This window comes from Mustelus asterias, chromosome 8, assembly GCF_964213995.1.
Source record: "Mustelus asterias chromosome 8, sMusAst1.hap1.1, whole genome shotgun sequence".
NCBI classification, from domain to species: Eukaryota; Metazoa; Chordata; class Chondrichthyes; order Carcharhiniformes; family Triakidae; genus Mustelus; species Mustelus asterias.
Window position 1 is genome coordinate 124,306,090 of NC_135808.1, and position 72,089 is coordinate 124,378,178.

At 46.4% G+C, this 72,089-nt stretch overlaps 1 protein-coding gene across 1 annotated transcript; it reads right to left on the reverse strand.

Annotated features, from left to right (window-relative positions):
- Positions 1-40,340: 40,340 nt before the first annotated feature.
- On the reverse strand, positions 40,341-58,854 carry LOC144497521 (volume-regulated anion channel subunit LRRC8B-like). The gene is made up of 3 exons (XM_078218913.1): positions 58,780-58,854; positions 53,131-55,245; positions 40,341-40,613 (listed from the first exon to the last, which is right to left on the reverse strand). Exons 2-3 carry the CDS (start codon positions 55,234-55,236, stop codon positions 40,341-40,343), a joined length of 2,379 nt encoding a protein of 792 aa, XP_078075039.1. The 5' UTR covers positions 55,237-55,245; positions 58,780-58,854.
- Between the last annotated feature and the right edge of the window lie 13,235 nt (positions 58,855-72,089).

Consider the following 72,089-nt stretch of genomic DNA (forward strand, 5'->3'; position numbering starts at 1 on the left):
TCTCCAACAGAGCATTTTACCCAGGCCTTATCCCCATGTATTTACCCCGCTAATCACCCTACCCTACTCATCTTGGGACACTAAAGGGCAGTTTAGCATGGCCAATCCACCTAACCTGCACATCTCTGGACTATGGGAGAAAACCAGAGCATCTGGAGGAAACCCACGCAGACACGGGGAGAATGTGCATGTCCTTTAGGGAAGGAAATCTGCCGTCCTTAGCTGGCTTGGCCTACATGTGAGTGCCGACCCACAGCAATGTGCTTGACTCTTAACTGCCCTCTGAAACTTCCCGGCAAGCCAATCAGTTCAAGGGCAATTAGGGATGGGCAACAGATTCTGGCCTTGCCAGCGATGCCCACATCCATGGAAAAATGAAGGAAAAAAATGCTAACTGACCGTTTGCAATTTCCATAGGCAGCAACCACACCGCTTAAAGTTTATTCCTGCAGCAGTTTGTGCCTCACTATTTATTACCTGCCGCTAATTTATTCACTGCTTGCAAACAGCAGTTTCAGTTTGAGCATTTCGCAATTAATTTTCCTTCACAGAGAAGAAAGTCTTTTCTTGAAGGTTAATGACAGGAAATGGCTATAAAAAGCTTCCAGGGCTGGTGGGCTGCTGCGAGCCGCCCTGACCAGCATGCTGAGCTCGACAACTTCCGGCTCCATTTTAAACTGGGATATCAAAATGCTGAGGAAGTGCTTGAAAAATGAGGCAGAAACATGACTGCTGACTGTGCTCACCGAGGAGGGGTGCTGTTCAATTTACTTCTGACACCAGTGAAGGAGTGCTTGCCTCACCCACATCATTGGGCACAGCTTAATTGGCACAATCGCCCACTGTTAGAACATGGACTGTAAAATACCCGCAAAATTACATTGTTTCCAGGCGAGTCAGAAAATGTGCTCCTAAACTCACTAAATGTACTCCTAAAAGGGCGGCACGGTGGCACAGTGGTCAGCACTGCTGCCTCACAGCACCAGGGACCCGAGTTCAATTCCAGCCTCGGGTGACTGTCTGTGTGGAGTTTGCACGTCCTTCCCGTGTCTGCATGCGTTTCCTCCAGGTGCTCCGGTTTCCTCCCACACTCAGAGGATGTGCGGGCTTGGGTGGATTGCCCCTTAGTGTCGGGGGGATTAAATGTGCGGGGTTACGGGGATAGATTCTGGGTGGGATTGCGCAGCCTCGATGGGCCGAATGTCCTCCTTCTGCACTGTAGGGACTCCATGATTTCTATGATAGTTTGAACAGAAACTCTGAGGAAACGCAATTGTGGGGAAATGCATACACGGCATTGGCCGGGGCATGGGGTGAGGCTGTTATTGTGGCTGGAGCAATCGATAGGTTGTAAAAGATGAAGAAGTTCTGGGCCTATTGTCATTATGTGTGTTACTCACTTGTGCCCAGAAATTAGGAGTCTTTTAGACTGTGTATTTGGTTTGTGTCCCAGTTACTTTTGTCTCGGGCCACACTTACAAAGGAAATCCGGACAATAAGCACAAATCCTCAACAATCGTTCTGCATTTTGCAGAACAACTGATCCAAGCACGCATAATATTGACCTGTGACATACAGACAAAACTAATTAGGAGCAGGTGTAGGCCACTCGGCCCCTCCAGCCTATTCCACCATCCAATGAGATCATGGCTGACCCGATTTGTAACCTCAAACCCACATTCTCACCTACCTCTGATAACCTTCGACCCCTCCCCCCTCACCCATTTGCTCATCAACAATCTATCTCGCTCTGCCTTAAATAGGGTGTGATTTTCCGCCCATCCCCATGGTGTGTTTTGCGGCATGGAAGGTGGCCCACCATTGGTGGGCGGTGGGATCTTCCAGTCCCGGCGCTATCAATAGGCTTGCTGTCAGTGGGACTGGATGATCCTGCTGGCGGGAAAGGCTGGAAAATCCCGCCCAGAGACTCTGCTTCCACTGCCTTTTGGGGAAGAGAGTTCCAAAGACCCATGACCCTCAGAGGAAAAGAATTCTCCTCGACTCCGTTTTAAATATGCGACCCCTTATTTGCAAGCAATGACCCATAGTACTCCCCCAATCCACACAGTACAACAGAGTAAGGACAACAGGAACAACTTCGAAATTTTAACAACCGTACACATCCTAATATATTGATAGCAAATTCAATTCATTTTACTACTAGGAAGTGATGTCAATTATTTTCTATGTTCTGGACAGGTGTTTCCTGTGTTTGTGCATTCAGACTGAGGTCCTGGCTGCATGAATAAATTTTAGGTTAATTTGAGCAGCGTTGCCCAGGTGACATACTGTGCATTGTGTCTATTGCGCTGAAGTTAAACGGTCTGACTGCCTCCTCTGTACTCACTACACAGGCACCTGAGCTGCCAGCCATAGATCAGTTAGTCGTGCAGATACCTCTGATTCAGGAGAATGTGGGTTCAATTCCCACTTAAGCACAAAAATTAAGAATGGCATTCAGTCGGAGTGTTGCCGTGGCAATGGTGCCAGTTTTCTTTTATTCATGGGACATGAGTGTTGCTGGTTGGCCAACATTTATTACCCGTCCCTAGTTGCCCTTGAAACTGAATGACGGCTAGGCCATTTCAGAGGGCATTTGAGAGTCAACCACATTGCTGTGACTCTGGAGTCACATGTAGGCCAGACCAGGTAAGGATGGCAGATTTATTTCCTTAAAGGACACTAGTGAACCAGATGGATTTTTCTGACAATAGTTTCATGGTCATCGGTAGATTCTTAATTCCAGATTATTTTTAATGAATTCAAATTTCACCAGCTGCCGTGGCGGGATTCGAACCGGAGTCCCCAGAATATTAGCTGACTTTCAGGATTAATAGTCTCGCGATAGTACCACTGGGCCATCACCTCCCCTCATCCAGTTTCTGGATAAGACATTAAGGAGCACCCGGAGATCTGCCTACATTGGTGGTGGTGAAAGATCCCAGGACACCATTTTGAAGAAGAGCAGGGAGCTCTCCCCGGCGTCTCGGTGCTGATCTATCCCTCAATCAATCCCAAAAACCGATTACCCGCTCATTATCACATTGCTATAATAAGAGCAAATCACTGCGGATGCCGGAATCTGAAACAAAAACAGAAAATGCTGGAAAATCTCAGCGGGTCTGACAGCATCTGTGGAAAGAGAATAGAGCCAACGTTTCGAGTCTGGGGATGACTCTTAGTCGGCTGAAAAGTACTTCACTGGCAGGGCTGCATATTGGCACAGTGGTTAGCACTGCTGCCTCACAGCACAGGGACCCGGGTTCAATTCCGGCCTCGGGTCACTGTGGAGTTTGCACGTTCTCCCCGTGTCTGCGTGGGTTTGTTGCGGTTTCCTCCCACAGTCTGAAAGACGTGCTGGTTAGGGTGCATTGACCCAAACAGGCGCCGGAATGTGGCAACTAGGGGAATTTCACAGTAACTTCATTGCAGTGTTAATGTAAGCCTTACTTGTGACTAATAAATAAAATAAAGAGGCCCTTTGGCCCATCGAGTCTGCACCGACACACCTGACCTCCCATTTACCAGCACTAGAATGTTATGACGTGCCAAATACTCATCCAGGTACATTTTAAACGATGTGAGGCAACTCACCTCTATCACCCTCCCAGGCAGTGCATTCCAGACCATCACCACCCTCTGGGTAAAAAGGTTTTTCCTCACATCCCCCCTAAACCTTCTGCCTATCACCTTGAACCTATCTCCTCCCATGACTGACCCTTCAACTAAGGGGAACAGCTGCTCCTTTTCCACTCTGTCCATGCCCCTCATAATCTTGTACACCTCGATCAGGTCGCCCCTCAGTCTTCTCTGCTCCAATGAAAACAACCCAAGCCTATCCAACCTCTCTTTATAACTTAAATGTTCCATCCCAGGCAGCGTCCTGGTGAATCTCCTCTGCACCCCCTCCAGTGCAATCACATCCTTAAGACGTGCAGGTTAGGTGAATTGGCCAAAGACGTGTAGGGTAGGTGGATTAGGGGCGGCACTGTGACACAGTGGTTATCACTGTTGGCTCACAGCTCCGGGGACCTGGGTTCGATTCCAGTGTCGGGTGACTGTCTGTGTGAAGTCTGCATGTCCTCCCCATGTCTGCATGGGTTTCCTCCAGGTGTTCCAGTTTCCTCCCACACTCCAAAGATGTGCAGGTTAGGTTGACTGGCCATGCTAAATTGCCTCTTAATGTCCAAAGATGTGCGGGTTAGGTGGATTAGCTATTGCACCTTAGTGTCAGGGGGACTAGCAGGAAAAATATGGGGGGGGGGTTACAGGGATAGGGCCTGGGTGGGATTGTTGTTGGTGCAGGCACGATGGGCTGAATGGCCTCCTTCTGCACTGTAGGGATTCTATGGTTACACAAGTCGCATGGTGGCGAAAGCGGTGCTAGGTAGATGCAAATCCTTCTGAACTTACTCGCAGCAAATACAATGAAGATACAGCAGGAGTTTCAGTGGTAATTCTTCACCAGACACCTAATATCAGCCTGGCAATGTGATAGGTCTTGGTAAACTAAAGGGTTTGCCAGGATGAGGAAAAATAAAGTCCCTTTAACCTCGCCAAGAGAATCAAACGACATCGTTCCCCAGCCACTGGCCACAAGGGTATCAGACGTGTCTGTCTCAGAATCTCCTTGTTCCTATTTAAATCTGTTTTCACTCGGCTTTACCTGTGCCCACATTCCCGAGCTGTGTATCTATTTTGGAGATTCGAATATATCTGACACTGGCCACGTATGAAGGGGACACACACACATGCAACACCCATGCAGATACAAAGAAAGGAGGTTTAGCTGGATACAGATTTGATAACCCCACCCTCCCGGCTATCTGCAGCAGAAAAACCAGCGTGATAGCAAAAAAAATTACAGGCAACAGGCTTGAGACTGGGAACTGAATTAAACCCAGTGATAGACACACAGTACAATTTCAATTTCCCATCCAGATCCCAACGCATTCCTCCCCCAAACAAGGGGGCAACCGATGGAATTATAAAAACCATACATTGTTGTGGATTTTTCCAGTCCGCCCGGTAATTCCTGATATTAGGAAGTTTGCTAATGATACATTTCCACAGGGAATGTCTGCCTCTGCCGCTTCTCTTTAAGGGGATATCTAAGAAGGGTGAAGAGATGGGGGGGGGTTACTTACGTGGAGAAAGACATCCTCTGGCTGGCCACCTGGGGGAAAATCCACAGCCTCTTGTGGGCTAAGGTTTGTGTGAGCCAGGAGTCTCCCCCCTCCCCCCAAACCATCCACCCCTCCCAGAAATAAACAAAAAAAAATCAGCTTCAATCATCCAGATCCGACTGCAAAATGGGAAAGCAATTCATCGCGAAGCTCCGGAGCTGTTCACACCGCCACAGAAGTCAGCTTGCATATTTTAGGATCTTCTCTTGATCTGGGGGGAGTTTTATTTTTTTGGAATGGTCGATATCAGCTAATCCAGCTCCACCTCCCCTTCTCAGCCCCAACTCAGTTCACACACTCCAGCATCCTTGGTCCCAGCTGTAGCACTGGTCTACACAGTGAGACAGAGGAGGGGGAGGTTTAACCTGGTACTGTGTGTGTGTGTGCACTGTGCTGCTGCACTCTATCCTCACCCGCTGCCTAACACATGGAGCTAAGGAACAGTGCTGCTGTCAGATCCCCAGCCTGTGCTCCCTCTGCCTTAGTGTGTGTGTGTGTGTATGTGCACTGTGCTGAGGGATTGGGGAGGCTTCATCCAGAGCCTGCATCATCAGAACCACTCACCCACCCCCTCCTGTCAACCATGCGAACCTGGGGGGGACACAGGATGACGTATAGGGGTTGGAAGAAGGGGCGTGGCTTCATCCTGCAACAATTTTGAAATATCCTCTACAGATCAAATATACCTAAGTACATTCCAAAACATGTCAATTTGAAAATCACAGAAGGTGCAATGAAATTCATCTCCACAGAATAGATGTCAGCATACAATCCCCACAGTCAATCCCGATAGTGTAGAAGGAGGCCATTCGGCCCATCGACTGTCTGACTGAGTATCAGACCCAGGCACTCTCTCCCACCCCATCCGCATAACCCCACATTTAGCATGGCCAATCCATCTAACCCACACATCTTTGGACATGAAGGGGCAATTTAGCATGGCCAATCCATCTAACCTAGACAGTAAGAGATCATTTAGCACAGCCAACCAACCTAACCAGCACATCTTTGGGCGGCATGTTGGCACAGTGGTTAGCACTGCTGCCTCACAGCGCCAGGGACCAGGGTTCGATTCCCTGAGATGAAATCGCTGGGCCTCTGACGCAAATCTTTGTCTCGTCACTGGACACGGGTGAGGTCCCAGAGGATTGGAGGATAGCTAATGTGGTCCCGTTATTTAAGAAGGATAGGAAGGATAACCCAGGAAATTATAGGCCGGTGAGCTTGACGTCCGTGGTAGGGAAGTTGTTGAAGAGGATTCTTAGAGATAGGATGTATACGCATTTCGAAAGGAATAAACTCATTAACGATAGTCGGCATGGTTTTGTGAGAGGGAGGTCATGCCTCACTAACCTGGTGGAGTTTTTTGAAGAAGTGACTAGAATGGTTGACGAGGGAAGGGCTGTGGATGTCGTCTATATGGACTTTAGTAAAGCGTTTGACAAAGTCCCTCATGGTAGGTTGGTGCAAAAGGTTGGATCTCATGGGATAAAGGGGGAGGTGGCTAGATGGGAGGAGAACTGGCTTGGTCACAGAAGACAGAGGGTGGTAGTGGAAGGGTCTTTTTCCGGCTGGATGCCTGTGACTAGTGGTGTTCCGCAGGGCTCTGTATTGGGACCTCTGCTGTTTGTGATTTATATAAATGATCTGGAAGAAGGTGTAACTGGGGTGATCAGTAAGTTTGCGGACGACACGAAAATGGCTGGATTTGCAGATAGTGAGGAACATTGTCAGAGGCTACAGAAGGATATAGATAGGCTGGAAATTTGGGCAAAGAAATGGCAGATGGAGTTCAATCCAGATAAATGCGAAGTGATGCATTTTGGTAGAACTAACGTAGGGGGGAGCTATACAATAAATGGCAGAACCATAAAGGGTGTAGATACGCAGAAGGACCTGGGTGTGCAAGTCCACAGATCCTTGAAGGTGACGTCACAGGTGGAGAAGGTAGTGAATAAGGCATATGGCATGCTTGCCTTTATAGGATGGGGCATAGAGTATAAAAGTTGGGGTCTGATGTTGCAGTTGTATAGAACGTTGGTTCGGCCGCATTTGGAATACTGCGCCCAGTTCTGGCCGCCACACTACCAGAAGGACGTGGAGGCTTTAGAGAGAGTGCAGAGGAGGTTTGCCAGGATGTTGCCTGGTATGGAAGAGCTTAGTTATGAGGAGAGATTGCGTAAACTGGGGTTGTTCTCACTGGAAAGACGGAGGATGAGGGGTGGCCTAATAGAGGTGTATAAAATTATGAAAGGCACAGATAGGGTGAACGGTGGGAAGCTTTTTCCTAGGTCGGTGGTGACATTCACGAGGGGTCATAGGTTCAAGGTGAAGGGGGGGAGGTTTAACACGGATATCAGAAGGACGTATTTTACACAGAGGGTGGTGGGGGCCTGGAATGCGCTGCCAGGCAAGGTGGCGGAGGCGGACACACTGGGAAGGTTTAAGACTTATCTAGATAGCCACATGAACGGAGTGGGAATGGAGGCATACAAAAGAATGGTCTAGTTTGGACCAGGGAGCGGCGCGGGCTTGGATGCCGAAGGGCCTGTTCCTGTGCTGTATTGTTCTTTGTTCTTTGTATTCTGGCCTTGAGTCACTCTGTGCAGAGTCCGCACGTTCTCTCTGTGTCTGCGTGGGTTTCCTCCGGGTGCTCCAGTTTCCTCCCACAGTCCGAAAGACGTGCTGGTTAGGCACATTGGCCACATTGGATTCTCCCTCAGTGTACCCGAACAGGCGCCGGACTATGGCGACTGGGGGGTTTTCACAGTAACTTCATTGCAGTGTTAATGTAAGTCTACTTGTGGCACTAATAAATAAACTTTATCTTTGTATTGTGGGATGAAACCGGAGCACCTGGAGGAAACCCACACAGACACGGGGAGAACGTGCAGACTCTACACAGTCATCCAACGTTGGAATTGAATCCAGATCACTGGCACTGTGAGGCAGCAGTGCTAACCACTGTACCACTGTGCTGCCCATCTTGTCTTCCATGCAGCAAGTACCAATTTGAGATTCCTTGATACAATTTTGATATTCTTGCTATTTGCAGTGTCTTCCTTGTGGACAGATGCGGGGGTTCTACAAAGTTTCTAGCTTCTCGGCGCACGATGGCTAAAAGGCATTAGAGGGTGGCCTTCCCCCCCTTGCAGTGGTTGGCTGCCCAGAGCTTGAGCGCGTCCCTCAGCACAAAACCCTGGACCTTGCAATGTGCCAGTCTGTAACACTCGGTCGAGGATAACTCCTTGCACTGGATGAGCAACAGGTTTCGGGCCAAAGGGAATCTTTCATCACCACCACTCAATGGAGCAGAGAGGAATGATGCATGCTTCCCCTCCCTCTCCTCCATGCCCTTAGGCAGCTCTGGCTGGACAAGAACAAGAACCAGTCACAATAAACCATCAACCTGATTGATAGCAGGCGACCTTCATATTTTTCCCTCTGTGTTCTGGAACTGGAATGATGTGGCACAGTAAGAAGTTTAACAACACCAGGTTAAAGTCCAACAGGTTTATTTGGTAGCAAAAGCCACACAAGCTTTCGAAGCTTGTGTGGCTTTTGCTACCAAATAAACCTGTTGGACTTTAACCTGGTGTTGTTAAACTTCTTACTGTGTTTACCCCAGTCCAACGCCGGCATCTCCACATCATGATGTGGCAGGCAGGGAATATCACGAGAAGAATCTAGTTTTTTTCCCGATGACCCACTTAAGCGATGCAAGCTTCATCTATCTGGGCCAGTTCACCAGCAAAGTTGATTTTCTCTCCTGCCGTTTCCAGTGGGACCAACTAATTTGTAGTTAATTTTTAATAATATTCATTTCTGCTCAAGGGGTTTAACCCATCCTGAAGAGCTTTAGACCTCACTGCCACACCGCTGTTAATTCTAGTTGATGAAGTTAATACAATGTCCTTTTTATCCCCACACATTTTTCAGCATTTGGGACATAATCTATCAAGAAGTTGGAGAGAGCGATGTACCGAAAACCTCTGACCTTGCTGGGATTCTCCGGTGCCGCTGCAGTGAGTGAAGTTTCGGCTGAGTGCCAAATTCTCCATCCTCGCTGCCATCGGAGCGGCCAGGGACGAGATCAGGGAATCCCACCTGAACCCACCTCAGTTGAGTAAAATTTCAGTCTGGTTTTCTGTTCTTGTCTCCTGACCAGAGCCCTACAGCATAGCAGGAGACCATTTGGCCCATCATGGCTGTGCCAGCTACTTGCGAGAGGTATCCAATTTATTCCACTGAACTCTGTTCTTACCCTGTAGCCCTGCAATTGGTTCCTTTTCAAATACATCTCCAATTCCTCTTTGAAAGTCACTATTGAATTTGTGTCCAGCACCATTCCAGTGCATTTCCAATCATAACTCACTGTTAAACAATGCAGTTATATGTGTATTTGACCTCTTGTCCAATTTATAGCAACTCTCTGAGACAGCCTTCCCTTTATTCCAAATGTGCTGTCAAACTGAGTCAGTTTAGTGTGTAGAATGGGACAGAGCAAGAACAGATGTAATTTGTTGAATGACCTCCATCCATGCCATAACATTCACTGGTTTTATGATTATTACAGACTTGTTAAATGTTCTAACACAGAAACAGACCATTTGGCCCATCAAGCTTGTGTTGGTTCAGTTAAGTTTATTTATTAGTGTCGCGAGTAGGCTTACATTAACACTGCAATGAAGTTACTGTGAAAATCCCCTAGTCGCCACACTCCGGCACCTGTTTGGGTACACTGAGGGAGAATTTAGCAGGGCCAATGCACCGAACAAGTCTTCCGGACTGTGGGAGGAAACCGGAGCACCCGGAGGAAACTCACGCAGACACAGGGAGAATGTGCAAACTCCACACAGACAGTTATCCAAGCTGGGAATCGAACCCGGGTCCCTGGTGCTGTGAGGCAGCAGTGTTAATCACTGTGCCATTGTGCCACCCCAGTTGCATGTCAATGTGCCATTGAAGAATTTCCTCATTAATGATTCTTTCTTTTAAATATCCGCCCATTGCCCGCAGCCATGGTGCATTTTTGTGAAACTTTCTTTCCAGTTTTCTTATCTTTTTCCGCATGTCTTTTAGTTAAAATGCTGAAGACAGCCCCAGATGTGCGTGAGTGTGATTTTGGAGGAGTTATGAATCGTGTTTTGTATGAGAACTCAAAAAACATGGTCTGATTCATCAGCTCTGTCTGTGTTTATGCTTTTCTGTTTCTGCTTTGATTGTATCGGGATCACAGACTAATCGCCATATCCCACCCACATTTACATGGGCAGCGAGTTAAACCAGAGATGACCTGATGAGATGGCCATCCTGATAATGTGAAACTTTAAATAGAAATAGTCTAAAGATTGGTCTTAAAGATTTCCAGTGATGGGGCTGTGACTTTTTCCTCTGGCAACTTGTTCCAAGGGCAGTATGATGGCACAGTGGTTAGCATTGCTGCCTCACAGTGCCAGGGACCTGGGTTTGATTCCCAGCTTGGGTTACAGTCTGTGCGGAGTCTGCACGTTCTCCCCATATCTGCGTGGGTTTCCTCCAGGTGCTTCGGTTTCCTCCCACAGTCCAAAAGACGTGCTGGTTAGGTGCATTGGCCGTGCTAAATTTTCCCTCAGTGTACCCGAACAGACGCTGGAGTGTGGCAACCAGGGGATTTTCACAGTAACTTCATTGCAGTGTTAATGTAAGCCTACTTGTGCCACTAATAAATAAACTTGAATAAACATTGCGGAATTGTCCTGGGAAGAAAGATTATTGATACACAGTCTTGGAAACAAATACTTTGTGTGGATGGCTAATTTGTGTTTTTGCATTGCTGGAGGGCACCAGCTATTTGTTTCAACCAATTCCCACCCGTCTATCCCATATTTTCCGGAACATGGCCAGTCTATTTTTCTCCCTCCTTTGCTGGAGTAATTCCCATTCCATGAGCGGGATTTAATGGCCTCGCTCGAGCGAGACCAGAAATTCCCGCCCAAGTTCAAAGAACATTTCCATTGTCCACCCGTCGCCCACTCTGATTCCGTGTTGGACAGGGCAGTAGAATTCCAGCATATATCTTTAATGAAGGATGCAGCCCTGATATATTCCCCAACCTGATTCATGCTGAATTTCTACAGCACGTCTTTGGAACACTTCAACCTTATTTATATATCAAAGAACAAAGAACAATACAGCACAGGAACAGGCCCTTTGGCCCTCCAAGCCTGCGCCGCTCATGTGCCCAACTAGACCATTCTTTTGTATCCCTCTATTCCCAGTCTGTTCATGTGGTTATCTAGATAAGTCTTAAATGATCCCAGCGTGTCCGCCTCAATCACCTTGCTTGGGAGTGCATTCCAGGCCCCCACCACCCTCTGTGTAAAATACGTCCCCCTGACATCTGTGTTGAACCTTGCCCCCCTCACCTTGAACCCGTGACCCCTTGTGTTCGTCACCTCCGACCTGGGAAAAAGCTTCCCACTGTTCACTCTATCTATGCCCTTCATAATTTTATACACCTCTATTTGGTCGCCCCTCATCCTCCGTCTTTCCAGGGAGAACAACCCCAGTTTACCTAATCTCTCCTCATAGCTAAGACCCTCCATACCAGGCAACATCCTGGTAAACCTTCCCTGTACTCTCTCCAAAGCCTCCACGTCCTTCTGATAGAGTGGCGACCAGAACTGGACGCAGTATTCCAAATGTGACCTAACCAATGTTCTATACAGCTGCAACATCATATGCCAACTTTTATATTCTATGTCCTGTCCAATAAAGGCAAGCATGCCTTTTTACTCTTATGTGAGGAATAAAAGAATGACCAGCGTGAGGTTAGGGCCGGTCAAGGACAGTAGTGGGAACTTGTGTATGGAGTCAGTAAAGATAGGCGAGGTGATGAATGAATACTTTTCTTCAGTGTTCACCAAGGAGGAAGAGAAGGTGTTACAGGCTAATAGGCTGGAGGAAATAGATGTTCGGAGGGAGGATGTCCTGGCAGTTTTGAATAAACTGAAGGTCGATAAATCCCCTGGGCCTGATGAAATGTATCCTAGGATTCTTTGGGAGGCAAGGGATGAGATTGCAGAGCCGTTGGCTTTGATCTTTGGGTCCTCGCTGTCCACGGGGATGGTGCCAGAGGACTGGAGAATGGCGAATGTTGTTCCTCTGTTTAAGAAAGGGAATAGAAATGACCCTGGTAATTATAGACCGGTTAGTCTTACTTCAGTGGTTGGTAAATTGATGGAAAAGGTCCTTAGAGATGGGATTTACGACCATTTAGAAAGATGCGGATTAATCCGGGATAGTCAGCACGGATTCGTGAAGGGCAAGTCGTGCCTCACAAATTTGATAGAATTTTTTGAGGAGGTAACTAAGTGTGTTGATGAAGGTAGGGCAGTTGATGTCATATACATGGATTTTAGTAAGGCGTTTGATAAAGTCCCCCATGGTCGGCTTATGATGAAAGTGAGGAGGTGTGGGATAGAGGGAAAGTTGGCCGATTTGATAGGTAACTGGCTGTCTGATCGAAGACAGAGGGTGGTGGTGGATGGAAAATTTTCGGATTGGAGGCAGGTTGCTAGCGGAGTGCCGCAGGGATCAGTGCTTGGTCCTCTGCTATTTGTGATTTTTATTAATGACTTAGAGGATGGGGCTGAAGGGTGGATCAGTAAATTAGCTGATGACACCAAGATTGGTGGAGTAGTGGATGAGGTGGAGGGCTGTTGTAGGCTGCAAAGAGACATAGATAGGATACAAAGCTGGGCTGAAAAATAGCAAATGGAGTTTAACCCTGATAAATGTGAGGTGATTCATTTTGGTAGGACTAATTTAAATGTGGATTACAGGGTCAAAGGTAGGGTTCTGAAGACTGTGGAGGAACAGAGAGATCTTGGGGTCCATATCCACAGATCTCTAAAGGTTGCCACTCAAGTGGATAGAGCTGTGAAGAAGGCCTATAGTGTATTAGCTTTTATTAACAAGGGGTTGGAGTTTAAGAGCCGTGGGGTTATGCTGCAACTGTACAGGACCTTGGTGAGACCACATTTGGAATATTGTGTGCAGTTCTGGTCACCTCACTATAGGAAGGATGTGGAAGCGCTGGGAAGAGTGCAGAGGAGATTTACCAGGATGCTGCCTGGTTTGGAGGGTAGGTCTTATGAGGAAAGGTTGAGGGAGTTAGGGCTGTTCTCTCTGGAGCGGAGGAGGCTGAGGGGAGACTTAATAGAGGTTTATAAAATGATGAAGGGGATAGATAGGGTGAACGTTCAAAGACTATTTCCTCGGGTGGATGGAGCTATTACAAGGGGGCATAACTATAGGGTTCATGGTGGGAGATATAGGAAGGATATCAGAGGTAGGTTCTTTACGCAGAGAGTGGTTGGGGTGTGGAATGGACTGCCTGCAGTGATAGTGGAGTCAGACACTTTAGGAACATTTAAGCGGTTATTGGATAGGCACATGGAGCACACCAGGATGATAGGGAGTGGGATAGCTTGATCTTGGTTTCAGATAAAGCTCGGCACAACATCATGGGCCGAAGGGCCTGTTCTGTGCTGTACTGTTCTATGTTCTATATGTTCTACCTCTCCCTTACCCCGCTCTGTGTTCATTTCTCACCTCCCACAAGACAGCCAGTGAAACTCTGTGGGGGTTACAGATAGTGTGACATGAACCCAATATCCCGGTTGAGGCCGTCCTCGTGTGTGCGGAACTTGGCTATCAGTTTCTGCTCAGCGACTCTGCGCCGTCGTGTGTCGTGAAGGCCGCCTTGGAGAACGCTTACCCGAAGATCAGAGGCTGAATGCCCGTGACCGCTGAAGACAATCACCAGGCAAGACTGTTCTCTTCCTGTTGGGGAGCACTTCAGCGGTCACGGGCATTCAGCCTCTGATATTCGGGTAAGCGTTCTCCAAGGCGGCCTTCGCGACACACGACAGCGCAGAGTCGCTGAGCAGAAACTGATAGCCAAGTTCCGCACACACGAGGACGGCCTCAACCGGGATATTGGGTTCATGTCACACTATTTGTAACCCCCACAGCCTGCCTGGACCTGCAGAGTTTTACTGGCTGTCTTGTCTGGAGACAATACACATCTTTTTAGCCTGTCTTGATGCTCTCTCCACTCACGTTGTTTGTATCTTAAAGACTTGATTAGCTGTAAGTATTCGCATTCCAACCATTATCCATGTAAATTGAGTCTGTGTCTTTATATGCCCTGTTTGTGAACAGAATTCCCACTCACCTGAAGAAGGGGCTTGGAGCTCCGAAAGCTTGTGTGGCTTTTGCTACCAAATAAATCTGTTGGACTTTAACCTGGTGTTGTTAAACTTCTTACTGTATTTACCCCAGTCCAACGCCGGCATCTCCACATCATGACTTCTATGGCTAAGTCAGTTCTCCACCCATCTAGCTAGCTCACCTTTTATCCCGTGAGATTTAACCTTTTGCACCAGCCTGCCATGAGGGACCTTGTCAAACGCTTTACTAAAATCCATATAGGCAACATCCACGGCCCTTCCCTCGTCAATCGTTTTTGTCACCTCCTCAAAAAACTCAACCAAATTTGTGAGGCATGACCTCCCTCGTACAAAACCATGCTGTCTATCGCTAATGAGATTATTCAGTTCTAAATGCGCATATATCCTATCTCTAAGAATCTTCTCCAACAATTTCCCTACCACGGACGTCAAGCTCACCGGTCTATAATTACCCAGGTTATCCTTGCTACCCTTCTTAAATAACAGGACCACATTTGCTGTCCTCCAATCCTCTGGGACCTCACCTGTGTCCAGTGAAGAGACAAAGATTTCTGTTAGAGGCCCAGCAATTGCATCTCTCGCCTCCCTGAGGAGTCCAGGATAGATGCCATCCGGCCCTGGGGATTTGTCTGTCTTAATGTTTCCTATAAAAACCTAACACTTCCTCCCTTGTAATTGAGATTTTTTTCTCACGGGTCAACACATCTCTCTGAGACACTACCAATCAACATGTCCCTCTCCTTTGTGAATACTGATGCAAAGTATTCGTTTAGGATCTCACCTACTTCCTTTGGTTCTCAGCATAATTCCCCTCCTTTGTCCCTGAGAGGTCCGATTCCTTCCCTAACAACCCTCTTGTTCCTAACGTATGTATAAAATGCCTTAGGATTCTCCTTAATCCTGTCTGCCAAGGACATTTCGTGACCCCTTTTTGCCCTTCTAAGTCCCTGTTTGAGTTCTTTTCTACTTTCTCTGTACTCCTCCAGTGCTCCATCTGTTTTTAGCTGCCTGGACCTCATGTATGCCTCTTTTTTATTTTTGATTAGACCCACAATTTCACTGGTTATCCACGGCTCCCGAATCCTACCTTTCCTGTCCTTCCTCTTTACAGGCACATGCCTGTCCTGCAGTCCTATCAACTGCTCCTTAAAAGACTCCCACATGCCAGATGTGGATTTACCCTCGAACAGCCTCTCCCAATCAACAGCCATCAAATCCTGCCTAATCCGGCTGTAGTTAGCCTTCCCCCAATTCAGCACCTTACCCATAGGACAACACTCATCTTTCTCCATTACTATCCTAAAGTTTACAGAATTGTGGTCACTATTTGCCACATGTTCCCCTACTGCAACTTTGATGACCTGACCGGGCTCATTCCCCAGTACTAGGTCCAGTATAGCCCCCTCACTAGTTGGACTGTCAACATATTGTTCCAAAGAACCTTCCTGTACGCATTTTATAAATTCTTCCCCGTCCAGGCCCCCAGCCCTAAGCGATTTCCAGTCTATGTGAGGGAAATTAAAGTCTCCCACTACAACAACCCTATTTTTTCTGCACCTGTCCAGAATCTCCTTACATATCCGTTCCTCAACTTCCCATGGGCTGTTGGGAGGCCTGTAGTATACCCCCAGCATAGTGACTGCACCCTTCCTGTTTCTGAGCTTCACCCACAGTGACTCATTACCTGACCCTTCCATATTGTCCACCCTCTGAACCGCTGTAATATGCTCCCTAACCAGCATTGCTACTCCCCCACCTCTCCTCGCCCCTCCTCTGTCTCGCCTAAAACACTTGTACCCCGGAATATTCAACTGCCAGTCCTGTCCTTCTTTTAACCAAGTCTCCGTCACTGCAAACACATCCAAGTTCCACGCAAGCATTAAGGCTCTAAGCTCGTCTGTCTTGCCCGTGACGTCCTTGCATTGAAGCAGATGCACTCCAGACCTCCAGGCCCACTGAGGTCATCCTCCCCCAGAATGCCCTTCCTCTTAGATAGCCTTGTCTTGGCCCCAACCTCGTTCCCAGCCTCTATGCTTATTGACCTATTGTTCTGATCCCCACCCCCCTGCCACATTAGTTTAAACCCACCTGAACCACACTAGCAAAACTCCCAGCTAGGATATCCCATCATTTGAAGATCTCACACACAACTCAGACACAGGAGTGGCGCAGTGGTTGGCGCTGCTGTCTCACAGCGCCCGCGACCCGAGTTTGATTCCCGGCTTGGATCACTGTCTGTGCACGTTCTGCACGTTCTCCCCGTGTCTGCGTGGGTTTCCTCCACGTGCTCCAGTTTCCTCCCACAGTCCAAAAGACGTGCAGGTTAGCTGCATTGGCCATGCTAAATTCTCCCTCAGTGTACCTGAACAGGCGCCGGAGTGTGGCGACTAGGGGATTTTCACAGTAACTTCATTGCAGTGTTAATGTAAGCCTACTTGTGATAATAATAATAATAGATAATCATAATAGATAATAATAATGCTCCAGGATTGGACAGCAAATGTTCGGTAAGCTCTGACCCTGACATTTTTGTTACAATACCAAAGTTTCCTGCTCAGATATCCAAGAGCACTGCCCGTAATTCTACGATCTTGCACACCTCTCTACCACTGCCAGTGGGAATGGAGAATTTGGCGCTCAGCCAAATCTCCATTCACAGCAGCTGGACTGCAGAATCGCAGCCACAGGCGACGTCAGAAAATTCCGGCCAAAGCGTTTGCAATGATCAGGCTATACACGTCACTCTCTTCAGAAAAAAACCTAGCTAACGCCACTCTCCAAATTTCAATGAATGATATAAGTTTATCACTTAGCCGGGCGAGAAACAAATCAGGTTCAACAGTTAATGGGGGGAAGAAAAATCAAACCCTTTTCAGGGGATCTGGAGAATTTCATTCACTTAATCTGTTACTTTGAAGTGAGGGCAGTTAAAGGATTAGTGAAATTCACCACTGTGCAACATGCATAATACCCGAACCAAATATGGAAAAGTAACAAGACTGGTCATCATAGCGCCAAGCAACGTTATCTGCATATTTATTGAAGTGGGTCCAAAGTAATACATTTTCAAAATTTAAGGAACACATGTAAATACACAGTGGCACCTGGTAAGTCACCCTCAAAGACAGCACTTTGCACTTAGAATGAAGTGCTCTTACGGAGGTGCTTTCACAAGCTCACTTCTTAATGTACCACTTTAGTTTTAAGTGTGGGAAGAAAATGTAAGAGAACTTACATGTCGAGGTAAGGTAAATATGCAGCAAATGTCTAAATATTTGAAAAGAAATCCTGGGACTCTGGCATTCGGAATACAGTTACAGCACATGGCTCAAATTGTGCCTTTGCATTTCGTTTCCATGTTACCGTCATGATTAAAAGTGTTTGGATCAGGATTACACAAAGAATTTCATGTGCTGGTTACTGCACCAGATTGTTAAATGAAAAATGACGGAAATTCCCTGCGGAGCTAATTGGAAATAATAAACCCCATAGAATAAGCAAAATGCAACAGTGCAAATGGGAATAATAAAGAGTGCACTTTTTCCCTGGCCTCTTCTCCTATTATTATACAGGGTCCCGTCACCCACATCCCACGGGGTATTAGATACCATATTTGGTGCTGATGCCAGGACTTCTTGCCTTGTGGAAAAATTCCAACTTTGGATTTATTACAGTACTGTCCTCAGTCAGGAAAACTCAACAAAAATGCAATTCTGGAGAGAATAGCCATTCAACTCTGAAAATCCTAGCTAAGCTAGTATCAAGTGACTTTGTGACCTACTGGGCCTAGATTTTGGGTCTTAAATTTATTGCAACCAGCCACACCAATATAAAAGCAGGAAACTCCCATGTGCTGGTGTTTGGGTGGGGAGGGGTGAGGTGATGGGCACATGTGGAGGGTTTCCACAGAATGTAATCTAGTGAAAATGGGAGGAGCTGGCCTAGTGGTATTATCACCCGACTATTAATCCAGGAACTGGGTTTCCTCCGGGAGCTCCGGTTTCCTCCCACACTCCAAAGGTGTGCGGGTTAGGTTGATTGGCCATGTTAAATTGACCCTAGTGTCAGAAGATTAGCAGGGTAATTATGTGAGTTTACGGGAATAGGGCCTGGGTGGAATTGTGGTCAGTGCAGGCTCGATGGGCCGAATGGCCTCCTTCTGTACTGTAGAGATTTTATGATTCTATGACCCGGATTCAGATGGTGGAATTTGAATTCCATTTAAAAAATCTGGAATGGAGAATCTACTGATGACCATGAAACCATTGTCGATTGTCGGAAAAACCCATCTGGTTCACTAATGTCCTTTAGCGAAGGAAATCTGCCATCCTTACCTGGTTTGGTCTACATATAACTCCAGAGCCACAGCAATGTGGTTGATCCTCAGCTGCCCTTGGGCCAACTAGGGATGGACAATAAATGCTGGCCAGCCAGCAACACCCATGTCCCACGAATGAATAAATTTAAAAAGTGGCATTGTCCAGAGCCCAGGACATTGATCTGAGGACCCAGCTTCAAACACCACCATGGCTGACCATAGAATTTGAGTTCAATTAAAATCTTTATGACCATGACACCATTGTCGATTGTCGTAAAAACACATCCAGTTCACGATTGTCCTTTAGGAAGGGAATCTGCCGTCCTTACCTGGTCTTGCCTCCATGTGAGTCCAGATCCACAGCAATGTGATAGATGCTTAACTGCCCTTGAAATAGAGGGCAATTAGCGATGGGCAATAAATGCTGGCCCAGCCAGTGGAGCCCATATCCCATGAATGAATTTTAACGTCGAGTGTGTAGCGACGTTTCAGTGTAAATTTGCTCAGGGGACAAAACATTTTCACACCATTTTGGCACCATTGAATCTGGTAATGAAAGCAGGATTCAGAGCCTGCTCTGCCCAAGACCGCAAGGAACTACAAAAGGTCGTGACCCGGGCAGGTCATGTTTGACTACAGACATGTTTGTGATACTTTTGACAGTTACTTTTGAGATTCCTTTTGACTGTTGTTATTGACACTTCTGATTGTTGTTTCTGACAGCTGTCAATCAATTCACACACTTTTTACACACATTTGTATTCATTTTTAACAACTTCAAAGGGCATTTCACATCTCACAAAGGGCACCTGACCTCCTGCAAAGGCTTCCCAGCCTCCTGGAACCATATCCAAGAGGTACCATCCCATTCCAAAAGGGCACCCCACCTCTCCAAAGAACTCTGTAAAGTTTGGACCTGCTCCTGACAGGTGTAATCTGCACACGTTGTATTTCACACTCCTGGCTGAAGAAAATCAGACATGACTGCCGGCAGCTGCTGTTTAATATGGGCAGCGTCTCCTGTGAAACATGTATGTGCATACCCCAACACAGCCCTGTTCATACCCCTGCAAAAATTAGTAGGCGCCATGTTGGGGGGGAATGGGACTTCTAGAATTCCGCCTCCTCCACCATTTTTGCAATGACAAAAGTCCCTCACCATCCTTGTGCAAATCCTGGCCCCAAAGTTGTTCTGAATTGAGTTGACTCAGATTCCGGGGTCTTCAGGTCTGCAAATCCCTCCCTCTGCAGAGTACCTCTTAGCAGACGTACTTATCAGTCAGAAAGTGGGAAACAAAATAATATTCAGAAAGAAGATATTATTAATCTGTCTGTAAACCAGGAGTGTTTTTATAATAATGATATTTTATTTACCTGAAACACAAGAACACATTTTAAACTGTTAATGTGTAGTTGAGGGCAGCACGGTGGCACAGCAGTTAGCACTGCTGCCTCATAGTGCCAGGCACCCGGATTCGATTCCCGGCTTGGGTCACTGTCCATGTGGAGTTTGCACGTTCTCCCCGTGTCTGCATGGGTTTCCTCCGGGTGCTCCGGTTTCCTCCCACAGTCCAAAGATGCCATTACATCCCTCCTTTTTTTGTGTGATGTTGATTGTGGACTAAATGTTGGTCAGGACACTGGGATTCTTCACTGAAATAATGCAGTGGGATTTTTTGCATCCACCTGAGCAGGCAGGTGGGACCTCGGTCTTCCATCTTATCCAAAAAGCAGCACTTCCAGCATAGGACCAGGAATAGGCCATTCAGCCCATTGAGTCTGCTACGCCACTTAATCTGATCATGGCTGATTCAATGTCTTTCACACCTACTATCCCCTTAACACTTTACGTTAACAGTGCAGCGTGTCTCTTTGTACCGCATTGAAGTGTTTGCCTTGACTTTGGTGCTCAAACCCTAAAACATCTTGATTCAGAGGCAAAAGTTCCACCAGCTGAGCCATTGCTGACACTCGATTTAATGTGGTCACCAAGAAGTTCAGTAGTGAATTCAGGGGGAACGCTTTAACCTGGAAGTGTAACTAGAATCTGGAACTCACCACTATAAGGAATAGTTAAGACAATAACTTAGATGTGTTAAGCTACATAAACACATTATTTTCTTTATTCTTTAACGGGTGTTGCTGGCTGGACCAGCATTTGTTGCCCAACCAGCATTTGTTCTGGGACCCTTGCTGTTTGTCATTTTCATAAATGACCTGGATGAGGAAGTGGAGGGATGGGTTGGTAAGTTTGCTGACGACACCAAGGTAGGTGGTGTTGTGGATAGTTTGGAGGGATGTCAGAAGTTGCAACGAGACATAGATAGAATGCAAGACTGGGCGGAGAAGTGGCAGATGGACTTCAACCCGGATAAGTGTGTGGTGATCCATTTTGGCAGATCCAATGGGATGAAGCAGCAGTATAATATGAAGGGTACCATTCTTAGCAGTGTAGAGGATCAGAAGGACCTTGGGGTCCGGGTCCATAGGACTCTTAAATCGGCCTCGCAAGTGGAGGATGCGGTCAAGAAGGCGTACGGCGTACTGGCCTTCATTAATCGAGGGATTGAGTTTAGGAGTCGGGAGATAATGCTGCAGCTTTATAGGACCCTGGTTAGACCCCACTTGGAGTACTGCGCGCAGTTCTGGTCACCTCATTACAGGAAAGATGTTGAAGCCATTGAAAGGGTGCAGAGGAGATTTACAAGGATGTTGCCTGGATTGGGGGGCATGCCTTATGAGGATAGGTTGAGGGAGCTTGGTCTCTTCTCCCTGGAGAGACGAAGGATGAGAGGTGACCTGATAGAGGTTTACAAGATGTTGAGAGGTCTGGATAGGGTAGACTCCCAGAGGCTATTTCCAAGGGCTGAAATGGTTGCTACGAGAGGACACAGGTTTAAGGTGCTGGGGGGTAGGTACAGAGGAGATGTCAGGGGTAAGTTTTTCACTCAGAGGGTGGTGGGTGAGTGGAATCGGCTGACGTCGGTGGTGGTGGAGGCAAACTCGTTGGGGTCTTTTAAGAGACTTCTGGATGAGTACATGGGATTTAATGGGATTGAGGGCTATAGATAGGCCTAGAGGTGGGGATGTGATCGGCGCAACTTGTGGGCCGAAGGGCCTGTTTGTGCTGTGGCTTTCTATGTTCTATTAACCCTAATTGCCCCTTCAACTGAATGGTTCGCTAGACTATTTCAGAGGGCTGTTAACAGTCAACCACATTGCTGTGGCTCTGGAGTCACATGGAGGCCAGACCAGGTAAGAGCAGCAGATTTCCTTCGCTAAAGGACATGAGTGAACCAGATAGGTTTTTATTTAATGATAATAAAGAACAAAGAACAGTACAGCACAGGAAACAGGCCCTTCGGCCCTCCAAGCCTGTGCCGCTCCTTGGTCCAACTAGACCAATCGTTTGTATCCCTCCATTCAGCGCTAATTGTTATGATCACCGTTACTGAGACTAGCTTTCAATTCCACATTTGATTAAATAAATTTAAATTCCACCAGCTGGCATAGGTGAGATTTGAACTCACGTCCACAGAGCATTAGCCTGGGTCTCTAGATGAGGGAAATGAAGAGAGGTTGCACTTCTAGAGTTGGATGAAGGGGAGTGGATGGAAGATTGTGTGGAACCTAAACACTAGTATGGACTAGATGGGCTGAATAGTTTGTTTCTGTGCTATAAATTCTATTTGTTATTGCCAGCTGATCCATCTACTGTCACATTCATTTGCATGAACCAAAGTGGTTCTCTGTCACTTGGTAAAATTAGAATTTTTGTCCCAGTAAGAGTGTTATTTTTGGTAAATAACAAATGGATCTCCCATGCAGTTGCTCATGGTGTGCCAGAGGTCACACTTTGGTTTTCCTTCACCACAGAGATTCACGGTGAAGGCCTACCACCACACTCTGAAGGGAGTCTCGGCACGGCACCCATGCAGTAAGGCCCACATTCTGAAGAATCATTAAGCAAAACTGTTGTGAGAGGCCTGGGAGTTTGGATGTGAGCGTTCATCAAACCATAAAATGGTGACAGTAAGAAAGGAATCCATTTATCCCCATCATATCGGTGCTAGCTCTCTGCAAGAACAACTTGGCTATTCCCACTCCTCCGCCCGTAGCAATCCTTTTCTCTCCAGATACCGATCTGATCACCTGAATCTGTCTCCACCGCACTCGAGGGCAATGCATTGCAGATCCCAACCACTCATCGAGTTCATTCATCTATCGCCTTAACTCAATGTCCCCTGCTTTTGATCCTTCCACCAGTGGGAATAGTTTCTCCCTGGTGGAAGGATCTGTCCAGAACTCTCATGATGTCGGCATATGTGGGGAGGCGGTGGTGCTGCTTTATTGTCACTGGGCTGGTAATGCAGCGACCCAGAGTAATGCTCCGGGGAGTGGGGTTCGAATCCCACCACGGCACATGGTGAAATTTAAATTCAGTTTTTTAAAAACCTGGAATTAAAGGACCTACTGACCATGTGACCATTGTTGATGGTTGTTAAATCTCACCTGGTTCACTAAGGAAATCTGCCATCCTTACCTGGTCTGGCCTGCAAACGCATAGCCATGTGGTTGATTCTTAAATACCCTCTGAAATGCCCGAGAAAGCCAGGGCAATCAGGGTTGGGCAATAAATGCTGGCCCAGCCAGCGATGCCCACATCCCATGAATGAATACAAAAAGAAACATCATGCAGTGAAAGGATTGGCGAGGGATCTCCCAGAAACTGTGAAACAGATGGGATTTTTGGTCGGTTGTTATTTTTTAAAAACACTTTCCTTATGGCCCTGCAATTAAATTGATTCATTTTGCTTCACATTACATTTAGCCTAAACATGGAACAAGGGGAGCAGTTCCTTTACTGGGCATCTGTTAAGGGTTATAAACAAATCTATAAAGTTTAAGAAAATATTCAACTCAATTGCTTCTTCCCTCTTCTGACAAATATTGAGCACTTGGTGTCAGCGGAAAGTTCTAGATAAATACGCAAAGAGCATCCCACCCAGACACACTTTTCTGCCCTATCCCCGTAACCATGTGCATTCAGCACGGCCAATCCACATGACCAGCACGTCTTTCAGAGTGTGGGAGGAAACCAGAGCACCCGGAGGAAACCCACGCAGACACGGGGAGAACGTGCAAACTCCACACAGACAGTCACCCGCGGCTAGAATTGAACCCAGGTCCCTGGTGCTGTGATGCAACATTTCTTTTGATTTTGATTTGATTTGATTTATCATTGTGACATGTGTTAACATACAGTGAAAAGTATTGTTTCTTGCGCGCTATACAGACAAAACATACCGTTCATAGGGAAGGAAAGGAAAGAGTGCAGAATGTACTATTACAGTCATAGCTAGGGTGTAGAGAAAGATCAACTTAATGGAAGGTAAGTCCATTCAAAAGTCTGACAGCAGCAGGGAAGAAGCTGTTCTTGAGTCAGTTGGTCCGTGACCTCAGACTTTTGTATCTTTTTCCCAAAGGAAGAAGGTGGAAGAGAGAATGTCCGGGGTGTGTGGGGTCCTTAATTATACTGGCTGCTTTGCCGAAGCAGCGGGATGTGTAGACAGAGTCAATGGATATCAGGCTGATTTGCATGATGGATTGGGCTACATTCACGACCTTTTGTAGTTCCTTGTGGCCTAGGGCAGTGTAGGAGCCATACCAAGCGTAGCATTGTCCATGCTAAATTCTCCCTCAGAGTACCCGAATAAGCGCCAGAGTGTGGCAACTAGGGGATTTTCAAAGTGACTTCATTGCAGTGTTAATGTAAGTCTATTTGTGACACGAGTAAATAAATAAAAGTATTAGCGGCTTATTGTAAAAATCAGGGAAATTTTGATATTATTCATGATCTTTCTCATGGTTGGTTGGGTGACAACTCACCGTGATGATCAGTCGGTATCCGACCTTCATTGTTCTCTCAGCCAAAACTTGGCACTGGTTATGCATTTTATTTCCATGCAGTGCTTCTGTATTCCAAAACTTGATTAGACACCCTGGAATTGTAAGGCTTGTTTTTTCTGATGTAAACACAGAAGTTGTACTATTAAGTAACGCATCATTCTATTGCGCATATTTCTCCACTGCATGTTTCAATCTCAGTGAAATATGGTTTGAATGTTACTTTTTTTGTGGATAAGATGGAAGACCGAGGTCCCACCTGCCTGCTGAGGTGGATGTGGGGGAGACCAAAACTGGGGCCCACAAAGGAGGAGAAAAAGACTTGCATTTATGTAGCGCTTTTCAGGACCACCGGAAATCTCTAAGTGCCTTACAACCAGTGGTTTACCTTTGAAGTGGAATCACTGTTGTAATATGACAATATGCGCACAGCAAGCTCACACAAACAGCAATGGGCGGCACGGTGGCACAGTAGTTAGCACTGCTGCCTCACAGCGCCAGGAATCCAGGTCCAATTCCGGCCTCGGGTCACTGTCTGTGTGGAGTTTGTATATTCTCCCCGTGTCTGCGTGGGTTTCCTCCGGGTGCTCCGGTTTCCTCCCACAGTCCAAAGATGCCATTACATCCCTCCTTTTTTTGTGTGATGTTGATTGTGGACTGAATGTTGGTCAGGACACTGGGATTCTTCACTGAAATAATGCAGTGGGATTTTTTGCATCCACCTGAGCAGGCAGGTGGGACCTCGGTCTTCCATCTTATCCAAAAGGCAGCACTTCCAGCATAGGACCAGGAATAGGTCATTCAGCCCATTGAGTCTGCTACGCCATTTAATCTGATCATGGCTGATTCAATGTCTTTCACACCTACTATCCCCTTAACACTTTACGTTAACAGTGCAGCGCTCTCTTTGTACCGCATTGAAGTGTTTGCCTTGACTTTGGTGCTCAAACCCTAAAACACGTTGATTCAGAGGCAAAAGTTCCACCAACTGAGCCTTGGCTGACACTCGATTTAATGTGGTCACCAAGAAGGTCAGTAGTGAATTCAGGGGGAACGCTGTAACCTGGAAGTGTAACTAGAATCTGGAACTCACCACTACAAGGAATAGTTAAGACAATAACTTAGATGTGTTAAGCTACATAAACACATTATTTTCTTTATTCTTTAACGGGTGTCGCTGGCTGGACCAGCATTTGTTGCCCAACCCTAATTGCCCCTTCAACTGAATGGTTCGCTAGACCATTTCAGAGGGCCGTTAACAGTCAACCACATTGCTGTGGCTCTGGGGTCACATGGAGGCCAGACCAGGTAAGAGCAGCAGATTTCCTTCGCTAAAGGACATGAGTGAACCAGATAGGTTTTTATTTAATGATAATCAGCGCTAATTGTTATGATCACCATTACTGAGACTAGCTTTCAATTCCACATTTGATGAAATAAATTTAAATTCCACCAGCTGGCATAGGTGGGATTTGAACTCACGTCCACAGAGCATTAGCCTGGGTCTGTAGATGAGGGAAATGAAGAGAGGTTGCACTTGTAGGGTTGGATGAAGAGGAGTGGGTGGAAGATTGTGTGGAACCTAAACACTAGTATGGACTAGATGGGCTGAATAGCCTTTTTCTGTGCTATAAATTCTATTTATTATTGCCAGCTGATCCATCTACTGTCACATTCATTTGCATGAACCAAAGTGATTCTCTGTCACTTGATAAAATTTGAATTTTTGTCCCAGTAAGAGTGTTATTTTTGGTAAATAACAAATGGATCTCCCATGCAGTTGCTCATGGTGTGCCAGAGGTCACACTTTGGTTTTCCTTCACCACAGAGATTCACGGTGAAGGCCTACCACCACACTCTGAAGGGAGTCTCGGCACGGCACCCATGCAGTAAGGCCCACATTCTGAAGAATCATTAAACAAAACTGTTGTGGAAGGCCTGGGAGTTCGGATGTGAGGGTTCATCAAATCATGGAATGGTTACAGTACGGGAGGAGTCCATTTGGCCCCATCATATCGGTGCTAGCTCGCTGCAAAAACAACTTGGCTATTCCCACTCCTCCGCCCGTAGCAATCCTTTTCTCTCCAGATACTGATCCGATCACCTGTTGGGAGCCAGAACTGAATCTGTCTCCACTGCACTCGAGGGCAATGCATTGCAGATCCCAACCACTCATCGAGTTCATTCATTCATCAATTGCCTTAAATCAATGTCCCCTGCTTCTTGATCCTTCCGTGATGTGGGGATGCCAGCATTGGACTGGGGTAGGCACAATAAGAAGTCTCACAACACCAGGTTAAAGTCCAACAGGTTTATTTGGTAGCACGAGGTTTCGGAGTGCCGCTCCTTCTTCCCCTGATGAAGGAGCAACACTCCGAAAGCTTGTGCTACCAAATAAACCTATTGGACTTTAACCTGGTGTTGTGAGACTTCTTATTGTCTTGATCCTTCCACCAGTGGGAACAGTTTCTCCCTGTCGAATCTGTCCAGATCTCTCATGGTCTTGGCATATGTGGGGAGGCGGTGGTGCTGCTTTATTGTCACTGGGCTGGTAATGCAGCGACCCAGAGTGATGCTCTGGGGAGTGGGGTTCGAATCCCACCACGGCAGATGGTGAAATTTAAATTCAGTTTTTTAAAAACCTGGAATTAAAGGACCTAATGACCATGTGACCATTGTTGATGGTTGTTAAATCTCACCTGGTTCACTAAGGAAATCTGCCATCCTTACCTGGTCTGGCCTGCACACGCAAAGCCGTGTGGTTGACTCTTAAGTACTCTCTAAAATGGACGAGAAAGCCAGGGCAATCAGGGTTGGGCAATAAATGCTGGCCCAACCGGCGATGCCCACATCCCATGAATGAATACAAAAAGAAACATCATGCAGTGAAAGGATTGGCGAGAGATCTCCCAGAAACTGTGAGACAGATGGGATTTTTGGTCGGTTGTTATTTTTTAAAAACATTTTCCTTATGGCCCTGCAATTAAATTGATTCATTTTGCTTCACATTACATTTAGCCTAAACATGGAACAAGGGGAGCAGTTCCTTTACTGGGCATCTGTTAAGGGTTATAAACAAATCTATAAAGTTTAAGAAAATATTCAACTCAATTGCTTCTTCCCTCTTCTGACAAATATTGAGCACTTGGTGTCAGCGGAAAGTTCTAGATAAATACGCAAAGAGCATCCCACCCAGACACACTTTTCTGCCCTATCCCCGTAACCCTGTGCATTTATCATGGCCAATCAACCTAACCAGCACGTCTTTCAGAGTGTGGGAGGAAACCAGAGCACCCGGAGGAAACCCACGCAGACACGGGGAGAATGTGCAAACTCCACACAGACAGTCACCTGAGGCTGAAATTGAACCCTAGGCTAGCTAGGCTAGCAATTAATATAAAAAATGATAGTAAAAGTTTTTATAAATATATAAAAAGGAATAGAGTGGCTAGAGTGAATGTTGGACCCTTGGAGGACGAGAGGGGGGAGTTAATAGTGGGAAATGAGGATATGGCTGGGTCTTTAAATAAGTTTTTTGTGTCGGTCTTCACGGTGGAGGACACAAATAGTTTGCCAAATATTAACGATAGAGGGTTGGCAGCAGGAGAAATACTTAATACAATTAATGTTACCAGAGAGGCAGTGCTGGGTAGACTAATGGGACTGAAGGTGGACAAGTCCCCGGGTCCGGATGGAATGCATCCCAGGGTATTGAAAGAAATGTCAGAGGTAATAGTGGATGCGTTAGTGATTATTTATCAAAACTCGTTGCATTCTGGGGTAGTGCCGGTTGATTGGAAAACGGCTAATGTTACGCCGCTGTTTAAAAAAGGAAGGAGACAAAAGGCGGGTAACTATAGGCCGGTCAGCTTAACGTCTGTAGTAGGGAAAATGCTGGAATCCATTATTAAAGAGGAGATAGCAGGGCACCTGGATAGAAATGGTTCGATCAATCAGACGCAGCATGGATTCATGAGGGGAAAGTCGTGCTTGACGAACATGTTGGATTTTTATGAAGATGTGACTAGGGCGGTTGATGGAGGAGAACCGGTGGATGCGGTGTTTTTGGATTTCCAAAAGGCGTTTGATAAGGTGCCCCATAAAAGGCTGCTGAAGAAGATTAGGGCACACGGAGTTGGGGGTAGTGTGTTAAAGTGGATTGGGGACTGGCTATCCGACAGGAAGCAAAGAGTCGGAATAAATGGGTGTTTTTCCGGTTGGAGGAAGGTAACTAGTGGCGTGCCGCAGGGATCGGTACTCGGGCCGCCACTATTTACCATTTATATAGATGATCTGGAGGAGGGGACGGAGTGTAGGGTAACGAAGTTTGCAGACGACACAAAGATAAGTGGAAAAGTGAATCGTGTGGAGGACGGAGAAGATCTGCAGAGAGATTTGGACAGGCTGAGTGAGTGGGCGAGGATATGGCAAATGGAGTATAATGTTGAGAAATGCGAGGTTATACACTTTGGAGGAAATAATAACAAATGGGATTACTATCTCAATGGAAACAAATTAAAACATGCTACCGTGCAAAGGGACCTGGGGGTCCTTGTGCATGAGACGCAAAAGCCCAGTCTGCAGGTACAACAGGTGATCAAGAAGGCAAATGGGATGTTGGCCTATATTGCGAGGGGGATAGAATATAAAAGCAGGGATGTCTTGATGCACCTGTACAGGGCATTGGTGAGGCCGCAGCTGGAATACTGTGTGCAGTATTGGTCCCCTTATATGAGGAAGGATATATTGGCATTGGAGGGAGTGCAGAGAAGGTTCACCAGGTTGATACCGGAGATGAGGGGTTTGGATTATGAGGAGAGGCTGAGGAGATTGGGTTTGTACTCGTTGGAGTTTAGAAGGATGAGGGGGGATCTTATGGAGACTTATAAGATAATGCGGGGGCTGGATAGGGTGGAGGCGGAGAGATTCTTTCCACTTAGTAAGGAAGTTAAAACTAGAGGACACAGCCTCAAAATAAAGGGGGGTCGGTTTAAGACAGAGTTGAGGAGGAACTTCTTCTCCCAGAGGGTGGTGAATCTCTGGAATTCTCTGCCCACTGAGGTGGTGGAGGCTACCTCGCTGAATATGTTTAAAGCGCGGATGGATGGATTCCTGATCGGTAAGGGAATTAAGGGTTATGGGGATCAGGCGGGTAAGTGGTACTGATCCACGTCAGATCAGCCATGATCTTATTGAATGGCGGGGCAGGCTCGAGGGGCTAGATGGCCTACTCCTGCTCCTATTTCTTATGTTCTTATGTTCTTATGTCCCTGGCGCTGTGAGGCAACATTACTAACCACTGTGCCACTGTGCTGCCCCATCTGCAGTATTTGGTAAGGGTATAAGGGATATTTAGGTGAGTGCCAAGGCTGATCTGCACCCAGAAGGTCCTGCTGCCAATAGTACAGGATACCAACAGTGATTGGGTTTTGATTGATGTCTCATATATCATAGTATCATCGAATCCCCACAGGGCAGAAGAGGCCATTTGGCCCATTGAGTATGCATCGACTTTCTGACAGAGTGACTTAACGAGGCTATTTCCTATGCCCTATCCTTGTAACCACACACATTTTTAAAATCACGGCTCATCCATCAAGCCTACACATCTTTGGGGCAATTTAGCATGACCAATCAACCTAACCTGCACATCTTTGGATTGTGGGAAGAAACCGGAGCACCCGGAGGAAACACACGCAGACACGGGGAGAATGTGCAAACTCCACACAGACAGTGACCCAAGGCTGGAATTGAACCTGGGTCCCTGGAGCTGTGAGGCAGCAGTGCTAACCACTGTGCCACCGTTCCATCCATGAATATAATTATAAAATATAAAGAATACAGAGAATTACTCTCACCTGAAACTTGCTCATTCATCATTTTCTGCCTTGGTATATCTGGATTCAGTTCTAATTTTACTCCGAGGCATAACAGCACAAAGTAAGTCTACTCAGCCCACTAATTCCTAACGTTATTCTGGCTCTGTAGAGCAATCTATGTTAATATTTCTTTTGGGAGATGGCTCTCATGTAGTACATACGTACCTCTAGAAAGAAATTGTGGTTAATTATGCTGCTTCTAAAATTAGTTTCCTTCGGTATTTTCATCTACAGGACAAGATTCAAGAGTGGAAAGTTCTGGTGACGCTAGTTAGCAATCATAAGATTTCTACAAGTTTCTAAAGACAGATGCTTGTTGGAAACTGTATCCTGCAATTGTATCTTCAGCTGCCAGCGATACATCCGGGAACTGGGACAGTGTCAAAGTTCAGGCCTCCGATAGAAAGTTGCTGCGGGCATTTCAAAACACAATGTTAGCGTGCTGATACGTTTAACCATTTCCTTGTGAGGTGCTGCCATTTATTTTTTGTTATCACAGAGTTGTTGAAGCTTGTCGCTGAGACTGCGACCATTCACCCCATTGTGCTTGTGCTAGCTCTGCTGGAATATTCCGAAAATAATCCCACCACCCTGCTCTGCTTGGTCCCCATTATCCTGCATCTCATTTTGCTTCAAATACTTATCCACTTTATCTCCATCTCAAGGTAAGACCTTGCATCTCTAAGAATAAATGTTTCCAACCTTCTCTCCTCACTCTTTTGATGATTCTTTCTGGTTGTATCACAGCTTTGTATGGCTCCTGCTCTGACCAAAAACGCAAGAATCTACAAAGAGTTGTGAACGTAGCCCAGTCCATCTCGCAAACCAGCCTCCCATCCATTGACTCCGTCTACACTTCCCACTGCTTTGGAAAGTCAGCCAGCATAATTAAAGACCCCACGCACCCTAGACATACTCTCTTCCATCTTCTTCTGTTGGGAGAAAGATACAAAAGTCTGAGATCACGTACTAACTGGCTCAAGAACAGCTTCTTCCCTGCTGCCATCAGACGTTTGAATGGACTTACCTCATATTAAGGTGATCTTTCTCTACACTCTAGCTGTGGCTGTAACACTATATTCGGCACCCTTTCCTTTCCTTCTCTATGTATTCTATAAATGGTATGCTTTGTCTGTTTTGTGCGCTGGAAACAATACTTTTCACTGTATCCCAAAACATGTGGCAATAATAAATCAAATCAAATCAAAATAATTTTAAATTGATGACCTCAGAGGAATTAACCTTTACTTTGCCAAGAACATTCATAATTTGAAAAACACTACTAAATCACCTCTTACCTGCATTGTTGCATTTTCAGGTTGACCCTGTGTCTCATTTCAAATTAAACAGGAGCCTGATCTGTTCTGTCCTGTCTAGCGCCTGCAGCACTGGGTTGATTGCAATTTTCACCAAAGTAGGTTGCAAGGACCGCTGCCCCAAAATTGCAGGGTTTTTTTAAAGCTGTACAGGTTGGATCATCATGTCTTCAGATCCCGACTGCAGTCTTTATTAGGCGGTTTGAGTGGGAAGTGGACATGAGCTTGCGGCCAGGGACATTGTGACAGAAAGGATTAGCTGCAGAAGCCCAAGTTTATCGTGCAACTGACCCTTTGACACAGCAAGTTTATGCTAGCATTTATGCTTTTGTTGCAAAGTTGAGTTTGTGAAGTTGGAATTTGATGTTGATCAAGATGTAAAAAATTGTAAAAATGCTAGAGGGGGAGAAGACATCACGTGGCCCCTTTAAAAGCTAGTGTTTTGTTTCAATGCTTGGAGGTTTAAAATTAAGTTGCATATGGGGTCCCAGATTGATACATTTGCGTCAAAGGCCAGGCAACAGGGCTGCTTTGGTAACAGGCTTCAGGCATTTGAATGTTTTTGAATTCAGCCTATCAATTTAAAGCAGACACTCAGCTACCAAGAACCTATAAGATTTGAATTTGATGATGTTGGCAAAATCAGACCAATCCTATTGTAGGAAAATTGATAGGTCATCATAGGTATAAAAGAGAGTGCAAGGGGGAAAAACAGGAGGTAGCACCTGCCACCTCTCAAATCTCGAGAGGGAGATACCAAGTCTCCACCTTGCCAGCTTTATATATCCCTTAAGAGAATATATCTCTTAAGAGAATCTAACCAGCGAAAGGTACCAAATCAAAAAGAACTTACAAAGAAATCAACTGAGAAACCCCAAAAGGTTCCAAAAGACACAAAACCTGGTTGTATTTTTTTTTGAGAGTGACCCCACTAATCCCTCTAACCTATGCATCCCAGGATACTAAGGAGCAATTTAGCATGGCCAATGCACCTGGGGTAAGACATTTCATTTTCTTGACCCTTTATTAGTTTTTTTGTTAATGAATGGGCATTGTATTTATTTGAACAGCATTCCATAGAATCTTATTTTTATTCGGTATGTTATTTGTTTAGTTAAAGTTCCCGGTTAGTTAAACAAATAAATTGTTAAATGTTCATTTTAAAGTTAGTGCCAGGTATTTCTGTTAGTTAACCAACCAATAAACATTACCCCCACACTTTTAACAGATTACAAGGCGAGGTGTTCCTCTTTGGGGGATTCAGCGTTACATCTAAAAAGGAGATTAACCTCTATATTGCAACACTTTACACGAACCTTCTCCAACCTCCTCTAGGGAAACTAGTTTAGCTGGTTAGCTGGTGTTTGGCTTAGCCTCCTCTTAGATGCACCATTCATCTCAACTGGCGGCACGGTGGCACAGTGATTGGCACTGCTGTGTCACAGCGCCCGGGACCCGGGTTCGATTCCAGGCTTGGGTCACTGTCTGTGTGTGGTTTGCACGTTCTCCCCGTGTCTGCGTGGCTTTCCTCCGGGTGCTCCAGTTTCCTCCCACAGTCCAAAGATGTGCGGGATAGGTGCATTGGCCATGCTAAATTGCTCCTTAGTATCCTGGGATGCATAGGTTAGAGGGATTAGTGGGGTAAATATGTGGGGTGACAGGGATAGGGTCGGGGTGGAAAGGTTGTCAGTGCAGATTCGATGGGCTGAATGGCCTCCTTCTCCACTGAAAGGATTCTATTATTTAAAAAAACGACTCCTTGTGGTAAGGCATTTCATTTTCTTGACCCTTTATCAATAAAACAGTTTCTCATTGGAGTTTAGTGGAATTAAAGTTGACCTTATTGAAAGATATAAGATTCTGTAGGGGCAGAAGGGGTAGAGGACGCAGGGTGGGGGGGCGGGGGATTACTCAGCAGGGTGGATGCTGAGAGGATGTTTCCCCACATGGGGGAATCTAGAGCTAAGGGGGCACAGTTTCAAACTGAGGGATCCTCTATTCAAAATAGATCTGAGGAAGAATTCCTACTCACAGAGCGTTTTAGCCTTTGGAATTCTCTTCCACAGAGAGCGGTGGAGATTGGGCCAGTGAATATAATCAAGGCTGAGAAAGACAGATGCTTGGTCTCCAAGGCTGAGTCAAGAGTTATGAGGGGCAGGGAGTAAAGTGGCCATAAGCTCACCCTTGATCTTGTTTAATGGTGGGACAAGCTCAAGGGTAAATGGCCTATTCCTTCTAGTCTTATGTTCTTATTATGTTCTCCTGAATTCTCTATTAAATTTATGTATGACTATTTAATGTCTATGAACATTGATCATGAACCCCACCACAAGTTCATAGTTCATAGAATCCTACTGTGCATTCGACCCATCAAGTCTGCACTGACCACAATCCCACCCAGGCCCTATCCCCGCAACCCCATGTATTTATCCTAGTTAGTCCCCCTGACACTAAGGGGCAACTTAGCATGGCCAATCAGCCTAACCCGCACATCTTTGGATGGAAATCTTTGGTTGAAAAATCTTTTCCCTACATCGATCCTATTGAGGCTAATTTTTAAAATAAATGTTTTTAAGCTTGGGAGATCAAGTGCCAGAGGACAGCTTAGTTCTCCTCCTGTCATAGCCCATCCCCCAATTCCCAATCACTGCCCCTTGAGTCACTGTCTGTGTGGAGTTTGCACACTCTCCCCGTGTCTGCGTGGGTTTCCTCCGGGTGCTCTGGTTTCCTCCCACAGTCCAAAGATGTTAGGTGAACTGGCCTTAGTGTCAGGAGGAGTTGCAGGATAAATATGTGGGGTTACAGGGAAAGGCCTGGGTGGGATTGTTGTTGGTGCAGGCTCGATGAGCCGAATGACCTCCTTCTGCACTGTAGAGATTCTCTGACCCGATGCTTCTAAGTAGGTGACTTAACTTACAAATGGCACTAAGTAACAAATAGAGGCTAGATCAAGAGTTCAGTTACCAATCCAAAACATGTTTCTCTCCAAAATAGGGATTCTCTTCCACCTGGGAAAATGTGGAAAGCAAAATCCTGTGGTGGTGAGAAAATGGGACGAGCTATTGAAAGACCAATTCAATCCATTGGGATCAGAAGATCCTGACATGGAACCATAAAATGATTAGTGCACAGGAGGCCATTGGGCCCATCATGTCCATGCCAGCCCTCTGTAGAATCATAGTATCCATAGAATCTCTACAGTGCAGAAGGAGAGAGAATAGAACATAGAACATAGAACAGTACAGCACAGAACAGGCTCTTCGGCCCACAATGTTGTGCCGAGCTTTATTTGAAACCAAGATCAAGCTATCCCACTCCCTATCATCCTGGTGTGTTCCATGTGCCTATCCAAGAACCGCTTAAATGTTCCTAAAGTGTCTGACTCCACTATCACTGCAGGCAGTCCATTCCACACCCCAACCACTCTCTGCATAAAGAACCTACCTCTGATATCCTTCCTATATCTCCCACCATGAACCCTATAGTTATGTCCCCTTGTAATAGCTCCATCCACCCGAGGAAATAGTCTTTGAACGTTCACTCTATCTATCCCCTTCATCATTTTATAAACCTCTACCAAGTCTCCCCTCAATCTCCTCCGCTCCAGAGAGAACAGCCCTAGCTCCCTCAACCTTTCCTCATAAGACCTACCCTCCAAACCAGGCAGCATCCTGGTAAATCTCCTTTGCACTCTTTCCAGCGCTTCCACATCCTTCTTATAGTGAGGTGACCAGAACTGCACACAACATTCCAAATGTGGTCTCACCAAGGTCCTGTACAGTTGCAGCATAACCCCTGCTGAGAGAGAGAGAGGCATGAAAATTGTGCAAAACCTTTTAGGGATGTTCACAGAACGCTTAGGTTGCAGAGAATCCTGCTTGTAAAACACTGCAGTAAATCCTGACTCCGCCAAAAATGGTTGAAGAATGAGGAACTTCAGTAATGTGCATGGACAGGATATGCTGGGATTATTATTCCTCTCCTTCGAGAGGAGATTTGATGAGGGGTCCAGACAGTGTAGTTTGGAAGGAATCATTCCAACATTCCCACTGGCGGAACAGTGGACCTGATGTGGAGATGCCGGCGTCGGACTGGGGTAAACACAGTAAGAGTTTTAACAACACCAGGTTAAAGTCCAACAGGTTTATTTGGTAGCAAATACCATTAGCTTTCGGAGCGCTGCTCCTTCATCAGATGGAGTGGAAACCTGCTCTCAAACAGGGCACAGAGACACAAAATCAAGTTACAGAATACTGATTAGAATGCGAATCCCTACAGCCAACCAGGTCTTAAACACCAGAGGATAACAATTTAAGGTGATTGGCCAAAGAACGAAGGCAACGTGCGAGGGAAAGCCTATTTTACACAGCGAGAGGTGAGGATTTGGAATGCACTACAGTAGGGGCGAATTCAATAGCAGCTTTCAAAAGCTAATTGGTCAACACGTGAAGGGGAAACGTTACAGGGTGAAGGGGAAAGAGCTGGGGAGTGGGACCAGCTGAGTTTCTCTTCCAGAGGGCTGGCATGGACATGATGGGTCCAATGGTCTCCTTCTGTGCATTAATCATTTTGTGGTTCCATGGGGGAAGTTTTACAGCCTTCCCCACTGGCAGGATCTTCTGGTCCCGATGGATTGAATGGATCTTTGAATAGCTTTACACATTTTCTGCCCCCCACCCCCTCCCTACCACAACGGGACTGGAAAATTCCACGCTGTGATTCTATAATGCCCCAAGTGGCCTTTGAAATGTTTGAGTTAAAATGCAACCAACATTGTCTTTTGATTAGGCCAATACTTCCAAGACTATTAATAGGCAATTAGGTCATTTTATTGCAGAAATGAGTTGTTCCATTTAATCCTTTTGGATTCCATCAGGTAAGTAACCTTGGTGACGCTATTCCCTCTGCCCTTTCTCATATTTTAGTGACAAATTTTCAAAACCTTAATTTGAGGGCAGCACGGTGGCACAGTGGTTAGCATTGCTGCCTCACAGCGCCAGGGAGCTGGGTTCAAAGTGTTAAATGTTTTTTTTAAGTTTAAAGTTTTTCATTTTAAAGTTTATTTATTACTGTCACAAGTAAGCTTACATTAACACAGCACTGAAGTTACTGTGAAAATCCACTAGCCGCCACACTCTGGCGCCTGTATGGGTACAGGGTGAATTTAGCATGGCCAACCCACCTAACCAGCACGTCTTTCGGACTGTGGGAGGAAACCGGAGCACCCGGAGGAAACCCACGCAGACACGGGGAGCATGTGCAAACTCCACACAGACACTGGCCCAAGCCTGGAATCGAACCCAGGACCCTGGCGCTGTGAGACAGCAGTGCTGACCACTGTGCCACCGTGCTGCCCCTCCACCAATTCCGGCCTCTGGTAACTGTCTGTGCATGTTCCCCCCATGTTTGCGTGGGTTTCTCTGGGTTTCCTCCGTGTGCTCAGGTTTCCTCCCACACTCCAAAGATGTGCAGGTTGGGTGGATTGGCCATGCTAAATTATCCCTTAGGGTTGGGGGATTAGCAGGGTAAATACATGGGGTTATGGGGACAAGACCTGGGTGGGATTGTTGTTGGTGCAGATCCAATGGCCTCCTTCTGCACTATAGGGATTCTATTCTATGATACAGGGTAGACCATTTGGGACGGAGATGAGGAGACATTTCATTTCTTCACCCAAAGAGTGGTGAGCCTGTGGAATTCATTACCACAGGGAGTAGTTGATGCCAAAACATTGAATGTATTCAAGAGGCGGCTGGATATAACACTTGGGGCGAATGGGATCAAAGGTTATGGGGAGAAAGCAGGATTAGGCTATTGAGTTGGATGATCAGTCATGAACGTAATGAACGGTGGAGCAGGCTCGAAGGGCCGAATGGCCTCCTCCTGCTCCTATCTTCTATGTTTCTATGTTAAAAGGAATCCTGGTAATATAAAAATAAAATTTTGCTGTTAAATATTCAGAAATATTGCAACTCAGGTTCTATGTTTTGACTGAGGGAACACACATTCTGTTCGAATCGCCATTAATGGGAGTTTCGAAATATCCTGCCTCATTTAACAATGAAGAAGAAAAACGCGAGTCTTTCAGTCGATCTCATGAAGCAGTTGCACAAATGTGTAAATACCTGTCTCGCACGGTTACAGTTACATTGGCCTTCTCTGCCTTCCATTTAATAGAGGGAAAGTTGCCTCTAGATTCTCAACACCGGTGCTGGGGCTGCAATTCAGACAATTGGGAACTGGGAGGCAGGATCATTAGAACGGTTAAATCCTACTTGCCATCAGATTTTCGCCCATCTGTGGCATTGTGGGCAACCGTGCTTTCACATTGTAAGTATCAAGGAAGCCAATGCTATACTTTCAACACAGTACCGAACTCAGGAATTTGGCGAGTGAGGGAAGAGGAGATGTTAGAATCACAGAATCTACGGCACGGATACAGGCCCTTCAGCCCAAGTTGATCCATGTTGCCCTTCTAAGCAAACCCCATTTGCCTGCATTTGGCCCATATCCCTCTATAGAATCTGGTACAGAATGAAGATTGGTCTGAGAAAAAGGGCCCCAGAGACAGTGGAACCTGAGAGATCAACTCCAGAGGCATTAATTAGAAACAGATGAGTCGAAGGGAGAAACTCAAACTTGGGAGCACAGTTTAAAGATAAAGGTTCTCACATTTCAGGCAGAGGTGAGGAGGAATTCTCCATCAGAGAGAGCAGTGGAGGCTGGGTTATTGAATATGTTCAAGGCTGAGTTAGACAGATAATCAATGGTTATGGGGGAACGGGCAAGGAAGTGGCAGAAAGGCCACAATCAGATCAACCATGATTTTACCGAATGTGGAGCAGGCTTGTGTGGCTTACATTTATTTTGCTTCGATGTACAACATTTTCTCACCAAATCTGTGACTTGAGTTCCATCGTGCAGAAAAGGGAATTTCACTTAGAATCTTTGAACACTAAGGGATAATTCAGCACGGCCAATCTACCTAACCTGCACATCTTTGGACTTCCTCTACTTCCTCCATCATAGCTCGCTGAACAGATGTTACTTGAGTTTGTGACAGGTACACGGCAAACACACTTCAGTCAACTGAGTCTCTTTCATTTTCAACCAGGCCATTAGGAGCGACACAGTGGCACAGTGGTTAACACTGCTGCCTCACAACACCAGGGATAAGGGTTCAATTCTGGCCTTGGGTGACTGTCTGTGTGGAGTTTTCATGTTCTCCCCGTGTCTGCGTGGGTTTCCTCCGGGTGCCCCGGTTTCCTCCCAAAGATGTGCAGGTTAGGTGGATTGGCCATGCTAAATTGCCCCTTAGTGTCGAAGGTTACGGGGGATTAGTGGTGCAAGTACGTGGGTTACAGAGTTAGAGTCTGGATGGGATGTCCTGTTGGAGAGTCGGTGCAGACCTGATGGGCCGAATGGCCTGTTTCTGCACTGCAGGAATTCTATGATTAGACTGAAAGCCTTGAACAATGTCCCACCAAAAGAGGGAAGATGGCACCTGAGGAAGGAATACCTACCCTAGATTGGTGCTGGGTAAACAAGTGTATTGGAACAAGCAAGTGTGTCTTGTTTTGAGGGAGCAGAGGGGATGTGTGATACCAGAGGCAATATAAAGAGGAACATGAAGAAATTGTTACATTACTCTCCTGACCTCAAACAATCAGATGAAAACCTACATATCGCCAATGAAACCTTGCCATACCAACCAGTGCAAAGAATCTGACATGCCAAATATTTATTCCAATACTCAAACAATGTTAAAGTCAGTTCAGCTAATAAAATATATCTTTGAATATATGCAGTGGGAATTCTTAGCATTGCCAGGATATGTTCTGAGTTGGGGGAAAAGAACTCAATGAAGAGACGGTGGATGAAGAGAAGACATTCCAGTTAGTTTAACATGTTTAACATGTCTCACGGCTCCTGGTTACCGACTGAACATTGTGAAATAATGTCAGGCCTTTCTATCATAGCCTTCACCTGAAAGGAAATCAAGTTCAGGATGTGAAAGCATCCCTTAAAGTGCAATTTTACTTTTATTTAACGTTTTAAATATTTATTTTAGAAATCTGAAAATTTCCACCCACCCCACAAGTCCCCAGACTGTACACTGTGCAAATTTATATCTCCTGTAAAAAATAACAACAAAAAGCATTCATCGACAAACTCATTCTGCGTATAATGAGTGTGGCTAAATCAGCATTGCAATAGTTGTCACTTTTGCCTTCTTGATCAATATTCTTTTCTTTTTCTTGCTGCAATTTGCGACCGATGTCCCAGGCATGGTTTTATCCATCTATATGTCTGAATTAGTGATTTATTTGTAATACAAACTCTGCTCTGGATAGCCGACAGGTAACTGTCTGAGAGCTGGTCTTCACTTTTGAAGAATCCATGTAGCTCTGAGCCAAGGTCCTCATCAACAATAGCTGAGCGTTTCCTCCCACCATCTCTGCAAACATTGGCCGATTTTTAGGCACAAGATCTGGTTATGCTTGCTCTGTGTCACTCTTCAAGAAGCGTTCTCTGATGGAGGCTGGCAGCGAGTTAAAAACTGTCTCCTCCACAACAAGGCCACCCGGTTTAAAGCTACACCGGCCTAACTCTTCAGGCAGGAACTCAAACTGGTTTCCAGTCAGTTCCAAATGTGCAAGGTTCTCCAATTCTCCCACGAGAGGCGATAATACAATCAAGCTGTTCTTGCCCACAAGTAATGTCCGCAGGTTGTGGCACTGGAATAGTCCGTTGGGTAAGGATTCCAGCTGTAACAGAAAACCAAGTTGGAAAAGAATCATTTGGGCACAGTATAATTGCTTCAAACTGCAAACCTTTACAACATACAGATAGATAGAGCAATTAATTTCACATCAATATGTGATGTCATGTTAAACATTATAAAAAGCATCCTGGTACCAAATAGTTCCAAAAGGCCATTGCAACATTACCTAACTGGTAATGGCTTCAAAGTACATTAATTTAAGGGCAAATATAATTCCAAAGTGCATTTTTGTCAAATAAATAAAAACAGAATCCCAGGTTGAAGCACCACTAACGTTCCTTGTGAGACTTTATTATAATGGATTTGGACCAGAGCGTTTGAGCATCTCCAACAGGAGGAAGAGGGAAGTTAGTTAAAGTCACTTCCAGTGTTTGTGCACATGTAATGGACATGCAGGTGTTATGCTAATAATCTGAGGTTATAAATTTGAATCATACACACACACACACACCCATACACATAGAGAACAGACACACACACAGACACACACCCATACACATAGAGAACAGACACACACACAGACACACATACACATAGAGAACAGACACACACACACACACACATACACACACACAGAGAACAGACACACATACATACAGACACACACACACACACACACACACACACATACAGATACATACAGACACACACACACACACACATACACACACACACACATACACACACACACACACCCATACACATAGAGAACAGACACACACACACACCCATACACATAGAGAACAGACACACACACAGACACACATACACACACACAGAGAACAGACACACATACATACAGACACACACACACACACACACACATACAGATACATACTACAGACACTGGGTGGCACAGTGGTTAGCATTGCTACCTCACAGCACCAGGGACCCGGGTTTAATCCCCCGGCTTGGGTCACTGTCTTTGCGGAGTCTGCACGTTCATAGAAATCATAGAAACCCTACAGTACAGAAAGAGGCCATTCGGCCCATCGAGTCTGCACCGACCACAATCCCACCCAGGCCCTACCCCCATATCCCTACATATTTTACCCACTAATCCCTCTAATCTACGCAATCCCAGGATACTAAGGGGCAATTTTAGCATGGCCAATCAACCTAACCCACACATCTTTGGACGTTCTCCCCGTGTCTGTGTAGGTTTCCTTTGCGTGCTCCGGTTTCCTCCCACAGTCCAAAAGATGTGCTGGTTAGGTGCATTGTTCATGTTAAACTCTCCCTCAGTGTTACCCGAACAGGCGCCGGAGTGTGGCGACTAGGGGATTTTCACAGTAACTTCATTGCAGTGTGAATGCAAGCCTACTTGTGATACTAATAAATAAACTTAAAAAGAGACACACACATACACGCAACACACACACACACATGCAGGGCAGATTGTATGGTTGAATTCAATGCTGGAGGATAGGTACATGCACGGGGGTGGGGATTAAAGGGGTCTCAACTGAACTGTGTATTCCCGAATCACAAATAAAGAGAGGCATATTAGAAACTTTTCAATGACTGTGCAGGGAATCAAGAAAGTGAAGCAATGATGCACTTTCATGCAAGACTAATCCCACAGATCAATCTCCCTGTCCACAGGTTGGATATTCTCCAGAGCAATAATGATCTCCAGAGCAATTGGCCAACTGAACAAGCTTTAGATGTGTGTTAGCATCACAGAGCTAGCAGGTTCACAAACAAGAATCCTCAAATTATTTCATTTCCTGACTAAACAGTTACCCTCATGTTTTTACAAAGAGTATTAGAGTGCAGCGAATGAAATCCCAGCACCTGGACTAAACATAGCATGGTCAAAGCAATATCACAACAAGGTTGCGGTGTGGGGAGCACCTTGAAACACCCTCTATGCTGGTCAACATTTCAGGGGTGAATGGTTGCCAATACTGGAGCAAAGCTCTTGGACCCACAACCACTGACAAGTCATTGACAGAAAGAGGACCTTTGGAGGCTAATACTGATCCGTGTCTGTTTCTCACTGATGCTGCAGAGAGGAGGCCATCAGCAGGCTAAAGCCCACATTTATTGCTGCCCGCATTATCACTTACAGGCAGGAAAGAAGGAAAAGATGGCCACAGTATGCCTGGATCACCAAAAGTAGGAGCAAAACCTTCCAGACCAAGGGTAAGCAGGGCCCAGTCCAGATGCAGACGATGTGTTTCAGAGAAACATCGTGAGTAGGTGACTTGCAAGGCTGATGGGATAGAGAACACACGGGCGGGATTCCAAGGCCGTGTTCATCCCAAAACCATAAATCCCGTCTGAGGTCAACAGACCTTTCCATGGTCCGCCCCTCGCCCGGTCCGATTCCTGTGGTGGGTGGGACGGTAAAATTCACCCCTACTTGTTTTATCTACAGATGAACAAGAACTAGAGTCTCTGATGCCCTCCCTGTGTCCAGGGATGTGGTGATTTACATTTGTCACATCTTCCAGGAATTGGTGCCACTGGGAGGACAGCCATTGCTAGCGGCTCTGAAAGTAACAGCCGCACTCAATTTGTATGTTAGTGGTTCTTTCTAGGGCTCTACTGGGGTCCTTGGCAGGATTAAGTGTCCAGGCACAAATGCATACAGGAGGTCACCAATCTTGTTTTTGCCAAGTTCCACAGTTACATCAACTTCAACAGAGACCAAGCGCGCCAGGATGCCAGGGCGCAATGCTTTGCTGAGATTCTAAAATCATGAGGGGTATTGAAAGGGTGGATGTGGAGAGGATGTTTCCTCTTGTGGGAGAATCTAGAACCGGGGGATGGAAACTAGGAGCAGAAATAGGCCATTCAGCCCTTCAACCCTGCTCTACCATTCAACATGATTGTGTCTGATCCTCTATCTCAATGTCAAATTCCCGCTTTTACCCCCATACCTCTTGATGCCATTAGAATGTAAAAAAACATTTTTTTTATTACATTCAGTGACTTAGCCTCCAGATCCACAGGTTCACTCCCCTCTAAGTGAAGACATTTTTCCTCACCTCAATCCTAAATGTTTACCCCGTATCCTGAGACTGTGTCCCCTGGTTCTAGATTTCCCATGATGTGGAGATGCCGGCGTTGGACTGGGGTAAACACAATAAGAAGTCTAACAACACCAGGTTAAAGTCCAACAGGTTTATTTGGTAGCAAAAGCCACTAGCTTTCGGAACAGGCTGTTCCTTCGTCAGGTGGGTGGGAGTTCTGATCACAAACAGGGCACAAAGACACAAACTCAATTTACATGAATAATGATTGGAATGTGAGTCTTTACAGCTAATCAAGTCTTAAAGGTACAGACAATGTGAGTGGAGGGAGCATTAAGCACAGGTTAAAGAGATGTGTATTGTCTCCAGACAGGACAGCTTGTGAGATTTTGCACATCCAGGCAAGTTGTAGGGGTTACAGATAGTGTGACATGAACCCAGTATCCCGGTTGAAGCTGTCCTCATGTGTGCGGAACCTGGCTATCAGTCTCTGCTCAGCGACTCTGCGCTGTTGTGTGTTGTGAAGGCCGCCTTGGAGAACGCTTACCCGGAGATCAGAGACTGAATGCCCGTGACCGCTGAAGTGCTCCCCCACAGGAAGGGAACAGTCTTGCCTGGTGATTGTCGAGCGGTGTTCATTCATCCGTTGTCGTAGCGTCTGCATGGTTTCCCCAATGTCCCGAGGCATGGTACATTGGGGAAACTGTGCAGACGCTACAACAGCGGATGAATGAACACCACTCGACAATCACCAGGCAAGACTGTTCTCTTCCTGTGGGGGAGCACTTCAGCGGTCACGGGCATTCAGTCTCTGATCTCCGGGTAAGCGTTCTCCAAGGCGGCCTTCACGACACACGACAGCGCAGAGTCGCTGAGCAGAGACTGATAGCCAGGTTCCGCACACATGAGGACGGCCTCAACCGGGATATTGGGTTCATGTCACACTATCTGTAACCCCAAAACCAGCCTGGATGTGCAAAATCTCATGAGCTGTCCTGTCTGGAGACAATACACATCTCTTTAACCTGCGCTTAATGCTCCCTCCACTCACATTGTCTGTACCTTTAAGACTTGATTAGCTGTAAAGACTCACATTCCAATCATTATTCATGTAAATTGAGTTTGTGTCTTTGTGCCCTGTTTGTGATCAGAACTCCCACCCACCTGACGAAGGAACAGCCTGTTCCGAAAGCTAGTGGCTTTTGCTACCAAATAAACCTATTGGACTTTAACCTGGTGTTTTTAGACTTCTTACTGTTCTAGATTTCCCAAGCAGGGGAAACATCCTCCCTGCATCTAGTCTATCCAGCCCTGTTAGAATTTTACACATTTTAATCAGACCTCCTCTCATCCTTCTGAATTACAATGAATGCAGGTCCAATTGAACCAATTTCTCCTCATAGGACAGTCCTGCCAACCCCGATATTAGCCTAATGAGGTTCCACTGCACTCCCTCTATGGCAAGTATATCCCTTCTTAGGTAGAGAGGCCAAAAGTGCACGCAATACTCCAGATGTGGTCTCACCAAGGCCCTGTATAACTGCAGTAACACATCCCTATCTGTGAATTCCCACAGGTATAAGGGGCAATTGATTGGACTCATGTGGCTAGAAAAACACCCTGGCATCAGGCACTCCAATATATAAAACGGAAAGGCAACCATTTGCTCCAGGTACGACTGATCTGTGACCATAACAAACCAGTCATAGAATCCCTACAGAGCAGAAGGAGGCCATTTGGCCCGTTGGGTCTGCACCGACTCTGACCCAAGCTTACCCCATAACACCACATATTTACTCCACTAATCCCCCTAACCTATATGTCTTAGGACACTAAGGGGCAATTTAGCATGGCCAATCCATCTAACCTGCACATCTTTGGACTGTGGGAGGAAACCAGAGCACCCACGCAGACACGGGGAGAATGTGCAAACTCCACACAGACACTGACCCAAGGCCGGACTTGAACCCAGATTCCTGGCACTGTGGGGCAGCACTGCTAACAACTGTGCCACCGTGTAGGTTTGCACCCAGTGCCCAGGAAGCATTTATGACTCATGAATCCTGAGTAGATCACAGATACTGGACATCTTGAAGGGACCGCGCAGGATCCAGGGCTGGCTCCTCGGTGACAATGGGTACCCGTAAAGCTCATGGCTGGTGATGCCCATGCGGAGGCTGTAGGATCCTACAGAGCGAAGGTAGAGCAGACCATAAGCATCTTGAAGAGATGATCCTGATGCTTGGACTGATCTGGTGGAGCACTCCAGCACAATCCCGATAGAGGGTCTCACATATCATTGTGGATTGCTGCGCGCTGCATAATCTGGAGTTGCAAAGTGGGGGAGGACTTGCCAGAGAGGGCATGGAGGAGCTGCACGTCTCCTTTGATAAGGAGGACATCGAAGAGGATGAGGACGTTGAGTTTGAGGAAGCCAAGGCTGCAAAGGAAGAGGCTATAGCATTGGCCAGCCAAGGCAGGCATATACGTGAGGCCCTCAAAGGGGCCTCTTGGTCAAGTACCCTCTGTCGTGGGCCAACATGAACACTAGCCTTATCACTAGCCTCATTGCAACTGTGCACTTCAGTATGAGACTTAATAGATACACATGAGGCTCACATTGTCCTTGATCCTTTGCAGGATGAGGAAGCCTCTGAAACATGTGTCCTTGCTGAGATGAGGTGCTAATAGGAGAAGGGTGTCCCAGCATAAGACGTCAAAAGGTGCTGCTTCTTTAAAGCATCCCTTAAGTATCCCAGACACAATGGCACGCTAGAAGAACCAGGAGCTGTGGGCTCACAGCTGTATGCCTTCAATCTGACCAAGCTCTTCCAAGGAGATCCATCTCCAGTGATGGGACCACCCATCCCCTGCAACATCAGTGGTGCAACTGCTAGGTGACACTTGGGCCAAGACAACCGAGGACGCTCTGTATGTGCGTGTCTAATCAGACATGTCTCAGTCCTCTGTATCACCATCTTCTCAATCACATTAACACTGGGTGGCTGACCTTTCTGGTGTTCATGATGTGGAGATGCCGGCGTTGGACTGGGGTAAACACAGTAAGAAGTCTCACAACACCAGGTTAAACCTGTTGGACTTTAACCTGGTGTTGTGAGACTTCTTACTGTCTTTCTGGCGCTGCCTTGGCACTGGAGGACGAGTCATTGAATTTATTCAAGGCTGAGTTCGATAGACTTTGGACAGGCAAGAGAAACAAGGATTATGGGGACAGACAGGAAAGTGGAGCTTTGAGAAAGCGTCTCTACTTTATACTCCATCCCCCTTGCAATACGGCACAACATTCTCTTTACTTCCTCATTACTTAGTTTACCGTCCATTCCTGTCTAATGAGGACATCTTAGCACTGCTATCTCACGGCGCCAGTGACCCGGGTTCGATTCCCGGCTTGGGTCACTGTCTGTGCGGAGTTTGCACGTTCTCCCCATGTCTGCGTGGGTTTCCTCCAGGTCCTCCGGTTTCCTCCCACAATCTGAAAGGCGTGCTGGTTAGGTGAATTGGCCATGCTAAATTCTCCCTGAGTGTACCCGAACAGGCACCTGGGTGTTGCGACTCAGGAATTTTCACAGTAACTTTATTGCAGTGTAATAATAAATAAACTTTAACTTCAACATTTTTCACTGTGTTTCCTTGCCTATAATAACAGCAAGACTGAAAACTGCCATGTGAGACCCATAGTATAATTAATATATTTAATGCTTTGAACCTATTTTCCTCTCCTTCATTTATCACGACCCCAATATGTTGAATGCTGTGCAAAATTGGTGCTGATGTTTTCTTTCAGCTAATCATTTGTTGGTGAAGCTGCACTTAGAGTATTGTGTTCAATTCTGGTCGCCACATTACAGGGAGGATGTGGAAGCTTTGGAGAGGGTGCAGAAGAGGTTTACCGGGATGCTGCCTGGATTAGAGAGTATGAGCTATGAGGAGAGGATAGACAAATAAGGGTTGTTTTCTCTGGAGTGGCAGAGGCTGAGAGGACACCTGATAGAAATCTATAAAATTATGAGAGGGTTGACAGTCAGAATCTATTTCCCAGCGTTGAAATGTCTAATATAAGGGAGCATGCAAAGGAGATATGACGGGCAAGTTTTTTACTTGGCGTCTGAAACACACTGCCAGGGGTGGTGGTGGAGATAGATACGATAGATGGGTTAAAGGGGCTTTTGGATAAAGACATGAATATGCAATGAATAGAGGGATATGGACCATGGGCAGACAGAAGGGATTAGTTTAATTTGGCGTCATATTCGGCACAACATCGAGGGCCGAAGGGCCTGTTCCTGAGCTCTACTGTTAGAACATAGAACATAGAACAGTACAGCACAGAACAGGCCCTTCGGCCCACGATGTTCTGCGTTCTAAAGAAGTGCGAACCAGAGCTCAGGGAATGTGAATCCAGTACATTCCTGACTCCAGGAACAGGACAGCAGCAAAGCTAATAAAAGCATCTAGTTGTACAAAAAGAGAGAAATAGTCCAGAAATAATAACAGAAGCATTTGAAAAAGAAAAACATACACACACAGTGAGAACAATATGAGGAAACAATAATAAAAGTTAAAGTTTATGCAACAATAATTTCTAATTGTTGTACTGCTCTGTGGGCAGTAGTATCTTTTCTGGTTACTGTTTTGGGTGGAGATTCAGACACTACTGTTATGCCAGCTCATTTCAATGAAGAAAAGCCTTTGTTGCTTTTTTAATAAACCAAAGGTCTTCGACGTGAATCATTTTTTTTGCCAATAATAGAAAGTGTTGCCAAGGCGTAGCATTTATTTGAACAAAGTCATGAGTGAGAAAAGGCAGCTCGAACAGCAAGGTCAAACATTCTTGTTTATCTACAGACAGGAAATGATGGCTTTAAATCAACAATGCAATGCTATGTTTGGAACATACAAAATTCTTCGGGGATTAGCAGGGTAAATGGTGGGAGGCTATTCCCACTCACTGGAAAGCACTGGAGGGACTTGAGGAAGGAAGGGAATTGGTGACCATCAGGTAGTCCAAGAGAAACAGGCAGGTTGTTCAGGAGCCCCCTGGGGTCTCACTTTGCAAATTGCTATTCCATCAAGCTATGAAGAGAGGTTGTATAGGCTTGGGTTGTTTTTGTTGGAGAAGAGAAGACTGAGGGGTGATCTGATCGAGGTGTACAAGATTATGAGAAACCTTTGATAAAGGTTCAGTCATGAGGGGACACAAGTTCAAGGTGAGGGACAGGAGGTTTAGGGGGGAATATAAGAAAAAACCTTTTGACCCAGAGGGTGGTGACAGTCTGGAATGCGCTACCTGGCAGGGTGGTAGAGGCGAGCTGCCTCACGACCTTTAAAAAAGACCTGAATAAACACTTGACGCGTTGTAACATTTGAGGTTATGGGCCAAGTGCTGGCAGATGGGGTGGGAGCTCAGGTGTTTCACACGTATCGGTGCAGACTTGATGGGCCAAAGGGCCTCTTGTGCACTACATGATTCTCTGCGAGTGTAAGACCAGAGGGCATAGTCACAGAATGAGGGGATACTCATATAAGATTTGAGGAAGAATATCTTCTCTCAAAGAGTGGTGAGTCTTTGGATTTCTTTATCCTAGGAAGCTGTGGACTTCAAGCCCTTGAACATTTTCAAGGTTGAAGATCAATAGGTTTTCAAAGAGTGGGAGAGTGAAGGGTTATGGAGCTAAGGCAGGAAAGTGGACTTGGTGAGTGTTAGATCAACCATGATCTTATTAAATGACGGAGCAAACTCAAAGGGCTGAACAGCTAACTCCTGTTCCTATTTCTTATTGTCCTATAAGAACATTGTCACGAGTTAATGTTTGTTTTTGCAGGCTGAGATTCCCAAAAGGCCATTTCACTTAGAATCATAGAATCCCTACGGTGCAGAAGGAGGCCATTCGGCCCATCGAGTCTATACCAACAACAATCCCACCCAGACCCAATCCCCGTAACCCCACATATTTACCCTGCTAATCCCCTTGCCATTAGTGGGGGGGAATTTAGGATGGCTAATCCACCCTAACCTACACATCTTTGGAGTGTGGGAGGAAACCAGAGAACCCGGAGGAAACCCACACAGACACAGAGGCCGGAATTGAGCCCAGGTCCCATGCTTCCCCAAAGATCAAAGGTCAGTCCTCAGAATCTTCTGGATCTACTACCCCTTTTTTTGCTAGGTGGAAAGCTTGAAATTTAACCATCTGACTTTGAAAAGTCCTTTCTTTTCCTTAATGCGTCAGCATAAAAAGTGCTGGAGTAGAGCCTGAATCCACAACCATGTGTCTCAGTCATCAGAAAAATAGAAAGCCTTGTATTTATATCCTGCCTTCTTTTTGGCAAAGTGCATCACTGCTGGTGAAGTCTTTTTGCAAGTGTAATCACTGTTAGAATTTGGGCAACCGACTTGTGCGCAGCAAGCTCCCACAGACAGCAATGTGATAATGACCAGATAATCTATTTTACTGCCATTGAAGGAAAAATATTGACTGGGACAGTGGTGAAAACTCCTTTTACTGTTCTTCGAAGTAGATCCAAGGGTTCTTTTACATCCACCCGAGAAAGAAACAGCGCCTACGTTTAACACTTCACCTAAGAAATGGCACCTGCAACTGTGCAGCACTCCCTCTGAACTACACTAAGGTATCATCCTAGATTTTGCACTCATCTCTCTGGAGTGGAACTTGAACACACAATCCTAGACAAGCGTTCTACTAAAGAACAAAAGAAGAACAAAGAACAGTACAGCACAGGAACAGGTCCTTCGGCCCTCTAAGCCTGCGCTGAACACATTTACCTATCCAAACCAACAACTTATATCCCTCTATTCTCAATTCGTTCATATGTCTATCAAGATAAGTCTTAAAAGTGGCTAATGTAACCGCCTCAACCACCTCACTTGGCAATACATTCCACGTCCCCACCACCCTCTGTGTAAAAATCTTCCCCCGTTGAGCTAATCTTACACTGGCTACTGTTCGGAACTAGATATAGTTTGAAGTAAGGTATATCTGTACTTGTACGTTTTAGGAACTAGTTATAGCTTTAAATTTAATTTATATTGCTTTATTTGTATGTTAAGAAAGGTGAAAGTTGGGTTTGGTTTCATTTTCGAGGTTTTCTTTGAGATGGAGTCAGGAGGCCTCCAGGTCCTGTTTGTATAAACATGCATTTTAATGAGGTTTTACAACCCTCGAAGTGAAGCAACGGATTACCAAGAAGTTAATGGTTTAGGGAAGTTAGAACAAACACAAAAAAAAATAGAAAAATCTGTGCTGTGGCCTAGTAAGAAGTCTCACAACACCAGGTTAAAGTCCAACAGATTTATTTGCCAAATAAATCTGTTGGACTTTAACCTGGTGTTGTGAGACTTCTTACTGTGTTTACCCCAGTCCAACGCCAGCATCTCCACATCATGACGACTGTTGCCTAGCGACAGGGGATTGGAGAATGGGCCCACACAGAGATATGGAGAGAGACAAGAGAAACAGTTTTAGTTTCAGTTAGGATGGATAACCATAGGGCAAAGATGGAAATGTCTAAGACCCTCTTTCGCTGAAAATGATCCCAGGCCGCTGAAGAAGTGAATGTAAGAACTCTAAAGTTAAAGTATCAGTGAAGTTAGAGTGAATTTTCTAGATCTCAAGGGAGAAACCAAATGCAGAAGGATTTCTAGTGATTGCTGGGAAGTCTATTGGAAAAGAAATCTCTTTGCAACTGAACCGCCCTTCTTGTGGAAATAGTGGTACCTCTTCACTGGAGTGTTGGGTCTGTCAGGGTATTGCTGGGATAAAAGGGATAGTGTGAGTTTGAATCATTTTTTCTTTGTGTCTGTGTTAAAGTCTTTCTCACCTATTTGTTGCCTAGTGTAATATAGCTCATGTTTCTTATAGAGTCATAGAGATTTACAGCATGGAAACAGGCCCTTCGGCCCAACTTGTCCATGCCACCCTTTTTTTTTAACCCCTAAATTAATCCCAATTGCCCGCATTTGGTCATATCCCTCTACACCCATCTTACCCATGTAACTATCTAAATGCTTTTTAAAAGACAAAATTGTACCCGCCTCTACTGCTACCTCTGACAGCTTGTTCCAGACACTCACCACCCTCTGTGTGAAAAAATTGCCCCTCTGGACACTTTTGTATCTCTCCCCTCTCATCTTAAACCTATGCCCTCTAGTTTTAGACTCCCCTACCTTTGGGAAAAGATATTGACTATCTAGCTGATGTGTGCCTCTCATTATTTTATAAACCTCTATAAGATCACCCCTCAGCCTCCTACGCTCTAGAGAAAAAAGTCCCAGTCTATCCAGCCTCTCCTCATAACTCAAACCATCAAGTCCTGGTAGCATTCTGGTAAATCTTTTCTGCACTCTTTCTAGTTTAATAATATCCTTTCTATAATAGGGTGACCAGAACTGTACACAGTATTCCAAGTGTGGCCTTACCAATGTCTTGTACAACTTCAACAAGACGTCCCAACTCCTGTATTCAATGTTCTGACCAATGAAATCAAGCATGCTGAATGCCTTCTTCACCTTCTGTCCACCTGTGACTCCACTTTCAAGGAGCTATGAACATGGACCCCTAGATCTCTTTGTTCTGTAACTCTCCCCAATTAACTGAGTAAGTCCTACCCTGGTTCAGTCTACCAAAATGCATCACCTCGCACTTGTCTAAATTAAACTCCACCTGCCATTCATCAGCCCACTGGCCCAATTGATCAAGATCCCGTTGCAATTGGAGATAACTTTCTTCACTGTCCACTATGCCACTAATCTTGGTGTCATCTGCAAACTTACTAACCATGCCTCCTGTATTCTCATCCAAATCATTAATATAAATAACAAATAACAGTGGACCCAGCACTGATCCCTTGATTAATAAATCTTTTATCTTATTTATTTAAAGGTCAGCAGCAGACTCCTGTGAATCGGTTCAGTAAAACACCATAGTTTAATTTTTTTTTTTGAAATGATGAGGTTCTATTCTGGGATCTAACTTGTCCAGTATAACATCAGCTGGGATCATAATACCACTCTTAAGTAGTGAAGAAATCAGTCAGTTTCAGTAAAGGGATGATGCAATGGAAGGTGAGACATTGCTGCCGCACAACGCCAGGGTCCCGGGGGTTCACTTCCGGCCTCGGGTCACTGTCTGTGTGGGGTTGCACGTTCTCCCCATGTCTGCGTGGGTTTCCTCCGGGTGCTCCAGTTTCCTCCCACACTCCAAAGATGTGCAGGTTAGGCGGATTGGCCATGCTAAATTGCCCATTAGTGGCATGGGGAGGAGCAGGATAAATATGTGGAGTTACAGGGCTAGGGCTTGGGTGGGATTGTTGTCGGTGCAAACTCAATGGGCTGAATGGCCTCCTTCTGCACTATAGGGATTCTATGATTCTATGAACATCTGTGGATACACCAAGCAGAGGCCAGAGTCTGAAGAACTTACATAATTATCATTACACAACACAATCCCTTTGACAATAACTGTAGGTGGTTTCACTTACATTATTGTTGGATACATTAAGATATTGAAGATGTTTCAGATCACTGATCTCATCACCAAAGAAAGTCAAGTAATTATTGCTGATGTCCAAGTACCGTAACTTGTGACACAGAAATAGTTGTGACGGTACGGTTTCAATCCTGTTATGGTTAAGGTACAGTTGCTCGAGATTTGATAGTGTCCCAATTTGCACTGGTATGTATGCAATAGCATTGTGCCAAAGTTTAAGGCAAGACAGCCATTTCAGATGCTGGAAACTAATGATTTCTTCAATGGTCTTAAGTCTGTTGCCTTTTAGATCAATTTCACGTAGATTGTACAAGCTGAAAATTGAATGTGGAATGCGCTCCAGGTCACAGTTAAGGAGTTCCAGGTTTGTGAGGTTTATCATATTCTTCAATGTGTTGAACACTGTTAGTTTTGTACCTTCATTATCAATGGACAGTTTGTTTAGGAGGAGCCCTGAGCCAGTTACCACTGCTGGAATGTGAGGGAGACTATTTTTCATGTATAGAACTTTTAAATTCTTTAGGTTCTCAAGTCCACTTAAGGACACAAAGTGATTCTTCTCCATTTTTATGTTGCCCGTTAAATGAAGTTCTGTCAGATTCTTTAGATTAAAAATCCAACGCGGGGCTTTGTCCATGTCAGTGAACTTGATGTGCAATATCTGCAGGTTTTCAGATAGACAGTTCAGTGCCTGTTGGTCCACTGTGGTCGGCGTGTGGTAAAGGTGCAGCTCCTTAAGGTTGGTGAGTTGGGACATTGCCGTTTGGAACTTGGCTTCAGTTAGGAGCTCCAGCTTCAGCACTTCGAGTTCTTTCAGTTCAAACACAGCGTCAGGAAGTCCACTCAACATGAACAGGGACAACTCCACCTTGTCCTGAGGGTTCTTCTGCAGTTTATACCTTAATCTCTCGGCCGTCCACTCCAGATTAAGGTTAATCTGCTTCAATTTGTTCTCGCTGACCTCTGAGAGAAAGACAGAGAATCGCTTTGAATAAAGTGGATCGTACTGGTCTGACAAGTGAAGAATGAAGGCAAAGTCGTTTATAATATCTGGGATGTCCCTGTAACTGCTTTCCTCGCGCACAGTTTCAAAGGAATATTTCTTCAGTGAGCGTCGGAGCATCCAGTATAGGCTATAGACACTGAGAAACCCATGTATCACAACCAGTACTGCATAACAAGAGGCTAAGAGTTTGAATATAGTTGCCAAAGAATGGACACAGTGATACTGCTGATATCCTGTAAATACCTGTATGTCAACCTTGCATGTGATATCAAAACGCATCTCGATAATATAATAGGGAATATATGAAATAATAAAAATGAATAGAACAACTTTGATGATAATCTGTCTCATGTACAACTTGTAGATGATATCCTTTTCTTCAACATGCGCTTTGAACTTCTTCACCTTTTCGAAGATGGCTTTGGCCTGCTCACCCTCCTTCCGATCCAGGATCGTTTTCTCGGTTGGGTCGGGGAAGTTGGGCTCCACTCGGCTGACCGCCAGCTTGCCGCCCATCTCGAAGTTGACGGAGGAGAAAGAGATCCTGGAGACGTCCTTGGATTTGCGGTACGGCTGCTTCTCGCCGTTGACCTCGACGGCCTCGGACAGGGCCCGGGTTGTCCACGGCGAGTCGAAGCACTTGTGGAGGATGGTGATGAAGTGCTCGAGCCTCGAGCTGGTGCTGGGGTACTTGAACCAAAAGTTGCTGCATATTAAAAAGAGCAGCGTCTGCCAGAGCACCAGGTAGGGGAAGAACTTGGAAAACCAGTGGAGCTGCTTCTCGTAGCACACAGCATCGATGTATACGTACTGCTGCCGGTCTAGCAGGTTCTTTATCCCACTCAGAGCAGGGGTATTACTGGCTGGAGTCCCACTGCTACTCTCCCAGGGGGTCTTGCAGCTGTTATTAATAACCACCTTGCATGGGAGGCATAGCATTTTATTCTGAGCGATCTGTAGGGTTCCACCTAGCAGGGAAATCAGCAGCATCACCATGCAAATGTAATGGCTGAAAACATCCCACCATGGCTTCAGTATGCGGTAGGCTGTCTGAGGATCTGTCAACCATTTGAACTCGGTCACTGTAAACATCCCTGTAGCCTGTGGAGTAAAAGCAGAAACATAACCTGGTTTCAAATAAAGATTGGTTCAAACATATAAATTCATACTTTGCATCTTGTGGGGGGTGATGGCCTGGTGGTATTATTGCTTGACTATTAATCCAGAAACTTAACTATTATTCTGGGGGGGCCTGGGTTTGAATCCCGCCCACGGCAGATGATGGAATTTGAATTCAATAAAAAATATCTGGAGTTAAGAATCTACTGATGACAATGAAACCATTGTCAATTGTTGGAAAAAAACACCATCTAGAATCATAGAAACCCTACAGTGTAGAAAGAGGCCATTCGGCCCATTGAGTCTGCACCGACCACAATCCCACCTAGGCCCTACCCCCATATCCCGACATATTTACCTGGTAATCCCTCTAACCTACCCATCTCAAGACACTAAGGGGCAATTTTAGCACGGCTAATCAACCTAACCCGCACATCTTTGGACTGTGGGAGGAAACCGGAGCACCCGGAGGAAACCCACGCAGATACGAGGAAAATGTGCAAACTCCACACAGACAGTGACCCAAGCCGGGAATCGAACCCAGGTCCCTGGAGCTGTGAACCAGCAGTGCTAACCACTGTGCTACCGTGCCGCCTAGTTCACTAATGCCAAAAGAGAAAACGCTGGAAAACCTCAGCAGGTCTGGCAGCATCTGTATGACTTTGGCAAAGGGTCATCTGGACTCGAAACGTCAGCTCTTTTCTTTCCTTACAGATGCTGCCAGACCTGCTGAGATTTTCCAGCATTTTCTCTTTTGGTTTCAGATCCCAGCATCCGCAGTAATTTGCTTTTATGCAGTGGTCCTTTAGGGAATGGAAATCTGCCGTCCTTACCTGGTCTGGTCTACATCTGACTCTAGAGCCACAGTAATGTGGTTAACTCTCAACAGCCCTCTGAAATGGCCTAGCATCTCAGTTTAAGGGCAACTAGGGATGGGCAATAAATGCTGGTCCAGGCAGCGATGCCCATGTCCCATGAATGAATAAATCAAAGCCAGGTACATTATTATGAATGTGAGAGTTTGGATCTGATTGACATGCAGGTTAGATTGCTCCCTCTCTGGGTGGGTTTTATGATTCCTGAGCTAGATTTTTTGCAACAAATTTTTTAATAAAAGGTTTCCTGTTAACATCACCTAGAAAATTCTGGATGAGCCTCCTGGCAAAAGGAAGACATGAAGCAGGAATTAAACATGGTCAAAAGATTTCACCTAAAGTCTTCAACTTGAAGGGAATTCTATCCTGACCGCAGGAATATTTGGGAGTTTCATAAAGTCAATCTGCCTTTAAAACTAGATGAAGATAAAAAGGGAAAATGCTGGATAAACTCAGCAAGTCTGGCCACATCTGTGGAGGGAGAAACAGAATTGATATTTTGGGGCGAATCTTCCTGTCCCGCCCGCCGCAGGCATCGGAGCAGGCTAGGGGCGGACCATGGAAAAGTCCGTTGACTTCGGGCGGGATTTTCCGGTTTCGGGGCAAGCGCGGTCAGAAAATCCGGCCCTTTGAGTCCAAGTGATCCTTCATCAATCTAAGCTTCGCCTTGGTCATTTGGGCCAATTGGCAAAATATGAGTCTTGTATGATTGAATAACTATAATTTGAAACACAAGGTACAATTGTGGTCATTTCAGAAAATACAAAGAATCATGATGATTCATATTTTTAATTAAAGTCACACAAGAGCACAAGTTGATGAGCCCCACAAATATCGAATAAAAAAACAAATTTATATCCTCCTGGTAATTGAAATTCACTCCACCAGCTCAGCTTGATGCACTCTCAACACTTCACTTAAGGATGGTGAGATGCATACACTTGTTTAATGTTACCAGAGAGCTCACTATTGAAGCGGATTTAAATTCGGTCATGGGAAGTTGGAACTGTACATTATATTGTCAGCAAGATTGCACCAAGGCGAAACAGTGGAGTAGAGGCAATGTCTCTGGACTAGTAATCCAGAGGGCCAGGGCTAATAAGACCATAGGGCATAGGAGCAGAAGTAGGCCCTTAGATCCATTGAGTCTGCTCCAACATTCAATGAGATCATTTTGATATGATAATCCGCAACTTCACTTTCCAGCCTTATCCCCATAAACCTCAATTCCCTTACTGATTAAAAATCTGTTTATATCAGCCTTGAACATAAAGAGCAAGGAAGAAAGAACAGTACAGCACAGGAACAGGCCCTTCGGCCCTCAAAGCCTGCACCGATCATGATGTCTGCCTAAATTAAAACCGTATGCACTCACGGAGTCCATATCCTTCCATTCCCATCCTATTCATGTATTCGCCCAGATGCCCCTTAAATGCCGCTATCGTACCTGCTCCCACCACCTCCCCAGGCAGCGCGTTCCAGACATTCACCACCCTCTGTGTAAAAAACTTGCCTCGCACATCTCCTCCAAACTTTTTCCCACACCTTAAACCTACATTCCCTAGTACTTGACCTTTCTACCCTAGGAAAGAGTATCTGACTATCCACTCTGTCCATGCCACTCATAATCTTGTAAACCTCTATCAGGTCGCCCCCTCAACCTCCGTTGTTCCAGTGAGAACAAACCGAGTTTATCCACCTCTCCTCATAGCTAATACCCTCCAGACCAGGCAATATCCAGGTAACCCCTCCTGTACCCTCTCCAAAGCATCCACATCCTTCTGGTAGCGTGGCGACCAGCATTGTACACAATATTCCAAATGAGGCCTAACTGAGGTTCTGTACAGCTGCAGCATGACTTACCAATTTTTGTACTCAATGCCCTGACCGATGAAGGCAAGCATGCCGTATGCCTTCTTGACTACCTTATCCACCTGCGTTGCCACTTTCAGTGATCGGTGGACATGTACGCCCAGATCTCTCTGCCTGTCAATACTCCTAAGGGGCCTACTATTTACCATATAATTCCTACATACATTGAACCTTCCAAACTGCATTACCTCACATTTGTTTGGAGTAACAACCCAGCCTCTAAAGCCCTCTGCAGTAAAGAATTCCATGGATTCACTCCCCTCTGAGAGAAGAAATTTCTCCTCATCTCTGTCCTAAATGGGTGACCCCTAACTCCGAAATTATGCCCTCTGATCCCAGACTCTCCCACAAGAAGAAACAACCTCTCCGAGAATCCTAGAATCCCTAAAGTGCAGAAGGAGGCCATTCAGCCCACTGAGTGTGTACCAACACAATCCCACCCAGCCCTATTTCCGTAACCCCTCATATTTACCCTGCCAATCACCCTGACACTAGGGTTAATTTAGCATGGCCAATCAACCTAACCCGCACATCTTTGGACTGTGGGAGGAAACCGGAGCACCGGGAGGAAACCCACGCAGACACGGGGAGAACGTGCAAACTCCACACAGACAGTGATCCAAGGCCGGAATTGAAAACCCGGGTCCCTGGCGATGGGAGGCAGCAGTGCTAACCATTGTGCCACCGTGCCGCCCTATCATTCTTCTAAACTCCAACGAGTGCAGGCCCAACCTACTTAACCTCTCCTCATAAGAAAATCCGTCCATACCTGAGATCAACTTAATGAACCTTCTCCGAACTAGTGCTCCGAGGACGTGGGTTCAAATCCTACCACAGCAGTTGGTGGAATTTAAATGGGGGCCATGGAATAACCAGTGACACCCACATTCTATAAAAAGAATGAAGAATAAACTTATAAAGCAACACTATTAACCTCGCAATTGTGTAGGAAAAGAAAACAATTTTGTTAGTGTTTTCAATCTGCTTATGCTGATATATTTTATAATTAAGGGTGTTTAATCTCGTGCTCTGTGTGCTGAGTGTTTAATTAAAGGTTGTCAGCTTGGTTCAGTTGATAGTCTCTTGTTCATGAGCTAGTGGGTTGTGGGCTAAAGACTCCCTGTAGGGGATGAGCAGTTAAGCAGCGCTCCTCGAGATGTGATGTTAAATTTAGGTACCATTTTCTTCTTCAGGATATCAAACCAGTGGCACTGTTTGAACAAGCGTGCTCAGCTGGGGACAATATCCAATGAAGTTTGCATCCCTGTGCAAGATATTGAGATAAATGAGAAACATTGCGATGTGAGCATTGCAGCCGAGAGGCAGTATGGATTTTCTGGTCTTTGGGATCCATTACCCAGTCTTTCATTTGACTGATTTCTGATCTGGTGGGGCAGGTGGATTACTTTATCAGGAAAGGTTGGACAGGCTGGGTCTGTATCCATTGGAGTTTAGAAAAATGAGAGGTGATCTTATTGAAAGATATAAGATCCTGAGGGGACTTGACAGAGTGGAGGCTGAAAAGATGTTTCCTTTTGCAGCAGAGACTAGAACTAGGGGACAGAGGAACATAGGAATTAGGAGCAGATGCAGGCAAATTCAGCCCTTCGAGCCTGCTCCGCCATTCAATCAGATCAGGCTAGAACCTTTCTCTTTGAAGCGTAGGAGACTGAGGGTCATCTTATAGAGGTGTATAAGATCATGAGAGTCATGGATAGGGTGAATGCACTCAGTCTTTTTCCCAGGGTTGGGGAATCGAGAACTAGTGGGTGTAGGTTTAAGTTAAAAGGGGAAAGAATTAGTGGGAACCTGAGGAGCAACTTTCTTTACACAGAGGGGGTACGTGTGTGGAATGAGCTGCTGGAGGAAGTGGTTGAGGCAGCGACATTGACAACATTTAAAAGGCATTTGGACAGATACATGGATAGGAAAGGTTTAGAGGGATATGGGCCAAATGCAGGCAAATGGGGTTAGCTTAGATGGGCACTTTGGTGGTAAGGACCAGTTCAGGCCGAAGGGCCTGTCTCTGTGCCGTAGATTCTATGATTCTATGACTCTATCATGGCTAATCTCTCCCTGGTCCCTAATCTGCCAGTTCTCCATATCCCCTTATCCTTTTTCTTATTAGAAATATATCTATCTCAAACTGATTTTAAAAATGGCTTCACCCATTTAAAATGGAGATGGGAAGAAATTTTTTCTCTCAGAGGGTCGTGAGTCTTTGGGACTCTCGTCCCCAGACACAGTGGAGAAACATAGAAACATAGATACATAGAAAATAGGTGCAGGATAGGCCATTCGGCCCTTCAAACCTGAGCCTGCACCATCATTCAATATGATCATGGCTGATCATGCACTTTCAGTATCCCACTCCCACTTTCTCTCCATACCCCTTGATCTCTTTAGCTGCAAGGGCCACGTCCAGCTCCCTCTTGAACATATCTAACAAACTGGCCCCAACAGCTTTCTGTGGTCGAGAATTCCACAGGTTCACAACTCTCTGAGCGAAGAGGTTCTTCCTCATCTCAGTCCTGAATGCCTTACCCCTTATTCTTAGACTGTGACCCCTAGTTCTGCACATCCCCAACATCACAAACATTCTTCTCGCATCTAGCCTGTCCAGTCCCATCAGGATTTTACATGTTTCTATGAGATCCCCACTCATTCTTCTAAATTCCAGTGAGTACACACCCAGACGATCCAATCTCTCTTCACATGTCAGTCCTGCCATTCCAGGGATCAGTCTGGTGAACCTTCGCTGGACTCCCTCGATATCATGAATGTCCTTTAGGAGACCAAAACTGCACACAATACTCAAGCTGTGGCCTCACCAAGGCCCTGTATAACTGCAGCAAGGCATCCCTACTCTTATACTCAAATCCTCTTGCAATGAAGGCCAACATGTCATTAGCTTTGCCCACCGCCTGCTGTACCTGCATGCCAACCTTCAGCGACTGTTCCACCATGACACCCAGGTCATGTTGCACTTCCCCTTTTCCAAAACTGCCACCATTCAGGTAATCATCTTCCTTCCTGTTTTTGCCACCAAAGTGGATAACCTCACATTTATCCACATTATATTGCATTTGCCATGTATTTGCCCACTCAGCCAGCCTGTCCAAGTCACCCTACAGCCTCTTAGCACCCTCCTCACAGCACGCACCCCCACCCAGCTTAGTGTCATCTGCAAATGTGGAGATATTGCATTCAATTCCTTCATCCAAATCATTAATGCATATTGTGAATAGCTGGAGTCCCAGCACTGAACCCTGCGGTACTCCATTAGTCACTGTCTTTAAAAGGACATGTTAATGCCCACTCTGCTTCCTGTCTGCCAACCAGGATGCGGGATCATTGAATATTTTTAAAGTAGACATAGATAGATTCTTGACTAACCACGGAGTCAAAGGTTATCAGGGGCCAGGCGATGTCGCTGACTCTCGAAACGGAGGGCAGTTAGGGATGGGCAATAAATAAATGCTGGTCCAGCCAGCAACACCCACAGCCCGTGATTTTAAAAAACAATGTGGAGTTGAGGCCGCAATCAATCATCTGTGATCTTATTAACATTGGAGCAGGCTCGAGGGGCTGAATGGCCTACTCCTGCTCCTAGTTTGAATGCTAGTATGATACAACATGAGTTTAATGTTTGACATACTCAAAAAGAAAATAATAATTACTCCACAGGTAGAACTTGGAGGTGGAATTTTAACCCACTGGAGTTTTCACCCCCACACCAGGTGGGACAGAAATGAGGGAGTGCGCTGGCGTGGGGCAGTTAAATTGGGAAAAATAGGAAACCAAACCCCAATCTACCACAAAGAAACCAGCGTCCCAGTTTCAAGTGAAAGTTTATTCATTAGTCACAAGTGAGGCTTACATTAACACTGCAATGAAGTTACTGTGAAATTCCCCGAGTCGCCACATTCCGGCACCTGTTCGGGTCAATGCACCCTAACCAGCACGTCTTTCAGAATGTGGGAGGAAACCGGAGCACCCGGAGGAAACCCACACAGATACGAGGAGAATGTGCAAACTCCACACAGACAGTGACCCAAGCCGGGAATCGAACCCAAGTCCCTGGTGCTGTGAGGCAGCAGTGCTAACCACTGTGCCACCGTGCCGCCCCAACCAGGCAGGGTCAGGGTCCAGGTGAATAAACCACTCTGGAGAGGCAGGCATTAACTGTACAGAAAGTGGGGCGGCACAGTAGCACAGTGGTTAGAACCGCTGCTTCACAGCGCCAGGGACCCGGGTTCGATTCCCGGGTTGGGTCACTGTCTGTGTGGAGTCTGCAAGTTCTCCCCACGTCTGCGTTGGTTTCCTCCGGGTGCTCCGGTTTCCTCCCACAGTCTGAAAGACGTGCTGGTTAGGTGCATTGGCCCGAACAGGTGCCGGACTGTGGCGACAAGGGGAATTTCACAGTAATGTCATTGCAGTGTTAATGTAAGCCTTACTTGTGACTAATAAATAAACTTTTACTTTAGTCCTCTTTTAAGTTTCCCACTTTATGTTGTTTCATTTTAAAGTTGTTTTGCCTGATATAAGTTACGATTTCCACTTCCGAGTTGTTTTGAGTCATCACCTTCATCAGATTACTGCCTCTTAACATTGCACACGCATGATTACACAGATAGGAGGAAACTTCATAATGGGGCTCCTTAGAGGGACCTCCTTCGCACTGCCCCCTGGCACTCTGGCACTGCTTCCGTGTGCCAGGGGCAGTGTCAGGCTGCCAAGGAGCAGTGCTGGAGCAATGCCAGGGTTGTGGGACAGTGCAAGGGTGCCAGGAGAATTCTGGGGGCAGAGCTATGGTGCCATGGGGTAGTACCAGGGTGCCGGGGGCAGTGCCAGTGTGCTGCCCAGGCATGCCCCTCTCTCCCTGGGTGCTATACTTAGCTGTGCGCCCCAGCAGGTTACCCTTGGCTGGTTCATGTTTTGAAAAGCCTGTTGTAAACCTTGCCGACGTGACATCACACCAGTGAGAGGGTAATTCCTAATGTGGGGGGGTGGGGTGGAGGGGGGGGGCAATAAAGCAGGGAAGCCCTTTAATGAAATGTTAATTTATTTAAATCAGATTTCCCACCTTTCTGTGCAGTACCCTTGTTCCATCACTGGCAAGGGACAGGGAAAATCAGGAAACAAAATCTTGTGGTATCTTGTGCCCACGTCGCTGTTTGTGTTCATGAACGCGGGTACAAAATCGCAGCCTCTCTCTTTTTGGAGATGATCATTGCTTATGTGACCAAAATGCCTCTTGCCACTTATTAGACCAAGCTTGAATGTTGTCCAGGTCTTGATGTGTGCCAGTTCAGACTGTTTCAGGATCTAAGGAGTGGAAAGCAGAGCAGAATTCTGTGCAATCATCAGCGAACATCACCACCTCTGACTTGGTGATAGGGAGAGAAGGTCAGTGATGAAGCAGCAGAAGATGTCTGGGCCTTGGAGAACAATATGTGGTAGTGAAACCATTACCAATCTGACAGAAGGGTGGCACTGTGGCACAATGGTTAACATTGTGCCTCACAATTCCAGGGACCCGGGTTCAATTCCGGCCTCGGGTCACTGGCTGTGTGGAGTTTGCACGTTCTCCCCATGTCTGCATGGGTTTCCTCCGGCTGCTCCATTGTGTGATTTCAGGAAGAAATTAGATATAGCTCTTGGGGCTAAAGGGATCATGGGACATGCGGGGGAAGGGGGGGAGTCAGGATATGGGGGTGAATTTTACCGTCCTGCCCACCACGGGAATTGGAGCGGGCGAGGAGCGGACCATGGAAAAGTCCGTTGACCTTGGGCAGGACTTTCCGGTTTCGGGGCGGGCGAGGCTGGAAAATCCCAGCCACTGAATTCGATGGTCAACCATGATCATAATGAATGGTGGGGCAGGCTCGAAGGGCCGAATGGCCTCCTCCTGCTTCTAGTTTCTATGTTTCTAATGTTTATGAATACAGTTCGTGGACCAGGATTGAGCTGGAGAACGGAGGACACATGGCAATATGGGAGAGGCAGCAAAGAGGCCAAGAGGAAAAGAAAGCAGACAGGAAGTTGGAGACTGTCAACAGCCTATTTTTAAAAAAACTCGAACGAGGGTGAAGAATTTTCTTAATAGTGAAGTGTGCAGGATGATTGAAAAAGTTTTATATGGAATGTGAATTAGTAATTTGCGTTAAGAACAAAGGACCCATTCACAATGTCTCGCAGTGTAATTGCTTTTAACAAGAGAGTGAGAATCTTGAACTGAGCAATACATTTTGGAGTGCTTTGAGAATGAAACAGATTCTTGGTTTCAGATTGAGTGCAATTAAGGGGGCAACCACCCCCCCCCCCCCCCCCCCCCCCCGTCCACAACCGCCCCGACACCCCCATTCCTCAACATTCTTTAGACTGTCAACTATATTGACTTTTACATAATAAAAGCAAATGACTGCGGATTCTGGAATCTGAAACCAAAAGAGAAAATGCTGGAAAATCTCAGCAGGCCTGGCAGCATCTGTAAGGAGAGAAAAGAGCTGATGTATCTCGAGTTCAGATGACCCTCTGTCAAAGATTTTGACTTTTACCTTCACTGCATTACTTTCATGTGGCTAACACTACCATAAAACTATTTGAAACAGGTCATCATTCTTGCTAACTCTCAATATGATCCAGAGTTCCAACTTAAACATTTTTCCAGTACAATACAAAGCACCTGTCAACCCCGCTCCACACCTTCTGCCCTGAATGACTCCTTTCCTTGTATCATTGCTCACTTGGTACAAGCTTTCCCCTGCACTGCTTCCACTCTGCAAGCCCTCTGCCACATCACTGCTACATTGCGGACCCCCCCAGTAGAATGCATAAGCACTTTACAAGCCCTCTACTGCACTAAACCACAGGTCAAGCCGAAAGGCAAGGGGAGTGCAGAGGGGGACTTCAGTGACAATTCAAACTCAAAATCACCTAAGTTAGAGTTACATTCCGGAACATGCTTTTTGGAGAAGAGAGAAGGTCAAGGGATGAACTAAAATTGCTTTGTTTTGAATGGATGATGAACGAGTTAAATTTTATAGTAAACCTTTAATTTTGTTAGAGAAATTCACACATCGCACAAACCAGCCTCCCATCCATTGACACTGTCTACACTTCCTGCTGCCTCGGCAAAGCAGCCAGCATGATCAAGGACCCCACGCACCCCGGACATTCTCTCTTCCACCTTCTTCCATCGGGAAAAGGATACAAAAGTCTGAGGTCACATACCAACCGACTCAAGAACAGCTTCTTCCCTGCTGCTGTCAGACTTTTGAATGGAATTACCTTACATCTCTCCACCCTAGCTATGACTGTAACACTACATTCTGCACCTCCTCCTTTTCTTCTCTATGAACGGTATGCTTTGTCTGTATAGCGCGCAAGAAACAATACTTTTCACTGTATGTTAACACATGTGACAATAATAAATCAAATCAAATCAAAGTCACACGGACAGCACCCAATCACAGCTCTCAGAAGCGTCTGAATCTACAACTGATTTTTGAAATTGTTCTGTGGGCAAGTACAGCTACAACAACAACTTGCATTTATATAATGCCTTTCAGATAATAAAAATTCCCCAAGGAGCGTCAGAGGAGTTTTATAAAGGGGGCGATTCTCCCATCCCTCCGCACTAATTTTCCAGCCCAGCGGAGTGGGGAGAATCTCACAACCCGGCTTGCGTAGGATTCGCGCATGCGTTTCCGCCGGGTTCGCATCTCCAGCGTCGGATTTCCGGCATCGCCAGATCGCGCTGGAAACCAGCGAGACGACCAGGTAATTTTAATATTATTGTAATGTAATTTAAATGTAATTAGCGGGCCCGGGACTGAATTCTCCAGGCCTGCTCGCATCCCCCCCGCCACCAGAGTGTTTCACTCCAGCGGGGATTACATTAACTCTCCAATTTCGGGGAACTAGTGGCCCGACCCTGCTGGAGTGAAGGGGGCAAACAGGGCCCCCCCATGGAGTCAGGTGGTGGGAGGTGGTGGGAGGTGGTGCCCCCTGGGCATGGGTACCCTGGCAGTGACAGCCTGTGCCTTTTGGCACTGCCCAAGGGGCAAAGGGCCCATGCCCAGGGGGCACATTGGCACTGCCCATCGGGCATGGGGCAGTGCCAAGGGGTGGGGCATGTGGGGGTGGGGCCTGATGGGGACAGGGCCTAGGGGCGATCAGTGGAGATGGAGGTGTCCCAATCTGCAATGGGATCAGTTGGGGCAGGGGAAAGGCCAGCAATCACGGCAGGCTGGAGGGGGTGGGGTGACGGTTTGCCTCCAGGGGGGGAGGGTTGGCACTGTTGGGGGGGTCAGCCGATGGTGGGGAAGGATCGACGCGGCTCGGGGGTGGGGTTGGGGGATATGTTTAGGGGGGACTGGAGGTCGGAGCGGGCTGGGATGGAGTGGGTGTCAAGGCTGACCTGGGAATGATCGGGGGGAGGGCGCCGTGATCGGGCCGTGAAGGGGACGGAGGGGCAGAACTGTGGGGTTCCGGGCTGGCCAGTGAGCGAGCAGGCCAGCAATAGGGAGGCTGGCAGTTCGGGGCCACTGCGCATGCGTAGAGGCCCAGAACTGTCAGACTCCGATGTGAATTGGCCCCGCTCCCCCCCCCCCCCCCCCCCAGCTTTTAATGGTGGCCTTTGCAGTGCACAGAGTGTGGAAGATTCGAGTGTGGACTCCCACTGAAAAAAAACCAGTCTGAATTACTCCAGTTTTCCCGTGAATTCAACACTTCACATTTTTTGGGGAGAATTCTGACCAAAGTAAAATTTGATACCAAATCACATAAACAGATTGCGGCAGATGATCAAAAGCTTGGTCAAAGAGGTAGGAATTAAAGAGCATCTTAAAGGAGAGAGAGAGAAAGAGATGTGGAGGTGGAGAGACAGAGAATTTTAGGGGAAGAATTCCAGAGCTTAGCTTCCAGGCAGCCGAAGGCACGTCCATCAAATGTGAAGCGATTAAAACTGGGGATACCCATTTGGTCTGAAAATACGCAGATATCTTGGGTGTTTTGTGGGCTTGGGGGAGATTATAGAGATAGGGAGGAGGGAGACTGCTGAGGGATTTGAAAAAACAAGGGGGAGAATTTGAAAAATACAGCCTTGCTTAACTGGGAATCAAAGTAGGCCAACAAGCACAGGGGTGAACAAGACTCGGTGCGAGTTAGGGCATAGGAAGTCGTGTTTTAGCTGACCCAAGTTTATGGAAGGTTTTTGTATACATTTCTGTATATTACATCCCTCAAGAAAGAATGAGATGAGGAGAGCTCATCTGGTCTTCCTGTTCTTCTTGTAGCGTTATGGAACCATTCCTAATGCAGCTCCTCATCAGTACTGCACTGGGACACCATGTTAGATAACCAGCTCAAATTCCATAGCGTGCAGCCTGAACCCGTGGAGGCAAGAGTCGCACCAATGGAGCCAAGTTGGCATAGCAATAATGGTTTTATTCAGAGGCTATGTCAAGGAAGTAATGCCACAAGATATCTACCTTAATTCATAGAATCATAGAATTGCTACAGTGCAGAAGGAGGTCATTCGGCCCATCGAGTCTGCACTGACCACAATCCCACCCAGGTCCTATCTCTGTAACCCCAAGTATTTACTCTAAAAACTCCCCTGACACTAAGGGCCAATTTAGCACGGCCAATCAAACTAACCCGCACATCTTTGGACTGTGGGAGGAAGCCGAAACACCCGGAGGAAACCCACGCAGACGCGGGGAGAATGTGCGGACTCCACACAGACAGTGACCCGAGGCCAATGTTTGATGGAACTCAGCACCAGTCTGTTAACCAATTATTTCATATCGCACCACTGTTTGCATGTTCTCCCCGTGTCTGTGTGGATTTCCTCCGGATGCTCCGGTTCCCTCCCACAGTCCAAAGACGTGAAGGTTATGTGGATTGGCCATGCTAAATTGCCCCATAGTGTCCCAAGATGGGTATGTTAGGAGGATTAGCAGGGTAAATACTTGGGGTTATGGGGATAGGGTGGGATGCTTGTTGGAGAATCGGTGCAGACTCAATGGGCCGAATGGCCTCCTTCTGCACTCTGCGGACTCTATGATGCACGAGGACACCTAGGCCTCGCTGAGAATCCACCTCTCTCAATTTACACCGCCAACATATCACCTGGAATCCCGCAGGAGAAAATAATTACGGGAATAAAAGTGGCATTGATGTGACATCACAATAACCAACTGCCAGTCTTCCATGTTGTATTTACACCCTCGCGCTGCTCACAGGATTAATGCGTCTGATATAAACATAACTTGTGTTTTCACCAGGTGCCTGCCCCGCATTAAATATAATCTTAACATAGAGAATCAGTTAACATTTGATCTGAAGTCAGGTGGACTTACCTCAGGAGCTGTTTAGACAAGTGGCGAAGTTGGGAAATTGGGGCTATTTTTCCCGATGGGACGGTTCAGGCACGGCCATGGAGTAGCAGGTGCTATTCACGGGGACCTTTTCCAACTGTGATTTGAACTTGAAAGGTGCGCTGCAGCATCATGGTACAGACTGTGGTGAAATCAGTGAAAGAGAAACTTCTTTCGGGAATTTATAATGTGTGTTTGATCTGGTGGGTTGAAGCAGTGCCTGTCATGGTATCGAATTAAGTCCCCCTATTCTCTTAACTCCTGCGTCCTTAGGATTTGTTTTCGATGATGGAGTTGTGGAGCTTCAGCAATTGATTAATTCACTGTGATGTCAGTTTTATTGTGATGTCACCCCGTTATAAGTATCCACTGACCACAAAATATGAAACTAAACATAGCGACAAGATTCACTGACGTCATTTAAATAGCGAATGGATTCTGTCCCTTTGACTGAGGGGAGCTCAGTGTGCCAACGCTCACAACAGCCTGACATTTCCCTGAGAATTCCTGAGAAAAAACATTTTTAGTCAGAGGAAAATTATTTTCCCTTGGTTCCCATTTTGCTACCAAGGACAAACTAGGGTCAGCTAATTCCCCCCCACCCCAACCCCTAGCAAGTTCAGCTAATTCCCTGAGTTCTCTCCGGTTCCATCTGAAGGAGATCCACCCATCTAATTCCTGGGATGAGTGCGTTGTTCTATGGAAAGAGAGTAAATAGTCTGGATCTGTATTCCTTGGAGTTTCGAAGAGTGAGGGGTGACCTTATTCAAACATATAAGGTCCTGAGGGGGCTTGCCAGGGTAAATGGTGAGATGTTTTCACGAGTGAGAGAGTGGCAGGGGACCCCCCCCCCCCCCCCTTTCCCTCCACTGATCTCAGGCAGAGTGGCTGTGGACCCCCCTTTCCCTCCTCTGATCTCAGGCAGAGTGGCAGTGGACCCACCGGAGATGAGGGGTGTAGATTATGAGGAGAAATTGAGCAGATTAGGTTTGTACTCGTTGGAGTTTAGAAGGCTGAGGGGTGATCTTATAGAGGCCTATAAGATAATGAAGGGGCTGGATAGGGTAGAAGTGGAGAGATTCTTTCCACTTAGAAAGGAAACCAGAACTAGAGGGCACAGCCTCAAAATAAAGGGGGGACAGTTTAGGACAGAGTTGAGGAGGAACTTCTTCTCTCAGAGGGTGGTGAATCTCTGGAATTCTCTGCCCACTGAAGTGGTGGAGGCTACCTTGTTGAATATGTTTAAGTCACGGATAGATGGATTCCTGATCGGTAAGGGAATTAAGGATTATGGGGAGCAGGCGGGTAAGTGGAACTGATTCACTTCAGATCAGCCATGATCTTATTGAATGGCGGGGCAGGCTCGAGGGGCTAGGTGGCCTACTCCTGCTCCTATGTTCTTATGACTCCTAGACGCCTGGAGAATGTTCACAGTGACATTGGGTTGGGCCGTTTTTCAGGCTTATATAAAAGATGAACCTAATGCTGGTCCATTCACAGAGAGGGATCTGTGATGGACAGGTCAGGGTTTGTCCTTTGCCCCCTGAGGAGTCAGTGCCACAGTAGCCTACAGGCAACTGCTGTCAACTGAAGGTAAGTTTAACCCTAAAGAGAACATTTCTAAAACTTTCTGTTGAGTCAGAAGGAACTGCTGCAGATTCGACAATGTTCTTTGTCCACTGGTGGCCAAGCACCTTGGCATATTTCAGTGCATATACAGGTGCTCTGTAAGTACAAGTTGTTGTTCTTGCTGATAGCCTCCGGGCCCAACCCCTCGCCCATGCCTCCATTCTCCCCTGCCCCTATCTCTGACCTTGGCACTTCCCCAAGGTCAGCGCCAGCGCAGATACTGGGGTAAAATTTCATAGAATCCCTACAGTACAGAAGGAGACCGTTCGGCCCATCGAGTCTGCACCGACCACAATCCCCCCCCACCCAGGCCCTATTGCCACAAGCTCACGCATTTACCCTGTTAGTCCCCCGATACTACAGTCAATTTAGCATGGCCAATCCACCTAACCCGTACATCTTTGAAGTGTGGGAGGAAACCGGAGCACCCAGAGGAAACCCACACAGACATGGGGAGAACGTGCAGACGCCACGCAGAGAGTGACCCAAGGCCAGATTTGAACCTGGGTCCCTGGCACTGTGAGGCAGCTGTGCTAACCATTGTGCCACTGTGCACTCCCTGGACCCGTGCAGCGCAAGGGCCCCAGGTTCAATTCCATCCTCGCGTCACTGTCTGTGTGGAGTTTGCATGTTCTCCCCGTGTCTGCATGGGTTTCCTCCAGGTGCACCGGTTTCCTCCCACAGTCCAAAGATGTCCTGGTTAGGTTGATTGGCCATGCTAAATTGCCCCTTAGTGTCAGGGAAATACGTGTGGTTGTGGGAGTGGGGCCTGGGTGAGATTGTGGTCGGTACAGACTCGATGGGCTGAATGGCCTCCTTCTGCACTGTAGGGATTCTATTCTATGAAAATTTGTTGCTGCAGAAAGGGTGAGCTGCCTCCTGAGACACGACCAATGCTAGCAGCTCGCCAACATTATTAGAATAAAGCCTGAGGCCTGATTCGGGGCCAACTTCTGGCCTTCCTTGTCTGTGTGGAGTCTGCATGTTCTCCCCATGTCTGTGTGGCTTTCCTCTGGGTGCTCCGGTTTCCTCCCACAGTGGTTAGCACTGCTGCTTCACAGCGCCAGGGACCTGGGTTCGATTCCCGGCTTGGGTCACTGTCTGTGTGGAGTTTGCACATTCTCCTCGTGTCTGCGTGGATTTCCTCCGGGCGCTCCGGTTTCCTCCCACAGTCCAAAGATGTGTGGGTTAAGTTGACTGGCCGTGCTAAGTTGCCACTCAGTGTCAGGGGAATTAGCAGGGTAAATACGTGGGGTTATGGGGATAGCCTGAGTGGGATTGTTGTCAGTGCAGGCTCAATGGGCCGAATGGCTCCTTCTGACTACTCTATTTTTCCAGTCAAGGCAGCTGCACCCCCTGCAACCCACGTCCCTCCTCCCCCCCCCCCCCCCCCCGCCCCCGCTTTCTGCACTTTCCCAGGCAGTAACCTCTGCAAACCCTGTCAGAGAATCCTGGCAGCCACTTTGTCACTGTACAGGTCTCCCACCCGGACTCCTGGAGAAACAGCACGAATGGTCACGGAAGACTGGGAGGATCCCCAGGAAATTTCAAACAAAGCAAAAGGAATAGCAAAATCTGCTGGTCTGCCTAACAGATATCTGCTCATCCACCTCCCTCCAGGAGAAATATTGGTAAAATCATCATGTACGGGGTTGCTTAAGCTCCACTAATTCTTCAACATATACTGGGTGGCACGGTGGCACAGTGGTTGGCACTGCTGCCTCAGAGCACCAGGGACCTGGGTATGTTTCCTGGCTTGGGTCACTGTCTGTACGGAGTCTGCTCGTTCTCCCCGTGTCTGCATGGGTTTCGTCCGGGTGCTCCGGTTTCCTCCCACACTCCAAGGATGTGCTGGTTAAGTGCGTTGGCCATGCTACATTCTCCCTCAGTATATCCGAACAGGTGCCGAAGTGTGGCGACTGGAGGATTTTCACAGTAACTTCATTGCAATGTTAATGTAAGACTACACGTGACACTAATAAATAAACTAAAAAAAACCTGAAGTTCTATGTTGCCCAATTACTGGGGTGATTTGTATTTATAATTTATGTAAAAATGTTTT

Coding starts and splice junctions, on each gene's coding strand:
- LOC144497521 (XM_078218913.1), bottom strand. CDS start 55,236: ATGTTTACAGTGACCGAGTTCAAATGGTTGACAGATCCTCAGACAGCC. Junction 40,614..53,130: donor TTAATGTATCCAACAATAAT/GTAAGTGAAACC, acceptor TTTCTGTTACAG/CTGGAATCCTTACCCAACGG.